This window comes from Caretta caretta, chromosome 2 (assembly GCF_965140235.1).
Source record: "Caretta caretta isolate rCarCar2 chromosome 2, rCarCar1.hap1, whole genome shotgun sequence".
Taxonomy (NCBI): domain Eukaryota; kingdom Metazoa; phylum Chordata; order Testudines; family Cheloniidae; genus Caretta; species Caretta caretta.
Window position 1 is genome coordinate 90179919 of NC_134207.1, and position 72089 is coordinate 90252007.

Here is a 72089-nt window from a genome sequence, read left to right on the forward strand (position 1 = left end):
TAATAAAAATAGAAGTAAATAGAAATAAAGAAATCCCCCCTGTAAAATCAGGATGGTAGATATCTTACAGGGTAATTAGATTCAAAAACATAGAGAACCCCTCTAGGTAAAACCTTAAGTTACAAAAAAGATACACAGACAGAAATAGTTATTCTATTCAGCACAATTCTTTTCTCAGCCATTTAAAGAAATCATAATCTAACACGTACCTAGCTAGATTACTTACTAAAAGTTCTAAGACTCCATTCCTGGTCTATCCCCGGCAGAGACCATAGACATTTGGGTAATGAATTGAGACCACCATCTACTCTCAAGAAGGACACCAAATAGCCATTAGATTATAACATTCATCACTGAATATTATTATTATAGATTTTATTATAATTGCTCATTCTTAAGGTTGCCTAATGCATCCCATTGTAAGCCCTGTTTTCAGTTGCCTTATACCTTTGCCGAACATTAACCATTCAGGTTTAAAGTTTCATGAGCAACTTTAATTCTGTCATTTCTTACTTTTGATTGCTTGACTTTGCAATCTTGACTTTTTTCATGCCCCGTTTTGGATGTAATGTAACACTTACATTGCAGTAGTACCTAAACACTTCAGCTAAGTTAGGCTTTTTGTACCAAGTGCTGCACAAACATATAATAAATGACAGTGCCTCTCCGAAAGAGCCCACAATCTAAGAGACAAGATGTGAGAGGTGACGGAATCAAACAAGCAGAATGGGCTGGGCAAAGGAGGGCAATAATTACACATAATAGGATGTGCACAATTCTTTACTGGTCACTAATAGTGATCACAGCCCTCCACATGCTTAGCCCTAATCAGGGTGTAGTCTACTGTATACATAGGGCTATTCATTTTCAGTTGCATTTTATGTAATTTTTCAGGGGAACGTATCAGTGTTTATTACAACAACAAGAAAACCAGGGAAAATTCAGTGCAAAAAATTATTAACGATTTTTCTGGGTAAATTTTGGGGTTTATTTTGGTGGACAGAAAGACGGGGGGAAAAGTATTCAACAGATTAATGCTTTGAATTCCGTTCATCAATGTAGTTTGCTACAGAACTAAAACAGAATTCAAAACACAATGCCACCTCTGAGTTTAAGAAAACAATATATCTCTAATCTCCGAATAAAACTTTTCATTTGAATAAACAGTTTACTGATGTAGACTTAGAACTATTAGCCTGTAACCATTTACATTTAATAATTGGGCCACACCATTTTCAGTGCATACACTCAACTTCAGCCTTTTCTCCTGTTTTTGTTTCTTAAAACTTTTGAATACTTCCTTGTGTTCTGAAACGTATTCTGATTCAGGTTTTCATTTTCTTCCCATTTTAGTGTGTCAAATCTTTAAACCATTATCTGCTCACAGTTTGAAATGTGTACATGGTGGGCATGAGATTCATCAGTATGTTCAGATACGTACACACTTCAGAGCTTGTGTGCGTGCCTGTTGTTTTATCGGTGCATCTTCTAGACCAATACATAGCCTTATTTCAACAGGCAGCTTTGCATATATACGCAGATTAATGTATTATCGGAATACATATATCTCATGCAATGTATTGTATTTTCCTAATAAAACAAGTTATTTTTTATATATTTGAATGATACAAAAGAAGGGTAAAAAAATGAATAATGCTTTTTGTAAAACCCAGGACATTTTTGGTAAAAATCGGTTTAAACTGAAAACGAAGGGGCTTATGTGCATGTTAGGGAAGAAATGAGTTTTGAGCAGGGTCTTGAAGGAGGATGAGGTGACAGCTTTATGGATTTTGTGCGGAAGCTCTTCCCAGTCATAAGGGGCAGCATGGGAAAAAGCCTGAAAGTCATTGCAGGCAACTGAGGTCGGCATAATTGGTGGAGTAAAGGCAGGAATTGACTTTACAATAAGATATTAGGTCAGATAAGGCAGGGTGGGGCTATTCAGCAGAGGTCTTACTTTCAAAGTCAGGACAAGAAATCTGTGTTTGATGCAATGGGAAGAAGGGGAACCAATGAGGCATAACCTAGAGGCGAAAGGCTCAGTAGTCCATTCCCAATCCCCCAAACTATCCAGAGTCAGTACACAACTAGCTCTAGGTTATGATACAAGGCATAAAATTGAGACCAGCAAGAAACTATCAGGCTAGTTAATGACACATGCTGGTATTTATGGTCCACATTTCTATTTCAGTTGCACTAGTGTAAATCAAGAGTAACTCCATTATCTTCAATGGATTGATGCTGATTTAGGAGCTTGACCCTGCGCTATTAAAATAAATGAGTTTTTCCATTGACTTGAATGGGAGCAACATCAAGTCCTAACTGAGATCAGAATCTGGACCTGCTTCGTATTAAGAAAAATTACTGAGGTCACTTAGAGTATCTATGAAAATTAAAACAAGTTTTTACATGATTTGGAAAGGCGACATTTAGAATTACAAACTTCCGACCACTTGCCTGAGGAAATTTACTTTTGTGATCATATTCTAAAAAAAGAGAATTTTGATTTTGTTTTGTTTTTGAGGAGAATGCTTGAGGGATGATTTTTTTCCCCGGGCTTGCTTGCTTCAGAACAGTGTCATCCATTTTGAGTATTACTCATTACTCGCTCATTTTGAGTATTACTTTCCAATGGGGATGCTCATGGAGCATGGCTCTACTCCCCAGTCAGATTGTTAGCCCTCTACAGTTACTTGTGCCACGCCAACAGCACAAAGCAGCCCCAATGCCATGGACTATTCCTCCTGTCTATAGGAATCCAGATTTTCCTTGATACATTGTATTGGGCTCTACACCACTCCCCATCATAGGCTCCTGAGTCAGGTCCGTGGCCAAAGTATCCCTGATCCCTTCTGCCCTTTTAGGATTTTTGGCAGCTGTCTGCTCTAGTTTATGCTGGGGACTGGACTAACGTTGGGCCACCCCTAAGGCTGGGAAGATACAAAGGAGGCTTAAAGCAATCTTTGCTGCTGCCATTTCCACTTCTGAGCTGTGCTGGATACAGGCCAGGATAGGGGCCAGCCTCAGTAAGGATAGCAAAATCCAGTGCAACGCAAATGAAGCTGAAACTATAACTGTGTGGGGGGGAATGCTAACATAGTACCAAATAGCTGGATAAGCCTATTACAGGGATTTGTTGATTTATACGGTACCTTTTACAAGCAACAACATGCTGTACAGAATAACACGCTACGGACATGTAGGGATCAATTTTTACCCTTGATTGTAATTCTTGAACATGCCATTCCCTATAACTTTTCTCCTTTAGAGCCACTATGGAATAGTGGAGCATGAGCCAACCCAGCTTTGTTTCATATATTCCTTATCGACGTGTCATTAGTGTTAATGATGTCAGTACAGCTCTGGGAAGAAAATGATCTCTTTACGCCTCCGTGGTTGTCTAGAATACAGCAACTACCAGGATCAGTCCACCTAGTCTCCTGTCTTGCCTCTAGCAATGGCCTATAACCGGTGGTCCAGAAGAATGGGAAACTCACCCCAACACATCTTCCCAATTTATGTGGTACTATGGTGGAGGCGAGGAAGTCTTCCTAATCTCCAGTGATGATCAGTTTATAAACTGCAGCAGCATCCAAGCAAAAGTATTGCTCTGCAGCTATTGTGTGAGGTTTTAAAAAATGTCTTTGTGCCACAGTGGGAAATTTGGATATATCCAGGAACCAGATTATAGCCACCCTGAAGAAGGTCAGCTTTGGAGCATAAACAACTTGGCAATGTGCCTTTAAACTAAACTAAACAAACAAACCAACCACAGGGCTTGAATGGTATTTTCACCATTGCACTTGAACCCTGAAACTGTGTAAAGAATTCATGTCTGGGTTTATAAATGAAAGGATCAGCCTTTGAAGCTGTTCTTCAGCGGTAAAATCTTCCAGGTTGTGTTACCGTTTGTAGGAACAAATGGACAACACTGACTGATTTGCCTATTGCAACATTACAGCCTATCTAGAGTTCAGCAGAAAAGCATGAGCAGGATGAAGGGGGAGGGCAGAAGAAAGGACAGGAAAGAGGGGAGAAATACTTAAGGGGTCGTTACGCCTAAAAAGGTAATACAAAGGACGTGCCCTCATATGTGTAGATCTGAATGACTACATCCCTTAATGGAAGACATAAAACAAAAGATTTTTGTTAACTGCTAAATAAGAAACAAATGTGCCATTTTAACCTTTTTTTTTTTTTTTTTTGCCATCTGGTATCAGATATAACGTGCCACTCTTTCTCCCTCCCGCATATAATGAACTGTATCTAGCTTTTTACTTTTACAAACTTGTATTAGTGCCAGAAGGAAATCAAATGCCAAGAGGCCTATTTTAATTGAAGATATACAACCCTTTTATGTTCAGTTTTCACGTAAGTTACACAGGAAAGATTGCAGCTCTCACTTCTTTTGGTAATTTTACATTGAACTGGAATTTATCAACACAAACTGTTTGGAGTGAAACAGGGGATGCTTGTCCATTACTATGTCAGGATGGTGGCGATACTGGGGAATAGTACAGCCCACAAAAAGGGAGAATGTGTTAAGGTGACAGTAAGACAACCATTAAACAAACACTTGCTCACAAACAAAGAAAACCATGTGATCTTTTCACGAAAGTTCAGTGACAGTCAATTTGCTCAGTCCAAGGTGATGTTTCCCTGGCAAACCACCTTGGCATTGTTACCTGGGAAATCATTTCACACACCCAATATCTTTTTACATCCTTGCTGCAATGTTTCAAGCACAAATGTGCTTTCCTTTCACAGGTGATGGTGCTATATTAGTCCCAATTACAGGAAGAAGACATATGTGGCACTCTGTGCAGACAGTCCCACTCTTCAGTTGTGTTTGAGCCATCCTTCCGACTGATTCCAATATTCCAGGACACGGATAAAGCGCATGGTTTTGTTCCACATTCATGTGAAGGGCTGCACAATCATGACTTTGGACTAAAGAACAATGGATGGTATGTATTTACTCTTTTCATCAGCAGCTTGGAAAAGAGCTGACTAAGGGGGGATATGCTAGAGGTCTATAAAAATCATGACTGGTGTGGAGAAAGTAAATAAGGAAGTGTTATTTACTCCCTCTCATAACCCAAGAACTCAGGCTCACCAAAGAAATTAATAGGCAGCAGGTTTAAAACAAACAAAAGGAAGTATTTTTTCATACAACGATTTTTTCAGTCAACCTGTGGAACTCCTTGACAGAGGATGTTGTGAAGGCCAAGACTATAACAGGGTTCAAAAAAGAACTAGATTAGTTCATGGAGGATAGGTCCATCAGTGGCTATTAGCCAGGATGGGCAGGGATGGTGTCCCTAGCCTCTGCTTGCTAGAAGCTGGAAATAGGCGACAGGGGGTGGATCGCTTGGTGATTACCTGTTCTTTTCATTCCCTCTGGTTCACCTGGCATTGGCCACTGTCAGAAGGCAGGACACTGGCTAGATGGACCTTGGGTCTGACCCAGGATAGCCAGTCTTATGTTGTTATGTAATTCCTTCTGTGGATGAAAGCTGAGTTTCATCTTCTTTCCATGTGAGGACTTGGGGGTCACATTCTGTTCAGTGTTCATATCTGTGTAACTGAGAGCAAGAATCTGGCTTCTGGAGAGGACCCATTCCCCAAATGTAAGTGCAGTGACTCCAGCAGCAGAGGGCAACAGAGTAGCTTCACCATGGGCAACACGAAGAGCAGGCACAAACTGTTTTGAAGCAATACTCTTGCATAACACACTAGCCAAACTCTATTTAGCTAACACAAATGGATGGAAGCTATTTATAAGTTGGAAAATACAGAACACGGTGTCCTTTAAATATGAGAGCTTTCCCTTATATTTGTTGTTAATTATAATACATTTTAATCTACAGACACCGTGGCCAAAAACAAATGATAGAAAACATTCAAAAAATTCCAAGAGAGAGCAAATAAAAACAGCAACACCCTGCCCCCCACAAACAACAAAACGAGGGTCTCATTCTTGGTATAAAGGAGCCTGACAATACAAATAAATGTAATTTATACCTCCTTTAAGGCCCCTTTACACTGGCAGAGTAGTGTAAAAGGGGCTTTGGTGTAAATGAGAATCAGGCCCAAAGTCTCCAGCCTTTCCCAGAAGGGTAATGAGGTTATACTGTATTCTGGCATAGATGAAGGAAAACATGGTGTTTCCTTTACACCAGGGCTTGAATGTTGTGTATCATGTATACATCCAGAGGCAAACCCCATCTAGACTCTGACGTGTTCCTCAGTGTATTTGTTGAAAACGCATACCTTGAGGACACAACGCCTGTCTGGCCCCAGCAAGGATTCATATCAAGTTGAAGATGCACTCTTCAGAAGGGGTGGGAGGGACTGGTGGATGAGACTCCACGTATGCTATTTTATTTTTTGTTAAAGTCAACGCTTTGCGGATGAAATACAATTTTTTGGCCAAGGTAAATCAAGGTTGGAACTCATAGAGGTCAACAAAATGTAGGTAGCTCCTGGAGAATCTTATTGACTTACAGCTTTAGCATCTGTCGTGTACAACAGCGATGCACAGGATTAACCACCAGCCAATCCTGAGACTATTTTGTTGGGTCACTGCTATGCTCCCTGTCACAATAATGCTTGTTATGTTGCACAGACTATGTATTACCATCTCCCATGAAAAAAAATCAGTCCAACAGATATTTATATAGGACATTGTAATTATTGTGCAGAATTAATGAGTTTTGTCCTCTCCTTTTGACTTGAAGAACACAAAATCCCACTAAAAGGAAACAGATGGAGTTGTTTTAAGCATTTCCAAAGGAAACTGCAGTAAAGTATAAAACATCACTATATAAAAGCCTTATGTGTCATGGAGATGTTCTGATATTGTTTTCATTTGCCAGCTGTGTATAAAGTGGGGGCTTATGCCTGTGGCCAATAGGTCTTCCCACATCAGAGCTCTAACAACAACAAAGCTAGGGAAATATTAGGAAAATGCTAACTTTACCTCCAAATGCACTTGATTTTCCTAAACAAGGAACATGCATTAGGAACCAGTCCAAAGGAGAACAGTCAAGATTTATGATGCTGTGTTGAAAAAGACAATAATAGGAAGAAAAAAACATTTTTAAAGTGACTCAATCTGCAGTCAGCCTGGCCAAAGAGCAAGACATCAGCATCTTACTGCTGCTGGTCAGCCTCTTCAGCCAGGCTTTGCTAACCTCTCCTGTCCCCAGGGAAAATACAAACCAGTTTCAGCTGGGCAAAAGAGATGCTGCATAATCTAGTGGAGTCTTCATGGGACTGGAATTCAAGTAATCTGAGTTCTCTTCCTAGTTCTACCATTGGCTTGGGGTAAATTACCCCAATTTGTGTTGAAGCAGAACCTAAAGGCCACAGCCCCATTGTGTTAAGCACTGTACAGATAACCAAAAGACAGTCCCTGCCCCAGGAAGCTTAAATTATTCAACCGCTGTACTTCAGTTTCCCCATCTGTAAAATGGGGGGAGTTATACTTAACCAAAAGGTTTCTTCAGCTCTAGTTAGGGCTTTGGATTTATGGTTTATCTGAAAACTGATATCCCCCTTGCAGCACACGGCACCAATACTGCCCTGAGGGTACATCTACACAGGGATGAAAGAGCCGTGGCACAGCCATGGCTGGCCCAGGTCAGCTGACTGGGGCTCGTGGGGTTCACTGTGTGGGGCTAAAAATTTGCTAGGTAGCTGTTTGGTCTGAGGCTGGAGCCTGAGCTCTGGGACCCTCCACCCTCGCAGGGTGCCAGCATTTGGGCTCCAGCCCAAGCCCAAATGTCTGCACAACAGTTTTTCAGCCCAAGAGCCCAAGCCCAACAAGCCCGAATCAGCTGACCCTGGCCAGCTGCAGGTTTTTTATCCCTGTGTAGACAAACCCGGAGGGAACAATGATTCCCAGGGAAGAGTGCCCATCTATTAAATCATTAAACACCTTCCTTGTTTTTTCTTGCACGGTCCCCTATCCAAGTAGTGACCTGGGCCAACCTAACCTTTCTGGAGAGATCAGATGAGAGCACAGACGAAGGTAATTGACTGCAAGCAGTTAACAGTCACATAAAATAACTGGTGAAGGCTCAAGGTTCTTAAAAAATGTCTTTGAACCACACAGTTGCATCATGCAATGAAACTTTTGAGTTACTAACTTTTTATTAAAGAAATACAGAACTTTTGACAGTGCAAGCTATTTTCTTACTTAAGTATGAGAAGACAGGGTGACATAAATATACAAGATAAGGGGATACAGCGTAGTTGATGAAGTAAACGCTATTTTTATTATAAATGTTATGGCTGCAAGTGTCTAAGGGGAAGTCAATGGGAATCATCTCTCATGGGCCCCTGTGAAAAAACTCTGTTACATCAATGATTTATTTTGTAACAGTTCATGCCACTTAGCCCATTTCTCCTCAGTCAGTTGTTAATCACATACAGGCAGTAATTCCATTCATACCATTTCTCTTCATTCTTTCACTCTGGTCACTTGATGCAAGAGATATTTGAAGGCAACCCTACTACTATGGTGTTAGAAAAATGTCCTGATTTTCTGAAATTAAACAATGCCACTTTTTAAAATGATTATCTGGGGAAGGAATGTCTGGAAAGAAACTTCTAGTGACCCAACAAAGAAAATATCCCAGAACAATGACCCTTTCAAAGGACAGACAGGTTCATTAAATACATATCCTGTTCATCAAAATCCACCTGCAGTGTTAATAAAATACAGGAGGCCTGTTAAAACTTACCCATTAAGGATGAGCTCTGCAAAGGGGGCTTTTGTTTAATACAATGTTGTTTTGCCTTTAACAGGTTTAGACACGTGTGTGTGTGCTCCCGGGAGGAGAGAAGGGAGGGAGGTGGACAGAAAGGGAAAACACTCATTGTCTTTTTGTTTTCTTGAACTATTTTGTACAAGACCAATGTACATCAAAGGAGATCGGCCACTGTGGTATAGAAGACATTGATATTTCCCCTCAGATCTTTGAGAGCAAGAGGTGTGAAATGAGAAAGCGGGTTGGCAGTGGGAGACTGCCAAGTTCCTCTCCCTTCAATGGATATCAGCTCCGAGAGTGACAGGAGCAAAACTAACTCGGATTATCCTCTGTCCTTAAGGTAAATATGTCAATGGTGATGACATTTGTTATTTACAGTAAGGAACATTTAATCAGCCCTGTGATAAAATAACTCCTGAACAAACATGCTATAATGTGGCACTAATGAAAAAAAAAGGATATGTTCACAGTGCAGTATTTTCTGTGTTTCATTAAAAGGCAGGTTCTTGTTGGACTTCTCAGTCCAAACTCCCATTACTGTATGTTGGTGTTACCCTACGCAACATTTGCTCTTGTGTAGCATTACTAGGGATTATATCCTTTGTAAGCGTCTCAGGCCCCAGAGGGTAACATGATCAATCATACACACTTTACAGAGGTCAATACAGTAACCATGCATCCGATGAAGTGAGCTGTAGCTCACGAAATCTTATGCTCAGATAAATTTGTTAGTCTCTAAGGTGCCACAAGTACTCCTTTTCTTTTTGCAGATACAGACTAACACGGCTGCTACTCTGAAACCTGTGTAGGAATGTATTTCCTCAGTCATTTCACAGATTCTGACATCATTTTTATGGCTCTATCACTTATAATACCATCAAGGATAGAACTCAAATTAACCTGATATTTTACATAGATGTTATTCTTTTCATCAGCACCCTTAGTATTGTACTTAGATATTCGGGGCCAAATTCTTGGACCCATTTCAGTATGCTTTGTGCTGTGTTAATAGCAAGAAGTAGGCAGAAAGTTGCCTTAAAGGGACAGCAGAAGATTCCCTTGACACCCGTTCCCTACCTCTATATAAGGTGTATGTCAGGGCAGAAAGTGATCCCTTGCCAGTGCCGCAGTACCTGTGGGGCTCTTGTAGCCAGCCTAAGGGCTGTTTCCCCCCCGAGCTCGCCCAGGATCAGAGGAGCAGAAAGGCTACTGTTGTCCTTTGTTGTTCTAAGTGTAAGTGTCCTCAGTTTCTAATACAATACTAAAGTTTTAATTTGGTAGCACGTTACGCCTCTTTTCCCTTTGCATATAGTGCTTGTGACAGATTGCCGATTTAAGGGATGATGGCTTGTCGCTATGACACTAGATTGAGTTTCAGGAAATTTGGATTCAATTCCCAAGTTTGCCATGGGAATCTCTCTATTCCCCACCAGTAAAGTTTGGATAATAATACTTCCCTATCTAGCAGGAGTATTTTGAGGACAAATTAATTAATGACTGTGAGGATCTTAGACACCACAGTGATAAAGTCACATTAATTCATAGACAGATAAAACTCTAGAGACTGGAGAGAGCAGGTACAAGACAAGCAACACACACTTCTTCCATCCCATCCCACTCATTAACACAGACCAGAAGACACCATTGCCAGAGACAAGAGGATAGCTCCTCTCCATGCCCATTCATTCCTTGGCCTCTGTACTGTGACTGTCAACAATCGTGCCAGTTGTGGACATGATCATTTTTGGGATGGGAAAACTTGTGCAATGTGAACAGTACTGAAGCCACCAGGACAAGCCACTGAATAGCTATCAGGTGGCAATGGTTTTTGGTCATCATCAGCCTGAGCTGGATTCACTGGGAGATTAAAAGACTCTTGTCATAGAGTAGCATGGGATTAAATCCTTGGCTCAGTCTTGCTGATCTGAGATAAGATACTGAGTGGATTCTATGATGAATAAAAGAGAGACTCTTTCCCAACAACCAAACAACCAAATCTTGCATTACATATGTGAATATATATGTGTATAGGCACATAAGGATTCTCTTAAATGTGGATGGACTTGAGTAGGCATGAAAGTACTGTAGAACTGCATAGCCCAACCAGGGTTGTGTATTGACACTAGCATCTTGGACGGCTACGTCCTCAGGGTGGCTAGCCCCTCCTGCTGCTTGTGCCACAATGGCTGCACTCTATTTTTAGCATGTTAGCTCAATCAGAGCTAGCATGGGTATGTCTCTTCGAGCTAGAATTTACACATTCCAGCTTTACTGCAGACATACCTTAAAAGAGGGACAGACTTTGTGACAAGCAACTAGGGCCCAATTCTGTCACCTCTTTTCACAATGATTACTTTACAAACAGTTCAACGGAAATCAGAGAAAACGTTCACAGAGGCACTACTCAGTATGAGTAAGCATGGCAGAACCTGGTTCTTAATTGAGTTTTTTATTAGCTTAATGACCCTTCAAGATTTACCTTTTCTGCACTGGTCAATTTAATTGACTTCTCCTTAACACTTTATTAAGGAGTCGGAGATGAAATAAAGGCTGGATTCATTTCCTTGCACTCAACTCAAAGTCATTATTTATAGCAATCAATTTTGTCCTTGTCCTTCTAGACACATGTTTCTGGTCAGGGAAGCACATATATAGTACACTGTCATGCTTTGATATTATCTCTTTTTTGCATTACACTTACCAGGTGGGCATGCTTTTCATTTTGTGTCATTAAAGCTTTTAATGGCCACAGGGCAATTTTTCTTTTCCTGCAGCTTTCCATGGCATTTTTTGTAAGACTTTAAGATTCTATTAGTGTCATTCTGTGAAAAATGTTCTACATGTTCCATTTTATTATGCATTAGTCTATCAAATTTAGAATGGTAAGCCCTTTGTCTGCTGGTAGACTAGAACTGGTCAAGGCCAAAAGAGCAGAACTCAGTGTGGCTCAGAAGAGGTGGAGACTTCTTGTGCTCCCCTCCCTACTCAGAATATGTGACTAGAGCAGGAAGAGAGCCCTATGTCCATCCATACCTGGTGGTTGAGGAAGAGGACAGAGGTAGATGCTAAAGGTGGGGACAAATCTGACTGGGAGTTAAGGGCCCATTGAAATTGGAGTTAGGCGATGACACACCTTGAAGGATCTGGACCTAGGAGTCTAATGCTGATGTGAAGGAAGTGAAAGTAGTTGTGTGGGAACTGAAGATGGGATAGGGGATTGGACATTTGAGTAGGGAAATTGGGGGATTGTAAGGCTGGCTGGGGAGAGCAGGGTTTGTTACTGATGCTGCTAAAGGAGCTGCAATCTGCAGCTGACTGGATGGTTTGCAGCTGGTGAGGTAGAAGAGAGGTTGAGCAGGAAGGGCTGTGTATGAAGAGTGGCATCGGAAAGGTAATGGGAGGTGCGAAACCTGGGAAGCTGAGACTGTCGAAAGTGCCTGAAAGTAAAGAAGGTTGGTCAGCTGACAAGTTATTTACTCCAAGGAGGAACAAAAGTCAGTTACTCTGGCCAACATCTGCAGCAGCAACACAGCATCCTCCTCTCCAGAAGCCCATAGTGTCCATCATGCCCCCTTCACCCTAGACCAGGGGTTCTCAAACTGGGGGTCGGGGTCCCTCAGGGGTCGTGAGGTTATTACGTGGGGGGTCGCGAGTTGTCAGCCTTCACCCCAAACCCCGCTTTGCCTCCAGCATTTATAATGGTGTTAAATATATACAGTGTTTTTAATTTATAAAGGGGCGGGGGGGGGGTGTCGAACTTAGAGGCATGCCATGTGAAAGGGTCACCAGTACAAAAGTTTGAGAACCACTGCCCTAGACCCACCCGCTTTCCTCTTTACACCCCACAAGGCAGAAGATGAGCGAAGTAGCCTTCCCTTTGTTCCTCAGTAGGAACAGCATGCTACCCAGAAGGGGGATATGCACACCATTGCTTGGAGACGTCCCACACAACAGAGCGTGCCAGAAGTATCGCCATTGCTGTGTAAAATGTCAGCGATCTGCAAATTCCCAGCAGAGGGCCAGTGAGCATAACAGAGATGAGTTATGTGATAATATGGCGGCCTTTTTATTCAAAATATCGATTAATAATAGATTAGCAACCTGATTAGTGAAATCACTTAGACCAAGACAACTGTGTTTGGATAAGCAGGAGTTAATAGACAGATATTCAGCGGAATGGGAAGACACAAGGAGCATTCCAAAGAAAAAGAGACTGAGATAGATGAGGAGTTGGGTAATCAGGATTCCACTGTACTAATATTTACATAGCACATGTCAACCAAATCATTCTAGGTGCTTTACAAATACAGGTTAAGTGATTTTAAACATCTGAGATTAAAGATTACCATGGGATTTCCCTGCATCTAGGATCAGGTTTGTTTTCCTTGGAGGGAAGCTAAGCCCTTTTCAAGAGAATTTTTATTTTATTATCCTTTGTTTTAAAATAAAAATCGTATTGTACAAAAATGTGGTAAAAACCTAGGGCCAAATATCACATTCATTTACACCTTGCACAACTATATTGACTTCCATAGGTTTGCACAGTGTGGAAGCCAGTATAGAACTTTCCCATTATATATACAACATATAGGGCCAAATTCTGGCATACTTTGCATGCTCCAGAAAACCAATGCACACAGATCTGTGCTGTTGCAACAGTGCATGACAGAAGTGCCCCAAATTGCCCAGTTCTGGCTTTGCTGAAAACCTCTTGGGAGCCAGCTGTGATTGGGCATCTCCAAAATGCCAAAGGGTATGGTTTGTATATTATGGTTTGTATGTTATGCCTAAGTGCATGTGCGGGTGCATATGTAGGAAGCCTAACCAAGTCACAACTCCTGCATGAAGCCTCCATGCAATTCAATGCTATTCAGAGAGTTTGAAATTCAACCCTGTGCAGAAGGCCAGCACAAGCCTTATATATCACTTAAATCCACTTAAGCCCTCGAGGGTTTAAATGGGACTTAAGTGGTGCATAGGCCTTGAAGGCTTACATGGGATTTAAGTGGCCCACAGGCCATATCTTGGCATAAGGGTCAATTTCACATTCAGAGAACAGACTGTGTACAGGACTTTTTTTTCAAACTGTTCACAGCTAGATAAAATACAGTTGAATATGAAGGAGCTGATTTTGCAGCTTGTAAACATGCTAGGGAAGGATGATGCCTGTTTACAGTGCTGAACAAGAATATGGCTCATAGAACAGCATCTAATACATACTATGCTAATACAACGTTAAACTACTAGATACTATAGCAGTGCCCCTCAGTAGCTAAGGGCGTATCATCTTTCACACATAACCAATTCTGAAGGCTTCCTAGTCGGATTCAAAAAATCTCTAGCCTGAATTTAGCAAACAAGGATTCAAACTAAAAGGGAATTTTTTGTAATTTAAGAAAATATGGTTGAGATTGTACTTTGAAGGGGCACTTTTTTTTTAAAAAAGGTCTATTTTCTAACAGAGCTCCCTTTAAATTGTTTGTTTGCTGGTGCTGTTTTTTTTCTTAATCCCTTTAAAATGCAGTGAGGGCCGGTTGAAGTTTATAGGAATTTTTTTAGGAAATGAGAAACTAACTAATTGACTATACAGGGAAACAGTTGATTGTTTTGCAGCTTGATTGTGCTGTCAGTTGCATAAAGCAAACAAACTGGAAAAACTGAGAAATAATTGTTTTGCTAACTTCTTTCAGTTCTGCATTACAAGGGACCGTCGGTGACTACAGTAGGTGCAAAATTTTCAGACAGAAATTTGATTTCCAAGTTGGCCGTGTGGATGTGTGCATTGCTCCAAATGAGAGCTCTCAGTCATTGTGCAGGAGGCATCTGGAACTGTCCGAGCATGGGGAAGAAACTGTGCAATGCCATATGTAACCATATATTCTGTCCTCCTCCTCTAGGATACTCTTTCTACCACAGGATTCTGCCCAAGGCCATCACTCTACTACCTTCTGCTCAAGAATGTTACTTCCATCTGGAGCTACTCATGCTGCTTGACCTGATTTCCCATTTCTATCATTGCTCAGCCCGCAACATTCATCCCAACAAACAGTTACTCAATCTATCTGCCTCAAACTCCATCTCCACCTGTTCATCTATCTAAGCAAAACTCAGTACTGATAAGGGATTTTAGATCCAAGATGTTCTGTTTCAAACACATATCTACTACAGCCACCAGCTCCTTAAGCCACACTAATTTCCCACCTCTGTTATGTCACAGCGACCGTACTTCCCTTAATCTTTCCCCTTTGCAGGTGCACAGCAAGTATTAAATAGTAAAATGGCAGAAAGCAACCCTCCCCATGCCATTTTCAGTTCGAGCATAGTTTGTCTCTTTTTGATGTGCTGAGGCTGACATGCTGTAGGGAAAAAAATGCCAAGTTCTTTGTGGTTCCTCAGAATGGAATCTGTGATTGTACATGGCTGGTTTATGTACATCCTACATTGGCAACATGGATTTATTTAGCAAATCCACAGGAATACATAGACTTATTTTCTTTTTATATTTCGGGGACACTCATCTGAATAAAATACTGGGGTCCTAGGGAGTGTCCCTTGGAGCTGTGTGTGCAACACCCAATGTGGGCAGTGTCAATTACACATAAACATCGGGGGGCAAAATCTGGTCTCAAGTCAACATTTTCCCCAGTATTGACATGAATTTAGAGCTCCCACTAACGGTCAGAGATAATCTTGAACCAACACCCTGTATCCAAAGACTTTTGAAATTTTGGCAAGTTTGCATCCAAATCCGGATCAGAACTTTCCAGTTCATGCCCTATCTCTGTAATCAGTTGAACCAAAAGCCCACATCCACACAGCATTAAACCTGGCAGAAATTCTGATCTTAGCTCAGATTCAAAGTCTGGGGCTTGAGCCCATCTCTACCGATGACTGCAGCCCTGCCATTCTCTGCCTTTGTGTGTGCAGCTGGAATTTTTTCAACAACACCAAGTACTATAAATAAAAGATAACCCACTTGCCAAGCACAGCATGTAAAAAGCATAACAAATTAATCTTTTCTTGCTTTTTACCTTGCAGCATTGACCTGAATGAAAATGTTAGCTCTTCCTTCAGTAAGAGAAGTTGTTCAAGCAGAAAAAAAGAAAAGAGCTAAGATCATTAATTATCATTAATAATTTCTACCCAGCTGATTTTTTCAAAAGGAAATAATAGTCTGTGAAATAATAATCTGCACAAACAATAATAAACTGCAGTCCAGAAATTCCCTCGTTATAAGATTTGCCTCCCAAGGGGCCTGTAAATGAATATATTACTTGCTATTTAAAGGTAGCTTTATACTTCTTGACAAAAGAATACCCCTGAAGAAAACAATTTATAGTGAAATCCGTCTGATACCACCAGCATAATACATAATACATAATACTACCAGCCTGCTAGAGGTGGTCTTAAATTTAAGGCCAAACAAAATTATACTAGAACCTTGGTGATGCTTAACAGATGGAGTTGCCTATTGGAGATGGTCAAGGGCAGGTTTTAGTTTGGTTTTAATGTTTGTATTGTATTGGGCTAATTTTCTTTTCCAATATACGTTCAAGAACCTGTATATAATTATTCATGCTAAAAATAACTCTTTGCCTCTGATTGCAGTTTTGTTTTTGAACATTATACCTTCATTACATGGAAGCACCCAGCTGTTTCCAAGTCAGTGGGTTTTAGAGACAGTTGCAAAAAGATTGTCTTCCTTATTCACCTTGTCTCTCTCTTCTGCATGAAGACACTGTTCCTTTCTTGTGGCTGAAAATGTAGGACGAGATCTCCACTCGGCAGAAAGTCATGAGAGGGTGGACAGCTATGGAAGACTTCCCAGATCTGCTGCACCTGGAAAATAAAGCACAGATGCATACGCTAAATCTCAAGAAGACTTGTAAAATTCTACTCCCCCGGTTAGGTTACTTCTTTGATGGGTGAGTAAAAGATGGTTTATTTTTCATTATCATCATTATGGTAAAGGTTGAGCAAGTAAATGTGTTGCCTGGGCTGGAACATTTTTATGGCAATTACTATTTATTATGTATAGGGCAGTAGTTTCCAAAGGCGTCAATCAGGATCAGGCCCTATTTTACCTGGAACTATACAAAAATAAGGGAAGGCATGGTCCCCTGGTCTGCAAAGTTTACAGTTTGAGATTGCAAGGCTGGGCTAATGCACATCCATTAAACCCTACTTGTGCCTGAAAAGGTACAAACCAAACCATTTTGAAATAGCCCCTTCCCCTGGGTTCCTCCCTACTCTTCATGTTTCCATAAAAGTAAAACAGGGGAAAATTTGGAAGCAGAGAAGGAGAGAGCATAAGCCAGCTGCCCTAATTGTGGTAGCTAAAATCTGGGGGAAACTATTTAATAAAGGAGGGCTGAATCAAATATGAATGGTAAAAACAGGAACTTTACATTTTTGGGGGCATTTTTGACCGGCGTGATTGAGCCAGCTCTTGCATGTTTTTTTCCAAAGCTTCTAACTTCTAACCCTGACATTTTTAAAACACAAAACAATAATAGCCAGAGCCGTGATTTGGTATGGAAAGTTTAATAGCAAACAGGCAGCTAAGAAGATCTCTCGACTCTCAGTTGCAGTACAATTTAATTTAGGCTTATGTAACACTAACAGAGCATAATGATTTTGTTTGGTACTACCCTATATTCTTCCAAATATACGTTCAAATTGAGCCCTCTTGTGTTTGCTAGAGTTCATTACAACACCTTTAATGAAATTAGAAAGCCATTTTATTGACCCATAATGTAGAGTCATAGATTTTTAAGTCCAGAAGTGACCATTATGATCATCTACTCTGATCTCCTCTTCTTATGTAACACAGATCATAGATTTTCATCCAGTAATTTCTACATCAAGCTCATAACTTCTGACTGAGTTTAGCATATCTTTCAGAAAGGTATCCAGTCTTGATCTAAATACTCAAGTGATGGAGAATCCACTATAACTAAGGCTAAGATTTAGTCTTGGGTATTTTCAGTGAAGGTCGTGGGCAATAAACAAAGATTCACAGCCCATGACCTGTCCATGACTTTTACTTTAAATACCCCTGACTAAATGTTAGCTGCTTCTGGGGCCCAGGAGTGCCACTGCTCTGAGGGGTCCTGGGGACCAACAGCTTTCCCCTAGTCTGGAGGCAGGGGCTGACTGCCCCTGGCTGCCCACTGCTGTGAGGCCCCTGGGGACTGCTGCTCTGGGGCAGCCCCCAGGACTGGTGCTGTTCCGGCGGCCCGTGGAGCGAGCCGCACTGGCATCTGCAGCTGTGGAAGTCACGGAGGTCCTGGGAAGTCATGGAATCCATGACTTTCGTGATCTCTATGACAGACTCGCAGCCTTAGCTCTAGGTTAGTTGTCCAAATGGTTAATTACCTTCACTGTAAAAAAATGTGTGACTTTATTTCCAGTCTGAATTTGTGTAGCTTCAACTTCCAGCCACTGGTAAGAACCATTATGCCTTTGTCTGCTAAATTAAAGGAGCCTCTAGTATCAGAAATCTTCTCCCTGTGAAACTACTTACTCTGCGGGCTTATCAGGCACAAAGGTGCTCTAGGGCAATTATGATGTGTGCCCTATGTGCTTTCTACACTGACATTTCCATGCAATATATTTTCTTTCCTACAACCCTAAGATGGGAATTCCAAAAGTGCCGGCGTAGGAACACAAGTTCCACTGAATGCCAGTTGTGCTTCTAAATCATGTAGGTGTTTTTGAAAATCATATCCATAATGTACAGCATAATGATTTACTAAGTCATATGACTAACATGTAAGGAAATGTTTTCATTATTAGGGGGGGATTTCAACCACACAAGTCCTCACTGACTTTGTTGGGAACTATGTGGCTAATCACGGCATGCTGCTTTGACAATATGGGGGTTTTGTGACAATTCAGATATGGCATTGCCCAGACACCATGACAATCGGAGTGGCATAAGAAGATACGTAAATCAGTACTGGAATGGTTATCCAGCATCAGTGGCTAGTAACTCTGAGGATATGATGCACTGGGAACATTAACCACTAGAACACACTGATGTCACTCAGAAATCCAGGTCTCATAACATCTTCACTAACCCAAGTAATCATGTAATATAACCACAAATAAATTGTAGTGTGGAAATAAACACAATACTTGTAGTTGGAACACACAGTAAGCCTGCCTGCTTTCATGCAAAATGTACATGGCTACTTCGTATCACACGCCATAGAGCCTAAACACGAAGCCATGCACTAAAGATCTTAATGGGACATCCTAAACACGAAGAGATACAATACAGAAGAGTTTGCTGCTAAAGGTTGGGCCCACTGGGGAGGTGCCATGCTAATCCTGGGGCGCATGGAGCACAGGAGAGGACTAGTGGAAGTAACTGGTGTGAACACAAATTTGCCACACCACTCAGCCCCCAGTGTCAGCCTGCTCCTGCAGTTGCAGGTAAGCAGAGGGCATCTCCTGAAAAAAACCCATCTTTGCTCCCAGCTCCTGCTGTAGCTCCTAGTCCAACCAGCATGGGAGAAGTCCATATGTTCAGCTCTCCAGCCCATGCTTCTTCTTCTATTCCCCGTGGCTCTCGGCTCATCTGTACGAACATGTACAGATCAGCCCACTGGAGGCACCAGGCGAACCCCACCTCTTTATTCCAAGCAGGATATAGGAGAGTGAGAGAATGTGGGGAAGCAGACACAAACCAAGAAAAATACCAGTACAAATAGAAAGGGGGGTGAGGGAGGAAGCCAGGAGCAGAAAAAAACAATATGAAAAGGACTGAAGAGAGAGAGAGAAATGCACAGACAAAAGGAATGATGGCAGTCCCTGTGCTTAGCCATGCTGTGAGGGGGAATGGTGTGGAGGGCATTCACCGATCCATCACAAGACTCCACCCCAAAATATGCTCTATGTTGCCTTTCCTCCTCCCTATGCACATCTGTAACTCCTGTTAACTTTAATGGGAAGGATGCCCATGTATTTAGGAGAATTAGACCTGGAAGTGTAGTGATTTTCATTGTTGTTATTTTGGGGTGGGGAGAGGGTTGTAAATGCTTTGAACGTTAAAAGAAATAATCTAGGGGAATCAAGAGGCCATTTATTCCTGTAATATACAACATTTTAAGTTGGTGAAACTAGTGGTCTAATCACAAATCAAGAATATCCTTTTTGATGTCTCCAGGAAAGAAAGAGAATATAATTTTGGAGAAGCAACTTCAGTCCATCCAGTTTGATATTTTGCTATCAGGGCTTTCAGATCAGAGCATGAAATTAAGTGGGATGACAATGTATTTAACACAGTGCCTGTTCTTCTGATCACTGTGATCAGTTGTGACGTGCTTAAATTCAGTGCCATAGTGCAGAGATTACCAAGTTTAACTACTTATCTGAGGTATGGATGTCCCAAAAACAGATGAGTTGATCTGCCAGATTATTCTCACACACTATTTAACATTTTCCGTTACCGAGACACCCCACCCTCTCCTTTCCATGCAGACTTGTCATCAGTCATGTGTCCCATATATTAAACTGTACAATAGTAAAGCCAAGCAACTTATTTAATCAAAATAAGACAAACAGAAAGGAAAGGAGGATTATTTGAATATCTGTCACTGTTAATATTAGTTTTATGAGGCTCATGTAAAATATAAAACTTCCACTAAACCAAAAGAAAAAAATTGGTTAAATAGATACTAAAGGAAATGTAGCATGTTTGCTAAAGCTTTATCTGTAGTTCAAAAGGTATTCACAGAGATGACACTACTTATTATTCTGAAGGATTCAAGCAGGTTATTCTATTTTAACTGCTGGTAATCAGTCTAATGAGCTGCTTATGATATACTGGTAGTTTATCACTATCGTGTCAGAAAGTCTAAATTCCTGACAACCCAGCCTTCAAATTCTTGAATGTTAATAAATTCCAGCAACTTGGTAGACAAAAATGTCCTCTGTGATCAAGAATACGCTCATAAGACACAAAAGAGCCCAAGCTGTAAGTACTTGGTATCCACACACTTTAAATGTTCATATTGGCAGCTAGTGCAAACTCAATAAATTTCCTGGACCATCCGGGCACTCCTAAGCTAGGTCACTTAATCTTCCATTTAAAATAGTCCCCCAGTACGAAAGCCAGCAAAAGACCATGGAAATTAGCTCTGCGCCTGTTGATTCAGTAAGAAATTGGCTTGCCAATTGAAATCTTCTATTTCTTTTTCTCCTTGTTTGATCTGTTCCAAACATCTGTTCCATCTTTTGGTCACAAACCTTTTGTAACAGCAACACTATTCTGTGCCACACTCGGTAATAGGGCAGAAGCTAGGTCTTAGATGACCCAAAGAGGGTATCCCCTATTCAGTTGTCCTCAGCACTGTCAACGGAGAGTGGCAAACTACCTCATTTGAGCAACTATTATTATTATTATTATTATTTATTATTTTATGTTTGTATTGTGGTAATGCCTAGAGGCCTCAGCTGAGATTGTGCTCCATTGTGCTGAGCACTGTAGAAACACAATATAAAAGACAATCCCAGCCCTGAAGAGTTTACAATCTAAATAGGCAAGACAGACAAAGGAAGTTGTATTATCCCAAATGTACAGATAGGGAACTAAGGCACAAAGCAATTCACTAATTTGACTCACATGGAAAGTCTGTGGCAAGACTTGGAATTAAACCCAGAGCTCCTGAGTCCCAGTTAGTGCTTTAATTACAAAACCACCCCCTGGGGATTCTTTTCGGAGAGGTAAGAAGATATGCGTTGGTAGGAAAGTGGCACAGAAAACCTAAGGTATCTTATCTGCCTGGATTTTTTAAAATTTTCCTCCAGATAAAGATTATTAATAAAGATCTTTTAATCTAATAGTATATTAAGCTAGAGATGGGCCTAACTCAAGTGTAGTTAAAATATGAATGTCTTTATAGCAGCGATTCTTTCATATGAAGGAACCACTGTTTTCTGAGTTTTAAGAAAACATTAAACATTATAAGAAAACATTAAAAGAATAAGAAAACATTATAAGAAAACATTAAAATCATTTCAGTGGATTATGGAGGAGTGTCCTGCTCACAGGTGACTGGAAAAAATGTATTTTGTACGAGTCCTGAAACACCTTCATTGCTTTCAGTTAGATGCTTATATTTGATATGCAGACATGTACTATGGTAGAGGACAAAAGCTTAATTAATTGTGGAACCATGTTATCAAATCCTTTCCCATACTTCACTATCTTACAGTACATATGAGAGTATGGGTCAACAAGCTATAATGCTGATGAAATCTGCAAGATCTATTTCCTTTGTCTCTGATGTTGGGACTTAGAGCAATGCAGCCCAGCCTTGAGTCAACCTTGCTGTCCACTACATTGATACTGATTTTAGTCCAAGAATTGCAGTCTTGCCTTGCAAAGCCTACAAAAGCATACCCACGGGGACGACCATTTCAAAATAAATGTGTTTTTTTTCCCCTGAAAGTTGTAGAAATACAGTAGATTCCAAAGACAGCTGCCACATTGTTTGTGACCATTGTAATGTGCATAATTTGAGCTGTTGTGCACACGTCCTGCAACTATGCAGTAATGATGTTTTATGTATGCAACAGTTTAGGGAATGACTGCATTAAGTCACTGGAATTTTAAGCATTTTAAATCCATTGCAGTTTCTGAAGTGCCCAGTGTGCAGAGAGAAATAGGCCTGTTTGTCACTCACCTAATACAAGAAGTCACAAAGTGGAACTCACGCTGTTATGTTAAGATGCCTGACTAAAAATAAATGAGTTTTGAATTTGCATTATGCTCAGGAGTTAAATGTTCCATCTCAGTGGATTGCAGTGGAGACTGTAAATGGTACACTTGAGCAATTTGAACAGTTAACAAGTGAAATAAGCACAATGAAGTTGTTGATAAAGGCACAGATACTATAAAGCAGAAATAGTAAACACTTTCTTCATCATCCAAAAGCATGGAGTCAGAAGAGGGTTTGCAGCCAGGACCTTCTTGGCTCAGAAGCAAACAGCTAAGATGAGAAAACAACTACACAGCGCCTTGTTGAACAAATTATGCTGAAGAACACTGGTGGAACCAGTGCTTACAAATTTAAAGCTAAAAACAGAATCTGTGATCATTCCTCTGACAATCTGCATATAAAGACTCTGATTGATTTTGGTGGAGTTTATATAGGCCGTTGGAGAGGAAACTTAGACTTGTTTCCTCATGGCTAAGGAGCAGTCATTGGCATCTGGAAGAGCCATCATTGCCCAGTTTGCCAACCTGTGGGAACAGATAGTCCGGATTCCTAATTTGGCAAAAACTTTCTTTTTCCTGTGTCTGTTCCAGGATCCACTTCAAGCACTATTCAGTTTGAGGACCCTGTGACATATTGAGGATTATGTCTGTGTCAACGTATGAATTCTATTTTGGTTTTGTGAATGCCATGTTATATTTAAACTCAATTTTCAATGTAACTTTTAGTGTGGCTTGAAGCATTGTTGTAGCAGGAACTTGACACCTAATGGAGAAACTATGTCTGGGAAGCTGTGACAGAGCCATCAAGAGCAAATGGTTCTACCTCAATGGAGAATGGGTTTGATATCAGCAGTGCCATTGACTTTGAATAATTCTCTGCTCAGAACTCCAGGGAGCAGGGGGTGATGGTACCTAGAAACTCCACAGTGGAAGCACATGGGCAGAAAAGGCAATAGAGGCAGGGGAGGCAGAAGCTTCCTAAAAGCGGGGGGAGGGGGGCCCACAGCGCCCGAGTTGTGGCTCTGCTCCTTTCCCCCAAGGCCCCACTCTTGCACTGCACCTTCCCCTGAAGCCCGATTCCCACGCTGCCTCTTCCCCTCAAGACCCCACCCCCTGATGTCTCCTCTTCCCCCTCCCCCATCGCTTGTCCTTACTGCCAGTAAAAAGTTGGGGGACTATGGGCCCTCTGGTCCCTCCGTTCTGCCGCCCCGGTCAGAGGCCATTTAAAAAGAGGTACACTGACATGGGCCAGCCACAGGTGTTTTATTGAAGTGTAGACATATGCTGAGAGACCCAGAGGTAGGAACAATGATTGGTCACTACCCAGACCTAATGGAGCTAAGGAGTACATGGTGGGATTCAGTGGTTAGATCCAATTATGATAGACTGGTTTCCAGTCAGAGAGTGGGACTGGATCAGTTTGTGACACGCATATCCATGGGGAAAGAGAGTTAGGCAGGGAACAAGTTTTACTGGTGTACTAGCAATAACGTTCTACAACTAACAAGATCTAACAGAAGGTCTAATTGTATCTACATTAACTTAAATGGAATGTGTCAGACTACAGTTTGTTATTCCCTATACTATTACAGTACATGTACATTTTTTCAGAGAACCTGGCCATTTTTAAGCAAGTTAATAATATACAGCTCACCATCAGAGGTTGTGATATGAGCATTCCCAGATGTAAAATCCATTGAAGAGCAACAGCTCCATCTCATAGCTTCTGGGTCTACACAATAAAAGTTACCCAGGAATACCCCGTTTCATTAACTACTATCCTTGGAAATCTTTAGCCTGGTCATTCCAGTAATGCATCACCACACAGTGCATATAAGTAATTTCATTTGGAATTGATCAGCTTTTTATAACCAGAGAACAGAACAGTGTTGGAAAACTAAAAAAAAAAAAAAAAAAGTGGGGTTGGGTGCTTCACAAACACAAATATTTCAGGTTATTTTCTGCCTACAAAACAGCAGTTCTGTGATTTCTCATTTCCATTAATTCACTTCCTTACAAACACAAACATTTTTTGAAATGCACAGTAACTAGGATAGGTCATACTGTAAGGACCAAATTCTGTCCTGACTGCCACAGACAGGGAAAGGAGACATTTCTTGGGTCATTCTCTGCTACAGGAATCTTGCCATCCAAAACCCACTATACACCTAGATGCTACCAGCTTATGCTTGTAAGAAACTCCTAACCTTTGAGGATGTTGTGTGCAGGATGACCCACTAGCTTACAACCCTTAATATAACAACCATCACTACTGTCAGTGGATTCTGACTCTTATAATACTTCTGGGTATTAATTGACCCTTATCATGTGATGGGATATTTTGAATCCTGACCTACTCTTTGTTTTGTTTCTATATAGTTTTTCTCTCCTGTTTTCCTCTAGGCTCCAGAGACAGCAATGATCCAGCTGCAGGTCTGGAGAGTGCCATCTCTCTGGGCCTTTAATCATGGCTCCATCCATTTTATTTACTCTGGCATGTGTCTGACTTAGGGGAAAGAGTTGGGGTAGGGGAAGGGTGGAGAAGAATAAAGGGGGATGAATATCTGTGGAGCACTGTCAAGAAGTAAATACTTTATTGGGGCCTAGATGGACAGCAGGTAGCCTTGCTATACATCTGCTAACTTATTTTAGATTTTCAGAGCTGAGGAGGACATGGTCAGGCAACACCTGGCTTGCTAAGGTCACCCCAGTGCAGCAAGGACACTGTGGAGCAGTGTGCGTGAGAAAGAGACATGACCACTGACTCCCAACTACATTGTTTTGGGGTTTGATTGGGTTTTTTTGGTCTTGTTTTCCAGGCAAAAGCCCTGTGAAAATTAAACACACAATAAGGAGGGGGGAAAAGCTATGTTTTATAAATGACAACAAGACAGGTTTTGACGTTAGTTTTGTGTCCTTCTCTGCTACGCAAGGCTTCTGGGGAAGGGGTAGGTACCACCCTGGCAGCTGAACTCCTCTGCCTGCCCTGAAAGGGAAGATGAGGGACCAAGCAGAGCCAGCACAAACCGAGACTCCTCTTGGATTCCCTGTAGTTGGCTTTTCCAGCATCAGCTGTTCCTTAGACTGGTCAGAGGTTATCCTGGAGCCCTGCCTGGGCGACAACAGCTGTGGAAGAGGCACCAAGGGGGGGATGAGGCCAGCCAGGGTGGAGGCCATAAGAGACAAGGGGGTATGGGGAGAGCTGTGAAGCCTCAGGTGAGTTGGGCAGACCAGAGAGCCACAGCACTAGCACTGCCCCTGAAGCCCCTGCCGCAGGCCCAGCTAGCAGCGACCAGGCAAAGGGCCCCCTGACTCTGCCCGCGGGGCGACGAGGAGGTCTCGACACAGCCCCGCAGGGCCCTTGCGGCAGCACGTGGCCCGCGCGCCCTCACGCCGGTGTGCCGGGACTGCGCACGCGCTTAATCTCCCGTTCCGATCCGGCGCGGCCGCCGGGCGTCCGCCCCAAACCAGTAGCCCCTCCCCCTAATGGTAGACTCCGTCTACTCCCCGCGCAGGCGCGTGGCATCAGGCCCCGCCCCCTGTGTCTGCTAATGAGCCCTCCGGCTTTCCGTAGCCCGTCTCTCTTTCCCTGACGCAGGTGGAGGTTTCTGTCGGGTGCAGACGGGCCCGGCCCGGCGAGATGGCGGCGCAGAAGATCAACGAGGCGCTGGAGCACATCGCCAAGGCAGAGAAATAGTGAGCGCGGCGCGGGAGGCCGGGCTGTCCCTGCCCGGGGTCCCGAGCAGGCCGCGGGCCGGGCTGGAGAGTGGCTGCGCCGCTCGCTACTGGGAGAGGGGTCGTGGGGGGCCGCGTCTCGGGCGTTCGAGGTTCCCCGGGTTCCCCGTGGCTCCGGCCTGTCATCGGCCCCAGCCTTCCCGCTCCCCCGCGGCCGCGCGCCTTGGGAGCTCAGCCCCGCGCACCTTCGCGGAGAGAACTACAGCTCCCAGAGTGCCGTGCGCGGGTCGGGAGCTGCGGGGCGGCGGTTAGAGGGACTGGGGGGCTCCAACGCGAGGAAGGCTGGAGGCCACGTCTCCCCCCCCGTCCCCCCCCGCTTCCCGGGCCTGCCCTCGGGAGCCTGGCGGCGCGCGGGGTGGCCCGCAGGGAAGGTGCGGCGCGGGCACTCGCCTGGGGCCTGCTCCTCCACCACTAACTCCCCGTGCGACCTTGCTCAAGTCGCTTGGCTTCTCTGTGCCGTAGCTCCCCGCCCGTAACACGGGGTGCTGTGAGAACAACCCCATTAACAGTGGCGCGTGTGGTCACAGAAATACCCTGCGTGGATAGCGGGGCCCTGAGCTCTCAGAGCCCCCCTAATCCTATATGGGGGCAGTGACAGGCTCCTCCGCTAGAATGACTGGGGGTAGGTCCTTCCCCACTCTGAACTCTAGGGCACAGATGTGGGGACCCGCATGAAAGACCCCCTAAGCTTATTTCTACCAGCGTAGATTAAAAACTCCCTAGGCACACATTCTCCCTTGTTCCTTGTGTTAAAGTAACGCTGCCACCACCAAGTGATTGAACAAAGAACCAGGGAAAAGGACCACTTGGAGTTCCTCTTCCCCCAGCAATTCCCCCCCCCCCCCCCAGCCCTTACACCCACTTTCCTGTGGAGGCTTGAGAATAATATCCTAACCAGTTGGTTACAAAGTAATCAAAGACCCAAACCCCTGGGTCTTTGAACAATGGAAAAAATCAGTCAGGTTCTTAAAAGAAGGATTTTATTTAAAGGAAAGGTAAAAGAATCACCTCTGTAAAATCAGGATGGAAAATACTTTATAGGGTATTCAGATTCAAAACACAGAGGATTCCCCTCTGGGCAAAACCTTAAAGTTACAGAAAACGGGAATAAACCTCCCTCTTAGCACAGGGAAAATTCACAAGCAAAACAAAAGATAAACTAATCCGCCTTGCCTGGCTTACCTATACTGGTTGCAATATTGGAGACTTGGATTAGGATGGGTTGGAGAAGATGGATTTCCGTCTGGTCCCTCTCAGTCCCAAGAGAGAACACCCACACAAAGAACACAAAAAAAACCTTTCCCCCGACCAGATTTGAAAGTATCTTCTTTCCCCATTGGTCCTGTTGATCAGGTACTAACCTGGTTATCTGAGCTTCTTAACCCCTTACAGGTAAGGAGGAATTCTAGGCTACCCTTCGCTGTATGTTTGACAGGGGCAGTGACAGGCCCCTCAGCTAGAATGATTGGGAGTAGGGGAAGCCTCTTCCACTCCCCTAGAGTCTGAGACAGATACTAGGAGGCTAGTGGAGAGAAAAGGGAAGCGGAGTGATGCTTCGGAGGCAGGTGAATGGGAGAACTAAGATGAAGAAGAAATGCAACAGAAATAAAAACTGAAAAGAGATGAGGTGGGAAACTCGTGACTGGCTTTTGTTCAAGCAACTTCAGTGAAGCTGTGCTCACACCAAACTTATTTTGAAAGCAAAGCATTTACATATAGCTACTTTTGTTCTTTGTTGAAAGAGGATGATGGCACCAGAAGGCTACCACCCAAGATTGGTACTGTTGTGTTGAGGACAGTATAAATGCATTAGATGTAATCATTGCTCCAAAGAGGTTATGATTCAAGTAGCCAAGAGAGACAAACACTGCAGACCCATAGTTTTCAACTTGTGGTCTCTGGACCTCTGGGGGGGCGGGGGTGTCTGCAGACTGTGTCTGAGATTTCCAAAGGGCTCCGAACCTCCATTTGAAACTTCTTAGGGGTCTGCAAACGAAAAAGGGTTGAAAATCACTGCTATAGACAGACAATATAAACTGCCAGAAGTACAACACATGATAGTTAACTTTTAATTCCAAAACCTCCATCCTGAAACAAGTTGTTCCACTATTGCTTAAAAAAAAAAGTACTTTCCTTCCAAACCCCCCTCTCAGCAGAAATAATTTGAGGCTTATCCTGAAAAGAGAGGGAGAAATTACAGAACATCCAAAGGGGCCAAACATCTGTTCCTGGTCTGATCCGGATGGAGCAGTGAGGCCCAAATTGTTGGTCCTTACTTACCATAGTTTCTGGCAGTTCTTTGCCATTTCTCTGTATCTCACATGGATGGGTGAGGCTGATTTCTAGTGAAGTCTCGAAGGGGGTAGGAGGCAGTGGCCCCTTGCTAGCCTGCCCCCTCTTCCTTCCGCATTGCCGCCACTTGAAACAAAACCATATATGTTGACAGCGGGAAGAAGAGTTTCTCGTTTCAACCATTTATTCATTATTGATGGGCTTTTGATTTTTGCATTTCAGCCTGAAAACTGGATTCTTAAAGTGGAAACCAGACTATGATAGTGCAGCTACTGAATATGGAAAGGCAGGTATGTATGACTGTATGTGGGAATGCATTTTATAGGTTTAAATAATCCAGTAATTTAATCTTAGATAATATTTTGGATGTCATCATTTTAAGATGTTGTCTGTAAATCTGTAGATGGTTGTGAGGGCAGGGAGTAAAATAAAGAACCAAATCTTTCTAATTTTACTATGAAATACATTGCGCTTATGTGTTTCGAATATTTATTTGAAATGATTAGAACTAATAACATGTAAACTGAATCTCAGTGCAAATCACAATTTTAAATATCTTGCTTGCAAAATATGTTTGAACACAGAGTTAAGTCGACTTGGATAAAATAGTTAGGCATAGTTAGATTCCTTTCTTTTCTTTTCTTCTTTTTTTTTCCTGTTTGTAAATAGGGGCTTGACGTGTGTGTGTGTGCGTGCACGTGCGAGCATGTCCACTCTGCATGGGAATCCCTGTTGTCTTCAGTGGGAGCTCCATGCAAGGAGTGGTAAAAGAATTGGACTTGAGTGAGGAAGGGAAACTCCTAATGCTGTATAGAGGCAAATAGTGGAAACCTCTGCAGAAGTGACCTTGACTTTATTCATTCTTTCTCTGCTTTATAGTTTGTTCAACACTAATTTATTTGACAGACTTGACAGAGAGAATGTGTGTATGCAAAGTTTGTCTGTTGGATACTTTGAAGGTGCATGCTATTTAAAGGGCAAATATTTCTCTCTCTCTTCCTGCTTAGTTGAGGTTGATGAGGATGAGGGGAAAAATCTATCAGATTCCTCAAGGTTAATGCTTTGCTGTTGGCTCTCTGATGTACCCTGCTCCATTTCTTAAAAATCTTTTGGAGCCCTGGGACACAGATGGTGCTCTTAGGATCCAGTTGTGTTTATATGGTGTAACTTTCCATTGGTATGCATGCAGGTGATACTCAAATCTGTCTTGGCCTTCCTATTGCAGTGCCATCCTGGGTTTGCCTGATTGCTGTCTTGGATACCACTGAACTTTGTCAAATTAAATCTCTTTTTGCACTATTCCTCCTTCTCCCCTGTCCCTCCTGCCTTCTCTCTCTCTCTGACTTTCCCCCCACTTCTCTTCCCTTGAGCTCTTTGGGGACTCTTGTCAGTGGTCTTATAACACCATCTTCAAATAACATTTTGGTGCTCGCTCATGCTTCAGATTTATTTTTGACAGCTATCTCATAGAATCATAGAATATCAGGGTTGGAAGGGACCTCAGGAGGTCATCTAGTCCAACCCCCTGCTCAAAGCAGGGCCAATCCCCAATTTTTGCCCCAGATCCCTAAATGGCCCCCTCAAGGATTGAACTCACAACCCTGGGTTTAGCAGGCCAGTGCTCAAACCATTGAGCTATCCTCCCCTCCCTCAGTGTTCTGTCTTGAGTTTTGTTTTGTTGAATTTAAATCTCTCAATATTGACTCTTTTTCAGTAAGATACTGAGCAGAAATTCTACTGAATGCTTTTGACATCTTAGTCTTGAGGATTTCTGCTCTTTATTTGCAAGTATCCCAGAAAATGTCTCACTAATATAAAATGTAGCAGCCCAATTCTGTTTGATTCATTTTTGTCTAATCACGTTATCCGCCTTCCAAAATCTGTTTCTTCCACGAATAGCATCTGCAGCATATCTTTCTAGCCTATTACACTTTATATTCCCAGTCGCTCACCACATATTAAATTCTTGGTTTTGTTTTGGTAAGTAATCAATAGCAACTGCGGGGGGGAAAAAGATGTGTGTGCGTGCGCTCTCCAGTAGTGGAGTTGAGCTGAGTCTGCGTTGATTTTTTTTAAAATCCTGATTAAATAAGTCTACGCTTGCTGGTTAGTTAAGTTTCTTTATATTGTAATGTGCCCAGAACTAAATATGAAGGCTGGTATTTATTGCAGGTACACTTTGTTGTTGACAGGGATCTTGATTTAGAAGGAAAACTGCAATTAGGCATCACTTCTAATGTGTTAGAACCTTAAAATAAACTTATTTGGCATCATTTCTAGTTAGTGAATGGAAAGGATACTGAAGTACAGGTATTCAGCTGAGAAGAGAGGCTGACTATAGTGAAAATCCAATTAGCTTACATTATATAGAGGAAGAAAGTACTAATAATTTAAGAATGATTCTTATGAGCCTTGATATAAAGTATAATAATAAATTGAGGAAGAATGTAAATACTTTCATTATGGGGCATATTTTTAAAGATATGGGGCATAAAGGTGCAGATAGGCGCGTAGTTGGATTTTTCAGAAGTATCTAGGCAGCTGACTCCAGTTTGAAAATCCCGCTACATGCCCATCTGTATTTTTAGGTGTCTAAATATCTTTTAAAAATCTGGCTTTGTGTGTCTTGAACAATAGATGAAAGAAGGAAAATGGCAAAACATAAACACTTTTTTTTCTTTAATTCTTCTTTGTAGGTGTTGCTTTTAAGAATGCCAAACAGTTTGAGCAGGCAAAGGACGCCTATTTGAGGGAAGCTGAAGCACATGCAAATAATAGAGCGTATCTTTTCACTGATGGTTAGTTCGGTATTCAAGGAATCAAATACCTGTTTAGCAATCAGAACTGGACTGAGGGGAGGGGGTGGTGTGGAAAGATGTAAGAGACAAACACAGACTAAATATTAAAAGATTTCTTAGCTAACTTCCAAAATTCATTTTAAAGAATGTTTCCTTGAGGGCTTGAATTCTATCTGGTGAATGAAAAATAAGAAGCCCTACGGAGCAGGAATGGTCGTCTTATTTTGTTTGGCCAGTCCCTAGCACAGTGGGACCCTGGTCTATGATTGAGGTGCCCAGGTACCACTCAGCACATATTATTAACAGATTCTAGCGTTTGCTTTCTGTTCCTGGATTTAGCGTTTGCTTTCTGTTCCTTAGATTTCCTTGAGATTTTTACTTTTTGAGGGGTTTTTTTGTTTGATGGTGGGTTTTTTAAAAAATTATTTATTTATTTTGCTGCAAGTAGGTGACTTAAATGGGATCTCCTTGTTTGTAACATGGCTTTTAAATTGAAGACATTTCCCTTAGGGAATGTGTGCTAGTTTTTTTTTAGTTAATTGTTTGCATGGTTTTTGCCATGTGGTGCCTAGAAATGGATGCTACGCATTAAACATACTGCTAAAAGATTAGCTAACATTACGCTATCTAACACAATGTAGTAACCAAAGCTCTTTTTAAATAAATGTATGTAATCTAGTTTCGTCAGCTCTTTCATAGTTGGATATGTTGAATTTTATTTTGCCCTAATGTTTATTTAAAACAAAAACAAAAAAACTAGCATGCACACGTATCAGATTAGTTTTGCCTCCGTATGAATGTTATCTTTGGTACTAGTATTTAGATAAAAGTTCAGTTTGCTTAATCCTTCAGTAAATTATTTTTGATATATAATTACCTGTCAGGTTTTATGGCTTGTATCCTTAACTTTGGCTCTGTTACATCCAGTCTCTTCCATGCTGCCAAGTAAGTTTAAATTCCTCAGTTAATTTGATGCATTTCCCAGTATGCTATGTGTATCTAAATATGGGACTATTTAAAAAATGCATACACTGGGGCTAAGTCTGCTTTCATTAAATGGCAAAGTTTCCATTATTCTCACTGGTTCATGATCAGACTTCTTAGTGGCTTCATCCTGGAAAGCTTTTGAGACTCTGCAAATCCCATTGAAGTAAATGGAAATTAAGACTTTTTAGCACCTATCAGGATTAGTTCCAGTATCTCTTGGATTGTTCATCAATAGGATATTGCTCAGGATCTGCTTATTTCATTTGAGTTTTTGTTACTGCATGTATGATTAAGATAATAAATAATTTTTCTCTTCACATACTTGAAATTTCTTCAATGTCTCTAATCACCAGAATGGTGCTCTATAATATTAGCTGTTCTTAATTCTATTAGTAGATTTTTTTTTTTTTTTTTTTAGTTTTTCATGCCACTGTGGTCTAGTCTGTGTAGTGGAAACACAATCAGACCTTTCCTACCCTCCCATTCCTTCAGCTCGTGGCAAATAGTGAAAAGATTGTCTGATTAGTTTGATGCACTGGTGCAAAATTTGCCACACACAGTACATGCTATAGAAGCAGGAAGGTATCTTTGGTCTGGGCTGGGAAACATATAGTCAAAAGCACTTGATCCATAGAAGACAACACTGTCACAGTCTCGGGGATACTGTTTATCCCCTCTTTGTGGTTCGCTCCAGACTCTGGTAGGCCATCATTCTTCCAACCCTTCAGCAGGATTGGAGCCCCATTGGATAAAAGCGTGTCTATTTGCTAGATCAAAAGAAGGTCCTGATATAAACACAGCTATTTATTTGTTTCTCAGTGTCTGGAAAACCCAGTTTCAATCAGTATATGCAAACTAGCACTGAGGGTGGTATGTCTTTAGAGTTACTTACAGTATTAGCAACTGGCCTTAATCATTGTCCACTGTTTTTAGTTCGTGAAGTGTTACGACAGCTGCTCCTCCATGGAGTTGAATACAATCATACGTACTTTATTCATGAACGTAATAAAGTGGTCCCCAAAGATGCAGCAGGAGGTTGCAATATCTGTCACTAGCGCACAAGTTAGAAACTGTCGTTGTAAATAAAAGCCACGTACGGTGTTTGAAATGTATGTGTCGTTATGATTCACCATTAGCTGATGTATAGTAGCTCTTGCTACACAGCAAGACATGTCACTTCATCTCACTGAAATAACACTGAGTAAACCTAACTTTTTTCTTTGTAGAGCTTATGAACAAGCTGGCATGATGTTAAAGGTATTTACTGGTCACTTTATTTATGTGTTTGTTTCAAAACAATAAGAAGTCTCCCATGGACAGTTGTATTTTAAAATATATGCAGTTTTCAACTTGCAGCATTAGCATTAAAGTGGTGCTAGACTTCCAGTGTTGACCTTTTATTGTTTCCCTCCAATAATTTTCAATGATGCAACATTCTTTCCTGGTTGAAACTTGATAAATCAAAATCGGGAGATGGGAGGTTGAGTTTAGTATGTATGTAATTACATTTCTCTCTTCTTAATAATGTACTTCATAGTCGCAGCTTATTTTTTTGGGTTCAGGTAAATAATAGTGTGTCCTGTTGTCACTTACTGGAGATACATCCTGAAAGGGACAGGAAATTAGATTTGAACTTGAGATTTCTTCCTTCTGCTCTTATGAGAGGGGAAGGGGAGTTCACCTGTGTTGTAGAATAATCAAGGGACACTACTGTCTCCTTCCAATGCTCCACAGAATCAGAGGGCTATTCATGTGTAGATCCTGTACTTCTGTATTGGCTCTGCGTGCCTCTAGAGTTGTTCTTCTATGAAATTTTCCCAATAGAAAAATGGCTAATGATGACAAGGTCTTTGTTCACTTCTGAATTCCTGGGAGTTGGCAGGTTGATGGTGTTGCAAAGAGCAACCAGTCACATGTTCTCTCGTTGTGGCATCTGACTTCTGCAGAGATAGTTCTGCTAAGTTGAGGGGGAGGGAGGAGTTGTTACCTATTTTATAGTTCTGCTCCAGCTCCACAGACTTTCTACGCTGTATACAACAGGCCAAAAATATAAGAAATCAAAGAGTTCTTGTAAATGTTTGAGAGTTTTTCCTGTAGGAGGCATAGGCATGTGTTTGGATTAATATATTATTTCCGTAAGAAGCAGCAAAATAACATTTCAGCCCCAGACCCAGAAGTGCGTGGAAGCTATGGTGTAACAAGACAACTTCACGCTCCATCTATCAAATGCTCATTTCAAGGCAGATGCAATAAAGAACATACATCAATAAAAATCTCTTTACGTAGGCCAAACTCATTAGCTTTTGCTAGCTTTGGTATGGGACAGCCTATATGGTACATAATATTTTACTTCATGCCATTTGGGAATTGCCATAAGGTAGAATTACTTTGTTGTAAACACACTAAGGCGGCATTAACTTCTTTGGCTATCCCTCGATGCGAGGATATCTGCCAAGGGGGTTCATTGTGTCGCCATGTGTTCTGTTCCGTGCCAAATCCTCCCAGTTTGCCTCCCTTTTTAAGGTGTACTTTCAGGATGTCTTTGAAGCGCTTTCGCTGTCCTCCGCGAGCCCTTCTTCCCTGCCTTAACTGAGAGAAGAGTACAGTACTTGCTTCAGGAGGCAAGAGTCAGGCATACTTATACAGTGGCCAGCCCAGCAGATTTGGTGTTTTATGACCTGCCCTTCTATACTGCTCATGTTGGCTGCAGAGAGAACGCTGATGTTAGTGCGTCCATTTTCCCAGCTGATCCTGAGAATCCTCCTGAGGCAGTGCTGCTGGAACCACTCCAGCCACTTGAGATGTTGTCTATAGGTTACCCAGGTCTCACACCCATAGAGAAGGGTGAGGATGAAAACTGCCTTGTAAACCAAGATCTTGGTGCCTGTTTGCGGATCTCTATAATTGAAGACTCATTTGAGTAGTCTTCCAAAGGATGTGCTGGCACAGCGGATCCTGTATTCAGTTTCTGTGTCAATGCTGGTTGTTCGGGAGAGGTGGCTGCCAAGGTATGGAAAATGGTCCACATTTTCTAGGGGTTCTCCACTGATGATTTGTGGAGTACAAAGAGTAATTTGTGCAGGTAAGGGCTGGTAAAGTACCTTGGTTTTCCCAATCTTGAGAGAAAGAGAGACCGACCTAGGCTGTGATAGGCATCTGCAAAAAGATTTAGGGTACTTTGCAGGTCGGCCTGTGTGTGCAAGAAAGACACAGTCATCTGCATAGTGAAGGTCAGTGATGCCAATTCTCAATCTTGGACGTCTCCAAACAAAATCTAAGATCATGAGGAGTTAACCATCCATATGATACTCAATCCCGATTCGATCAGGAAGGCGGTCACAGATGAGAATCAGGATCACGGCAAGGTAAATGGTTAAGTGTGTTTGGAGCAGTGACACAGCCCTGCTTGACACCAGTGCGAATGCTGAATGGCTCAGTCTCTGAGCCGTTGCACAGAATGGTGGCAGTCATTCCATCGTGATGATGGAAATGAATTTCTGTGGACAGCCAAACCTACACAGCACCTTCCATAGGGCATCACGATTGATAGAGTCAGAGGCCTTGGTTAGATCGATGAATGCCATGAACAGTTCCTGGTGGTGTTCTCTTTACTTTTCCTGAATATGTCATGCCACGAAGATCATGTCAGTTGTGCCTCTGGATGGCCTGAAGCCACACTGTGATTTGGGAAGGAGTTCCTTGGCAAGGGAGCAAAGGTGTTTTAATAGCATCAGGGCAAGGATCTTCCCTGCGATGGAGAGGAGGGCAATACCTCTGTAGTTGTTCTGCAAAGATTTATCCCCTTTCTTGAATATTGTAACAATGTTGGCATTCTTCAAGTCCGGTGGAATTTCTTCGGAGGTCCAGATTTTGTTGAGGAGTTGGCAAAGTTTGTGCTGGAGCATTGTTCCACCAGTTTTAAAAGCCTCCGTTGGGATGCCATCTGGGCCTGTTGCCTTGTGATCTTTTTGGCTGGGTGATGGCACGCTGGACTTCCTCAGAAGTCGGGGGATCAGCAAGGTGTGCCATTGCTGAGCGTTGTGGAATAGACTTGATGGTGTCTTCAGAGACTCTGGATTCGTGGTTTAGTAGGCTATTCAAGTGCTCCTTCCAGCATTGTTTAATGGCTGCATTGGCTCCACCCTCAAGGACAATCTTGGAACATAAGGGGGTTGGACCTTTGGAGCTTGACCCATATGTAGCTTTTGTTGCTTGAAAGAAGCTTCTTGTGTCATCTTGACCTATGAAACCCTGGATCTCAGAGGCCTTCTCTTGCCACCACTTATTTTTGATGTCACACAGTCTCCTTTGGACTTCGGCCTTGAGCAGGTGATAAGCCTCATGTTTTCGTTGGTTAGAAGAATCATTTTGCCAGTGACAGAACGTAGTTCTTTTCTGGTGAATTAATGCTAGGATTTCCTTGTTGTTTTTCATCAAACCAGTCTTGGTGCTGATGAGTGGGATATCCTATAGTTTCATCACATGCACTGTGATTGTATGATTTTAACATACAAAGACATTGTTAACAGACCACCATTATATAACTCGTGATCCTTCAGTAAGCTGACGTATTATAGTTCTTGGTGACAACTCCCATACCTTAGCCCTTCTGTTTTAGCTCAACATAAATCTTGTAGTCAACAGAAATTAGTTTTCTAATCACATTTGCCACAATCCTGTTAGTGATTTTGCATGCAATAATGACTTGATAGCTTTGCAGTTTATTGAATGGGTTTAACCAACAGTTGAAAACATCATTTAGGGGATAGAAAATCAATGTATAGTAAAATAAGCTAATTAACCACCATAAGCCAGTTTTTAGGGAACTCAAAGCGAACTTGTAATCCAGATGTTGATCAGTTAAACAGACTTTCAGAGAATCATTATTTCAGGGTTCAAATCAAGTACTACAAAAAGTCTGTATATATGTCCACTTCCGATGATGTGCCCTCCAAACAAATTGTAAAGTTTGGCTACCAGGGAACTGATTTATTTATTCCAAAATTGAAACGTGACAAAGGGAAACAAGACTGGCTGCTTTGGTTTTGTAGCTCCACTGCGTGAGTGCTCATTCAGTGTATTCCATCATGTGGCTAATGCAAAGAACAAAATCAGCCAACTTTTCTGATTTATCATAAGCAGGTGGAGGGAAAAGTAGGATGAGATGCTTGTTTGCACTGTGTATGTTGTAGTTTACATTGTGGGGAGCTGAACTCTACAAATGTAATTCTATGCAATACAGAATACTTCCATTTGGTCTGTTGTATATTAGCATAGTTCCTGACACTGTTGTTCTCCCAACTTTTTCTTACAGGAGATGCAAAAACTTCCTGAAGCAGTTCAGCTGATTGAGAAGGCCAGTACGATGTACCTGGAGAATGGAACACCTGACACAGCAGCTATTGCACTGGAACGGGCTGGAAAGTAAGCCTGCAGTATTGGTAGCTAGGACAAATCCCAAAACATTGGTGCTGCCTTTTTATAGACTGTTGTGTGAATCCTGTACTAGGAGAAAGCTTTACTATCTGAGCTGAATAATAATAATTCTGGCTTGTATTTATTTCAGGCTAATAGAAAGTATGAACCCAGAAAAGGCTGTACAACTCTATCAGCAGACAGCATCAGTGTTCGAAGTAAGTACTACCATTTTAATTTGAACAACAAAGGAAATAAAGGCTGGTAAGGAAATAAAGATTGAGTACAAGGAAGACGTGTTCAAGGTCAGTCAGCCTAAAATAGCTCTGCACACAGATAGCTGTAATGTGAGGTTTAGTTTTGAGCTCTGTCTTGTTCTTTATCACAGCAGTGAGTGAATAATGTTGCACAGGAAGTCACTCAGCTCCTAGTGGGATATTTAATGTAAAGGTGCAGAGTCCAGCATTGCTCCTTTCCTACCAATACTCCATCCCCCACTGTATACGATCTGAATTTAATCTCCTATACAGCTTCCTCCCACTTCTTGGGCAGTCCAGCGGGAGGGAGCTCTGCAGCAGTTCTGTGACATTGGAAAGATGTTACACAGCAGAATGCTGATTAAAAGTAGTAAGGCCATGGGAGAACCCCACACTGACCTGAGCTCAAACCTTATGTTTGTGTTTCATTTACAAAAAGGAGAGAAGTTGCATAGAATTAAAGCCACAAATGTGTAAAACGTTTTGTTTTTGTTCTGCACCTTTAGAATGAAGAACGTTTACGGCAGGCTGTAGAATTGCTAGGGAAGGCCTCAAGACTTTTAGTCAGAGGACGCAGGTATAACTTTTTATGTTTTCCTCTAAATATAATTGAAATCTTTACTGCTGAGTTTCACGGAATCTACATATTGCCTCTTCAAAAGTCACTATCTGGAAACAGAATATTATGTTGGTGCCTGTCAGACTAAGATCCAGTTTAAGTTTCTGCTGGCTATACCTGAGTGCTGAAAAACTCATCTGTTTTTTTCTTGTTTTGTTTTTTGGCGCTATAAAATGTTTAGTATTTCTCTAATAATTCAGTGAAGACAAATTACGAATGATTGAGAACCTGGTGTGGCTCATCTCTAAAGTTCTTCATCAGTGTGAATTATTCCCCACAACACTGGGTAGTAAGCACTTTAGATTTCTCCATGTGTTAATTGTGTAGAATATTAAGTAGGGGAATTAAGTGACTTACCCAACCAAAGCAACCCATATGCGGGTATCTGATTCTGAATCAAGGGTGAAGCATTTGACTTTGAATCCTCAGGTTGACCTGTTTTTCTAATTCTATTGGTTAGTAGTACCAAATTGTACCATGATTTAGCATAAACATACATAACTACAACCAATAGCTCACTATAAGTCTGTCTTTGAGTCTGTGTTCCTAATTAAATTTTGTCAAGCCTTGAGTGTGTGCTGTAATTGTGAGCAACAATGATAATATAAAAGGAAAACCCTTATATTACATGGGTGGAAGGACTGTCAGCTGAGATGTGTACCTTAATGTTTTTGAGACTAGCTTGATTGTCATACTGATTTATAGAGGCCACATTGTGTCTGATGTCACTTGGGGTTTGGAACATCAAGTAACTTGCATATCATTAAACAGAAAATCAGTTTGTTGTGTTTTCATCATCAGTCACAATAGCAGACTTAAACATAATTTGTGTGAGCAGATCAGGGAGGTCCTACTGTACTTCTGTGGATGTCATTGATGATTCTGCTTCAGAAGAGTAGTAGTCTAAAATATCCATATTCTTTGAATGACTATTTTGTGAGTTTCAGTGAAAGAAACTCTTTGGTAGGGAAATGGAATTATGATTGCCAAGAATTGTGAGATATATTGAATCAGTTAGCTGCCATGTGAAGTCCTTAGTAGTTATAGTAACTAGAAACTTTCATCCAAAATAGCTTGATTAATTCGAGTATGAAGTTGGTGATTTATAGCTGACAAACGTAATCTGAACCTCTATTAGAGAGGCTAATGAAATTTTAAATCCTGTGCTTCTTGATTACATGCCTTTTCCAAAACCAAGCAATTCTTTTATGCTTAAAAATGTAAAATAGTAGACCATGAAGGTGGAGTTCCTAAGTTCTCTTAAATGGCATGGTTTTTACATCCATGTTACAAAACACTAGCAAGTACTCTGATAAATTTTAAATGTATGCAAAACTTTAAAAATGCCTCTCCAGAGTACTAGGCAGGGTTATTGTCCTTTTTTGCAACCTGAAATCAACTTCTCTTTTTGGTCTGAAAAGACCCACTTTTGTATTTTATTAAAGACATTTGTGTTCACATTGCAAGTATATTTATTTCTCAGGCATAAAAAGGATGCAAAACTTCGACAGTCGTGCTAAAGTTTGAGTTTCACTCATTTTGTATGTAGATTATGATGAGCGTGTATGTATGTGTGGTTTAAAATCTGTATGCAGGGGAGAGTCTTTTTAAAAAAAAAAAAAAAATCAGTGCCAAACCTTCTCACATAAATTGATGTTTCAGTAGCTGACATTTGTCCCTTCCAGTGCCAAACCAGTGCTCCAGCTTGATGCTGATACTGTGCTGCTAAAGGTGTCACCTTTTGGATGAGATGTATCATGAAGGTCCTGACCATGTTTGTCCTCCTTAAATATCCAGTGTGAACTCTTGGGTCATTAGCTTTGATGTACTTCCTACCTAAATTGACTCTGCAGTTTCAGTTGGATACAGTGTTTACTTCCTGTACAAACGCTATAGTGTTGTGACTTGTAAAATAGTTGCTGTATTTCAACACTATGTGTATGTACGACTGCTTGGTTGGAAATATTAGCTCTCTGTGGACTTCCACTGCCTGAAATGATCCTTGCTCAACATAACTGATCACCAAGATATTTGCAAGTAAATATTCCATTTCCTTTCTGTTTTGCATTATTTGGATTTACACCTGTAGGGTGCTGAACATCCTAGTGGGATCCAGCAAGAATTTAAACACCAGTTTAGACCAGAGCTCAGCTCTGTACAGGAATGAGCCCTGTCTGCGTCTCTTATGCAGTTTTGGGTACTCACAATTCATCACCATGAGTGTTTTTATTTAAAAAAGTAATGTGCACTGGATTGTGACTTCCTTCCGTGAGTTGGGTTGACTTCAAAGATTACAGCTTTTGTTTTCACATAGGTCTGGGACCTGGCAATGACAGGGACAGAAATGCTAGAAAAGTATAGGACGTACATGTGTTGGTGCTCTGATTAGCATAAAATTAAACTTTACTGGCATGTGGCATGGATTGCTTTCAAACTGAAGCACTGATTTCTGGATTTCACTCTAGTATTTTTGTCTGGTAACTCAAAAATAACAAGATTTCTGAAAGATGTGGTTTTTTTTAACCTTTGCAATGTTACACTGATTCCATCAAGATTGAAGACCAAATGAAAACTTTAAGACTCGATAGTTTAGATTACTTTGATTCTTAATGCCAGTGGATTTAAACAAAAACAGTGTCTTGGGTTTTTTTGGTTCAGTCTGGAGGAATAAAAATTGATTAGACACAAATATGAACTCTTAATAGGCTTCATGTGGACTACTGAAATGTCTTTACAGCTCCTGTGCCGCCTTTACCACCTACAAACATTAAAATATGCACATCATAAGGCTCTAATCACTGGTTTCTTTACACTGGTTTCTCACACTTCCTTCTATGTTTGTTCTTGTTTCTAGATTAGATGAGGCTGCGTTGTCTATTCAGAAGGAAAAAAGTATTTATAAAGAAGTTGAAAATTATCCAACATGTTATAAGGTAAAAGACCTGAGTGAATGTTTCTTTTCTGTTTATAAAATAGAAATGCGCAAAGGGAAATTGATAGGCCTTTGTCTGCAGCACCTCTAACTGAATGGCACTGTATGTCTTGCAGTCCAGGATAAACTTCTTATTGGATGAGCACCTCCTGGATGGCTAGCCCCTCCTTTCACCCACCTCCTTAACTGTCTTGTATCAGCATAATAGTCTTGAAAATGCTGCAAATAGTTGTTGCGGATCATCAGAATGGCTTTTATAGCTTTCTGATCTTCTTGAAAATGCTAAAAGATAAAATATCTTTGTAGGTGAACCTGCAAATACAGTTAAATTAAATAATTCTTTGGGCTATGTGGAATGGGAGATATGTTAATTTATTTTCTAAATGTGTGCTGATGGCGGGAAGTGGGGCTAGATATTTTGAATGCAATAACTTTTTGGACAAATAAGCATATCTAGTCAGAAAATCCTAACATAAGCAAAAAATTGGTTTGTGGTTTCAAAATTCTTGTTAGAATAATTTTGTCTTTCAGTTCTAAATTTGTAAACCTAGGTTCAGATAATCTAAGGTTACAACAGAATTGGTCCACTTTGATCTCTTCCTCTACACTACTTTTAAAAAAGATGGGACAGATCCATAGCTGGTATAGATCAGTATTTTCAGAGCCCATCACTTTTTTCATTTGTGAATGTGGAGCAGGGAACGGTGTAGAGCAATTGTGCCATTGGTTGTAGTGTTCTTTTTACACCTATCCTGAGCAAGCAACAGGACTTTTGGTATTGAATTCATAATAGAAGTTAAATATCTTATATTTGGTTACTAAAGAGTGATCAGTCATTTCATTTATTTTAGAAAACTATTGCTCAAGTCTTAGTTCATCTTCATAGACATGACTATGTTGCTGCAGAAAGATGTGTCAGGGAAAGTTACAGGTAAGGCATATATTTGCCCCATTGTTTTCAAACTTAAAATTTGGTTATGTTGAAGATTGATATGAATTCATCTTTATTAAAGAGCCATGTGGCAAGTCTGTATTTCCACAGGTTTGAATCCTGTACTCTGTTGGTTTGGTTTATGGTACAACAGTGTCTTTTGGAAGACTACCATTTGAAAAACATTTGTTTTCAAATGGTCAGTTGTAGTTATTAATATACTATTAGTTTAATAGCAAGACATACATACCTTAAAATAAACAATGAAAATATTTATATTGATTTTATTTTTTGCTTAAAAATTAAACAGCTAGAAAAATTTTGTTCAGTTCACTACTCTCCACTTTTCTGTTCCTTCTTCCCAGATTATCTGTTTGCTTAGCTTTAATAAAAGCTGAATAAACAATACAGGGTTGTTGCTCTTGGCGTTCTTTCACTAAAAAATATTTAATTGTTTTAAGTGCTGCCTCATTTTAGTATCTGTCTCTTTCATACACTGAACGGAGATGGATTAGCTCTTGTAACTATGTTCAGTACTGATAAGGGACTTTTTGATTGTTGCCAATTGAATTTACTGCTTTTATTTTGTGTTATCATTTTCTTGCCACTTTGTAGCTTAAGACCAGATATCGTACATTTTTTTTTTTAAATTCTAAAGATAATTGAAAATGGATCATTTTTAACCTAAGACTTTACCTTGCCTAGTCTCAAACACTTATGATTCCATACACGCACTGTAAAAGGAAAATATTATGACTAGTTAACAGAAACTCATGAGATTTAAGGCACTTCTATCATCTGGGACCATGCAGACAACTAGTCCCAAGCAGAGAACTAAACATTTTTAAAAAAATTGATGATCTGTTTATAATTTGCATGGTTAGATGATCATATAGTAAAAAATACATTTTCACGCCATTAGGCATTTTTGTTCAGCCTGGGTTTTGAGATTTATTTAAGCAATACCATAAACTTTTATAAACACAAGCCTTACAGCTGCCTGTCCCTCTACTCTTACTCAGTAACATGTAAACATAGACAAATTGTTGCGTGCTATGAGTGGACAAGTTTAAATGTTTTGAATGAACTTTTTGTTTCCTTTAGTATACCGGGATTCAATGGAAGCGAAGACTGTGCAGCACTAGAACAGCTTCTAGAAGGCTATGACAACCAGGACCAGGATCAAGTTTCTAATGTCTGTAACTCACCACTCTTCAAGTACATGGACAATGATGTAAGTTAGCATTTCATGTGGATTTTCATAAACCTTTTACCTGGTAAGAAAGAGAGAACTGTTTTGGAGTTATTGTATGTTTTGTCCTGGATTTGCTCTCCCCACCCTCCAGCTTCTCATATTTTCCACTTTACTGCTCACCACTTGTAAATTTTCACATTCCTCTGATCTTCCCTCTTATCTGGAAGGGTCAGAAGAATGAGCAACTTATGGCATTCGTAAGTCTGTCTGAAAAATTGGCTGGAATATTGTTGAATAGCATCTGAGTTCAGTTCCCTTCTGTCCCCAACATGTGCTGAAAACTCTGCAGTCAATGCTTCAGCTCAGAAATACAGTACTGTTTGTACAAGTCCATTTAGCTAGAAATCCATGCTAAGCACCTTCAGCTTTTATTGATATCAAGAGGAGTTGCAAGCACTGCTCAGTTCTCAAGAGTAGTCCTGTAATTTTACAGTGAGTTACCATGGCCATTTGCTATTTTAAAGAAAGATGTCTTTTTTCCTTTCAAGAAAATACTTGCTATTTTTAAAAAAAAAACCACCTTCATATTTGGAAATTGTAGAAAGACAGGCAGTAATAGAAACTTCTGATCATCCTAGTGTAGGTTTTCTAACTATTTATTTTTTCACCTAATATAACTTTAAAATCTGAAAAGATGATGCCATCTTGATTGAAAAAGCTTCTGTAAAAGACCACTTATGTGGTGGTGGTTAGATAAAATATGCAGTGCTGCACATTTAAAAAACTGCATTGATGAGACTTGCTTATCTTAAACTTCTAGTCAATTGTACTGTGCAACATGGCAATGATTATTCTATAAAGGAGCAGAATCACTTTAACAGAGAGAATAGTGCATGCATTAGGTCTCTCTTTTTTTATGCTATTGGAACAGAATGTTACAAAATAATGGATTGTTGCCATTTTGAGTGCAGTCAATAGACTGAGGCAAATCCTGCTCACCTTACTTAGGCATGTAGTCCCATTTACTTCATTGTGATTCTTTCTAGAGAAAGGCAAGTAGGATTTGGCCCTATGACAATGTTGACACTAAACCTGTCATAATGTTGTTGTTTGTTGTTGTCAGTATGCCAAGCTAGCTCTTAGTTTGGCGGTCCCAGGAGGAGGAACTAAGAAGAAATCACCAGTTACTACACTGGACAAAGCAGGAGGACCGGCCGCAGTTGGCTCCCATGCTGAGGAGGAAGATGATGAATATTCTGGTGGACTATGCTAGTTGTAAACATGTTTAATGTTAAATATCAGAAATATTGCTGTTTGTGGATGTTGAGCATATCCAAAGGTACCAGAATTACCAGCGCTTCATTGCACTCATGATATCGGAATGCTAATATTGACTTGACAGCTTTTGGGTACTATTACAAAAAAGCATGATAACCCACCACTTGTTGAAGCATTTCTGGACTCCATTCCGTACATGATAAGAACTTCCTGAGTCACTGCCTTCCTCTGACTGAAATATCTGAATAATATTGTCTTCTCTAAAGCACATAGGTTAAAAGAAACTAAATCAGATTGGGGAGAAGTATTGAAACAACTAGAGTTTCAAATCATTGGATTCTAGAATATTTTGACTGGCTCTTCTGGTTCTCTATAACATGTTTGTAATTTCTTTTCACTTTGGCAGTTTTAAAGGTTATTCATCGTGGTGTAGTTTTTTGCACATTGAGTATCTGAATAAAGAAGACTAACTCCAGATATTTATACAAGTTTAAGCTGTGGGGTGTGGACCTTTCCATTTATTCTGAAAACATTTTTACCCTGTAGAGGGATTTGTTTTAAATGCCTTATTTTTATAAGCATTATCCAGGAGTGTAAAAGGGTGTGGAAAATAACTAGGACAACTGATATGAAGCCATCTTGCAAGTTTCTTCAGATACCTATGGGAAAATAATGGGGCTCTCTTTCACCTAAAGAAACAATATTCTCAAGAGATCTTTGGTGATACATTTGCATGCAGATTGAGATGCTGTTTGTAATGTACATATTGCAAAGGAGAAAGGAGCCAACAATAATCAATTGAAAAGACTGCAGATAGATGTATTGTTTGCCGAATATAAAGCCCTTGCAGAAAAAGAAATCAGCAAAAATCTAAGTGAAATGTAACATTGTGGAAATAGCTCAGAACACAGTTCTTCAAAAATTTGAGTTAATTTAAATTTGGAATCAGCAATACTCTTCTACAATTATTTAAAGCATAATGTAGCCAGTAAGTGGTCTGTTTAGCATTTTCTAGCTTTGGCCCAAAGTTCCCATTAATAACCCATCAAAGTTATTTGAAAAACTTAAGTGTAAATCATCACAAAAATCTAGTGCATATTCTTCAGGATCAAACTAAATTTGACTACTCCAGTTTGACTATTCCATGCCTAATAGGTGACCATAGACTTCAATTCTGCAGAAATTTCTACGGAAGAACCCATGAAGGACTACTATAGGATGAAGTCATTCAGAATCTGACGGGGGGGAGGCGGGGGATTCATGATGCACCATGACTCCTAAATTGCAGTGAGCATTAGACCAGAAAAAGGTATAAATGCTAATACTGTGGCTTCTACCTTGTTAAGGCATCAAATTATTTCAGAAATTTTGAGAATTCTTGAAACAATTCTGTTAAATGTACAAGTGTGAAAAAGCTCTTTTGAGTCGATATCTGATTTAGGAATGTTGTGAAAGAATGTGCAAACTTTGAATATGTACCACATTGGTCAGGCAAGGCTAGTGTGACATACACTGTTGATAGAAGCTCCCATTGTTGAGTCTTTTATTCTATGTTATGCTAGGATAGATGTTTTAAAAACTGGTTCTATGTGCCCAAATTGTGTTGTAATGGACTGAAGCTTGGATCTGAAATGCGAAGTTGTTTGAAAATACCCTTTTAGTGCTGAGCTTTCCTCGTGTGTGTGTGGTTTTCTTTTTGTTTTGTTTTTTGTTTTTTAAATTGTCACATTATACTAGCGTCATGGATATTGGAAGTTTGCTTGCACACCTTGACTTCTATAAAATTTGGCAAGTGTGAGTGTCTTGCTTTTCTGTCAAGACTGGTGAGAGGGCTTTGAAGATCTGTGACTTGTCCTTTGAATGGTACTAACAAATATAACTCTTGGAATAGTTTACTCTAATGAACTCAATAACTTCTGACTCCTTGACTGCTCATGGACATACATTATGCTCTAGAAGAGGGGCTCTTGTAGGATATGATTGATGTTCCCAGTACTTTTGTGTGAGGACAACTTTAGTGACTACACTGGGAATTTAAGACTACCTGTTACACACAACCTGGGATATCTGAGGAAAGGGAGTGTGACATGCATAAGTGAAGAAAATTAGTGTACTTGTATATGTTAGTAAGACAAAAAGTAGTGCAGTTTTTGTTTAAACTACCCCAGTAATAAAACACTAATGTGTTGTGTAAGATAAGGCTACAAGTCTATGCATTCACTTCTGAAACAAAGCACTTTTGTAGCATCTGTTTTTTGTTGTCCAAAACGATTTTAGACACTAACCACTGATTTTTTCAAAGTATTATGGTGAGGTTTTAGCTTGACAATTCCTTCCATGTTGATAGAGGTTTCCCAACTAAAATTCATGTACTGATTAAGGAAAGTTAAGGGCAAAAATTCGTTGTACTATGCTAGCAAAGCTCATTAAAATGAAAGGGACTTGTATGTATCAAAGAGAATAAAAATTTAATATTTGATTGCAATGTTGCTTTCAAGACTGAAATATGAAAAGATGGCTATGGTTGAAAACTAGATAGGGGGGAATAGATTATATAAAATAGACTATATTAGGTAAAAGTGTAATAGGAATGTTACTGCCTTTAGTAAATGTGTAATTGTAAACAGATGTGTCTATATTACATATTTAATGTTTGTTTCTACTTTCCAAAACAATTGGTACTTTTTTTGTAACTTATCACTTAAATAATAAGTTAAAGTGAAAATATACTGTTTTGCAGTAAGAGAAATTATTTCCAAAAATGATGCCAACTATTTAAAAACAAAAAAGTTTGTATGAAGATGCTGAAATATTATCCATTGTATGTGAAGTCAGATGATATATAAATTACCTTTTAATATGACTGAATTTGTATGACCAGATACAGTGTAAAGTGTTCATACAATGTGAAACTGTGCTTTATCCATACCTTTTCCAAACCTGTGAGGTGTATTAGAGTATGAAGCGTATTTGTAACAGCTCTGCAGATGCTGCCTCTTTCGGAAGAGGTTCTATGTTTCACCAATATAAAAATAAAACTGGAAATTACAGACTTATGCTAGCTTTTCCTCTGGTGGTGATCAGCTGGACTTCCAGTTTCAGCATGAATTCCTTTGTTGGATAATCGCAAGAATCCATTTCTTCTAAATAGTACACAATTGCGGCAAGTGTCATAATGCTGCATGAAAGATGGTAGAAGAACTAGAGCACATTAAATACTGTACATAAATCATTTAGAATATATGAATCCACAAGTAGAGTTTACAAATTAGTATTCTGTTGACTTCATTTGCCAGATCTGTATTGGACATCGATAGTTCTGTCATCCTACAAAATTACATTTCATTTGTGTTCTAAAAATGTGAAGAGGATTTTTTTTTATAGTTTGTTTTTAAAATAATGCTCTTGGAAAAAATACACTGTTTTAGCCTAGGGGAAGAATCGATTTTTAAAAGGTATTTTGTACTGTATTAGTAAAAACCAAATCCAGTTATTCTTCACATGATTGAGTGTGGCTAACTTTTTTAGATGCCTCTGGCTAATGCTTTCTTTGCTATTCCTTTACATCAGGAGAAAAATTACATATTTGCTTTTACCTTTCAGATACAACTCTGCGTTAGATAATTAAGATGAGTTTCATTTTAATTCCTGCCTCTCTGCCTGCTCTCCCTTCTGGTGGCTGTCCTTCCTATCTTGCTTTCCTTTCTCAAGAGCCCCTCAGTGCTGTGTTTTTAGTCCCCTTCTACCTCTACATTTTATCCTTGTGTGATTCCATCTGCTCCCATGAATTTAAGCTATCCTTTCCACACTGACTCATAGATTCCAAAGCCAGAAGAGACCATTGTGATATATAGGTTGAAGTAGAGAAGTGTATCTCCATCTCTCACTGTCTCAATCTAGATGGCTCACTGTCATAGAAGTTGTGGAGGCCTCTGCTCAGAAAACCAACTTTTGATGCTGGCAGTCTTAATTATAGATCTGTTTTTTAGCCTCCTGCTTTTATTTATTTTTGAAAGATTATTGAAAAGGTAGTGGCTTGGCAACTCTTGCCATTTTTGAAGTCTTCAGGCATCCTTAATCCTGGTCACTCCGGTTATAGGCATAGCTATGGGGTAAAAACTGCACTGGTATAATTGCTCTCATCCTGGCAATGGACAGACTCTTCTGAATGAAATTCTGGCCCCCTTGAAGACATGGAATTTTGCTCTTGACTTCAGTGGGGCAAGGAATTCACCCTTAGTTCTTTCAGATCTGTCAGCAGCCTTTGATACCACTGCATGAGGCTCTGACCCACCTGCACATCCTAGCAAGGGTGGATAGCAGTAAACTGTCTATGAAGCCATGTAGGGCAATTGTGAGTAATTGCTTCTCTGTCTGAAGAGTTTTCTTGGCGCAGGGTACCGCAGGGTCTGTCTTGGTGTTTTTTGTTGTATATACAATGATCACAAGGCTAATGGTTCTGGGAGTGTTCATGAGGAAGCATGGGCTCTGATGTAGTCTCTGCTGCTGATAACCTATTCAACTATGGTAATGTTGTTGGCAAACTTTCATCTGCGAGAGATGGTGGGAATTGCAGCCTATGATGTAGACGGTTTGCAATGTCTCATGTGACTGAATAGGCCAATCTGAGATTTGCATGATCTTTGCCAGTTATTGCAAATTTATGTATCTTGGTTGGGAGCTGCTTGCTTCCTTTTCTTTTCAAGCTGTAGGAGTCCACTCCTGTCATGGACTTTGATCCCTGATGGAGACAATGGCACCACTTGTTACGATCACTTGCCAAGATTTCCCATTAGTCAGGATCAATTCCAAATTCCTTCATATCTCGCTTGTGTGTTTTTATAGTGAAGCTTGGGACGTCCTGATGTTCTTGTTCCCTCTGATAGCTCCCCGGTTAACATGTCCTTGGGTATGCATCTGTCTTCCAACCCACTCAGATGGCCCAGCCAGCGCAGTCGTCTTTGCTTGAGCAGGGTTGTCACGCTTGGTAAATTTTCCCTTTGAAGAACCTCTGCGTTGGTGATGTCATCTTGCCATTTGGTGTTTGAGTATGCAGCATAAACAACATAGGTGGAAAATGTTCAGCTTTTTCTCATGATGAGCATAAGTTGTCCATGTTTCCCCACCATACATGAGAATTCTGAGGACGCAAGCTTGGTACACTAGCATTTTGGTCTTGATGGTAAGCTTTGAGTTGTTTCATGCTCTTTTAGTTAGTCTGCTAAAGGTGGTGGCAACCTCTCCATTGTGAACATTTAGCTCTTCATCCAGTGAGAGGTTGGCAGTCACTGTAGAACCTAAATAGCTGAACTTTTGGACTACTAGCTGGTTTGCTTTTGAGGTAATTGAAGGATCTTGTGGAACCCCCTGTCCTAATACAGCCGTTTTTTTCTTGATGCTGATGGTGAGAGCAAATGCCTGACAGGTACTTGAAAGGCGGTCCATGAGTTTTTGTAATAGGTCTTCATTGTGGGCTATGAGGGCAGCATCATCAGGGAATAGAAGTTCCCTGATTAGCACCTTTTTGACTTTTGGTCTTTCACTTAAGTCGGGACAGATTGAAGAGTTTTCACATCTGATTTTGTGTGGAGATACACTCCATCTCTCATGTCCTTAATCGCACAGTCTAAGAGTATGAGAAGAAGATTCCAGAGAGTGTAGGGCCAAGAACACATCCTTGCGTCACTCCACTTTTCATCTCAAAGCTGTCTGAAGTGGACCTGTCAACCTGGGCAGTTGCTCTCATGTTGTTGTGGAATTAACATATAAGACTTAACAGGTTTGGTGGACATGCTATCTTTTCTAGTATTGCAAATAGACCTGCTCTGCTGACTGTGTCGAATGCTTTGGTTAGGTCCACAAAGGTGATGTAGAATGGTCAGTATTGCTTTCTGCATTTTTCTTGGAGTGGACACAGAGGAAAATATGTCTATAGTTGATCTTCTAGCCCTGAATCCACACTGTGATTCAGGGTAGACATGATTCGCCAGCTGTTGTAGGCACACTAAGATGACTTTTGCGAAAGTTTTTCCTGCTACGCTTAGTAGCGAGATACCCTTGTGTTGTTGCAGTCGCCTTTTCGCCTTTATTTTTATACAAAGTGATGTTTGCATCATGCATCTCTTGTGGTACCTCCCCCTGGTTTCCAGCATTTAAGTAGCCGCTGAGGAAGATATGGTAACAGGCTGTCTTTCTCGCATTTGAGGATTTCCACTGGGATGCCGTCTTTTCCAGGAGCCTTGCCATTTGTTAGCAAATCAATGGCCTTGCGTAGCTCTTCTACAGTGGGTCCACATCTAGCTCTGGCGTGACCTGTAGAGTTGGTATTTGGTCCAGTGATTCGTTGGTGGTGGTTCTTTCCTGTGCATATAGCTCTGAATAGTGTTCAACCCAACAAGACAACTGCCTGCTTTTATCTGTAATGATTTCATCGCTGTGTGATTTTGAGAGGGGTAACTTTGTTGACAGTGGGACCTAGAGCTTTCGTCAGGCTGTCATAAGTGACTGAGGTTTCCTGTGTCTGAAGCTCTCTCTATCTCTTCACAGAGCTTGATCCAGTAATGATTTGCACAGTGTGTGCTTGCTCGCTGTATCTTGGGGTTTTTTTGCATGCCGAGTCTCACTTTGGTGCTCTCTGTTGGCTTCTTGTGTTCCAGATAGGCTGTGTTCTTAATGTTGATGAGAAGTAATCGTTCCACTTTGTTTTCTTCAAACCAGTTCTCTGCTGCTGATAACCTGCTCAACTGTGGTAATGAGGACTGTGTAAGTATCTAGATAGAGGTATAGCTCACCTGGCTGGAGCAGTGGAAAGAATAAGCTAGTGTCTAGACAAACTTGTGTTGCAAGGGCTAGTTGGATGTGCCTTAGTCCCAGTGGGACTGAGAACGTTGGTGTCTTGGGAGGACGAACCTGAACAGTTGAAGATGTCCACTATTGTAACACAGGTATGCGCTCCTATCTGCTTTGGAGGTTTGAAGGATGTGTCCATGGTTAAGAAGGAACTGAGGGCAATTGTGTGGGAGGCTCTGGTACTCATGCACACACTCCTCTATAGGCGAATTGCTTTGAAATAGTTTCTTGTTGCTATGTGTGGCACAGGTGCACTGTTTTAGTGTGGATCTGTGGAGGCAACATATTCTACGAATAAAACTTACTTTGGTAGGTAACCATTTCTAATTTAGTCAGCCTAACTCCTTTAAATCCCTGAATATGTATTTGTCCTTCTGTAAATATCTGACAAAGCGGAACAGGCTAATTTTTTTAAGATAAAAATCTAACAGTAATACTTAGTAATCTTAAGAATTACAAGTAAGCACTACAAGTAAGAATATTCAAAGCGGTATGCAGAAAAGTGTCTTGGTCTCATTCCAAAGTGGCTTACTAATGTAAGGTCGGAGTCTCAAATCTAGAGGTGAGCTTAAAGAGCCGTATGTGCTGCATTGATTGGAACAAATGGGCATTCGGGTTGAATTTCTTTTTTCTTAGTGTCAGAATTATTTTGCAGCTTTTTCTATGAACAAGGGACTCGCTAAGCATTCTGACTTCAGTGTGAATGGGAGTGGACACTGCTATTTAGGTTCCTTCTTATTTGTATTTTTTATTTAGTAAATCAGCACTCACTGGACCCTATTAAAACATTCAGCAGTGATTTATTCACTCAGCAGCTAGTTATCCCTATAAACTTTACACGCACAAGTCAGATATGAGTTTCACCTTTTTAGAAGATTCTGCATTTGGCTCTTAACTTTTTTTTTTTCCTGCTAGCAAATGGTGCTGATTTTCATCCTCCTGAAATGCATACAATTCCTGTTTTACTTTAATTTTCCAGTAAAAAGATAATATATTAATCATGTGTCAGTTGGTTTTGTTTCTAACTTTAATTATATTGCATAATTTCCTAACTAACTATATGGATTCTATCGTGGCTGATTAAGAATGAGCTAAAACAAATAAAAATACATGGCAAATTTTAACTAGTCAGCTACAAAAACCTTTCCTGAACAGTGTTCTTGACTACAGAAGCAAAGGTGCCCTTAAAAGTCTTCAAGGGTACTTTGAATTCAGTATCATGAGGGTAAGCAACCATGGTGGGGGTTAATGATGGCACTATACTGTACTATTGTGTCTGGGAAAGACATGAGTCAGTCTGTACATTTGTGGATTTTTCCATTTGTTCACAAATAGTTGAAATTGGGTAGGTGGATATAGACAAATCAGGTAGCAATGTGTTTGTTTCTCTTCTCCCCTGCCCAACTAATGCAGACTTAATTACTTAATGACCAAGAGGTATCCCTAGCTCTAATAATATAAGTTGGCAATAAATTATTTAAATTAAAATCGTATTTGCATTGTCAGTTCAGTGACTGTTTTTCAGCAAAATATGAATGAATACTCCATATACACTGACACTTTTGCATGGCTATGTGCAAAATCCATACTTCGCAGTGTTCTTTGTGTATAAAAACCATTTCTCTGTTGGAATATGCTGTTTATTGCTTAAGGTCAAATTCACTTAATTGGATGTTGCCTTGTGTTGTTACAACTATGATGACTTTATACCAGAGGTTGACGGGTATAAAGCCACTGTCACAACAGCTACTCTGAGACCTCTATAGTCAGGGTCTGTCTGGGTTGAACATTTGCAGTTTCCACAAATACTACTTGTCTTCTGTCAAATTAACTCCTTGTGATAAAAGGATGGCAACTGCACCCAGCTGCCCTGTTAATTACTCAGTGTGAAGCACTGGTACCTTCCCTACATGACTACTGAAGAGGAGGGTATGTTTCTACCAGAACTGTAACACTGCCATGAGAATTTATGGGGGAATTTTCTTCCTGATCCCTCTTTCATATGGAATGCGAACAAAGGTCTTTTCATAGCACAGTTCACATCTTAAAAGCCTGTAAGGTGCATAATGTAACTGCTAGAAAACTTACAGAAAACTCAACTTTGTGATGGTTTAAAAAACTAACCTTTGCTGGCACAGAAAGGATTGAAGAACTCTGATGCTGAACAGTCTATGTAGCACAGTGTTAATCATCCCTCTAGTGCTGTGAATGAGCACTAGAACAGAGTAAAAGCAAAGCTTTTTCAAAAATATTAGAGGTTTAAACTGTAATAACGACTTCTTTTGGTGTCCTGGGGTCAGGTCGTGAGCAAGGATATTAGAAAAGTGCAGAAAAAAAGGTAAAAAATGTTAGCAGTTGTCCAGAAGAACTTGACTTTGAGGCCAGAAGGGATAAATTATGACTATCTAGTTGGGCCTCCTAAATAATGGAGTCCACAGAATGTCCCCCAGTAATTCCTGCAGGAGAGGGAATTCTTATTCCTAGCTACATAGATGAGAACTATTTAAACTAGAAAATGTGAGGCATAATTTTCAGAAAGACCATGACTTGCTTTACATGTAAAGAAGCTGGATCTAATAGCCACGCCAATCTACTTTATGCCTGGCCTGAATTTCAGTTTGTTTTAAAAAAATAAAACAAAACAAAGACTGCAGGTGGGTAGGGGAATTATAGACTTACATCTATAGCAAATTGGGATAGTAAAACTACAGCTAAGATTTTGGTTTGAAGATTAGAAGCTGTTTTTCACCTTCTGTTTATACACCTGAACCAGATGGGCTTTCTTCAAAGATCACATAATCTGCATTAGTTTGTAGGCACATGGGGGTTCAGGGATCTGTTGGCTATTACTTCTTTTCTGGACCCTAAATAAATTGGCATTGACTTCTTAGATTAGATTGGTCCTGGCTTCTTAAATTGCTTAGTTCAGATGCAAAAGCCTCTCATAACTAATGAATTTATTTCCTCATTTTGAGTTAGGTTGAGGGTAGACCTCGGTTTTCTTGATTATTTGATGTCTCTTCTGAAATCCTGACCAATGCTATCTCAGAACATTCTTATGTCTGGATTAAGAAGAAGTCAATAAGAATACAAGGCCATATTTTATGTCAATGACCCTTTTTAATATTAAAGCATGCAATCCTGTGGTGGCAGTATGTAATCTATTACTTATCCTCTTGTCAGGTTATAAAATTAACTATAATAAATTAGAAACAGGAGTAACTTGGAGCCTATTTTAGTTTATTTCAAGTGATTGCCAAAAAAAAGTGACGCTCTACTTTTCCTCTGGGGTAAGATTAATATAAACATAAACATACTCCATGTGAATTTTGTATATTCCTAGTTTCCTATGTTATAGCAATCCGACCCCTTTAAACATAATTTTTTTAAAAAATAGAAATTTGGTTTTACATACTGTGCCAAAATATTAGCTAACCTGTATGTCTAGTGACAAATGCGTTTCTAATTTTGTGCATATTAAAGTGTACTATAATTCATTCTCCCACCGCTATCAGGACATCACGAATGAGTTCCCAATGTGGATTCATCTCAAGGAGGAGTTTCCCTTCTTCTCTTCTGTAGTCTAAAAATCTACCTGTTACAGATTTTCAAAAGCTGCTTTAGATTTCTTGCTATCTGTGTTACCAGGATGATGTGGCTGAATCCATCAGCTTGGTTTAAATTCCAACCCCCACTTCAGAGATGTAGTGTTACTTGTGCACTCCTGATCTGAGGGATAGCCCAATACTGTAATAAGACTGGATAAACCAGAGTTTTCGCGCTGTCTCTCAGCTATTACATGATTGTTTAGAACTGATTAATGTGTTTGACTGAGGAAAAAATAACATGTATAGCAATTATTGCAAAGGAAGCATCTTCTGGAACCTTGTTTTGTCCCCAGTGCTTTGGTTGCCTTGAATTGCAATATCTTCCGTTTAGCTGAAGCATATGCTGTCCTACAGAAGACAAGCAGCTGTGTGTTTTGGGAGGCTAAACCTTCTCCACCTCCTCTCCCCTCTTTTTATCACTTATCTCTTGTCTATGATGTCGTCTACTGCTCTGCCTTGGTATCAGCTAATGCATTTGGTTGGTTGTTCGGGTACCCTCTGACTAGTGAGCCTGAATGTCAACAATCTAAGGGTGAACTGACCCATTAACATCCTTGTGGTTATTAATCCCATGATTGCTCACTCAGGGATGTAAAGGAGCACACCCCTGAGCACCACCGTAAGCTTCAGTCCTGTGAAGTGCCAGTGTAGACCGTGCACCAACGCTTTAACGTGGCTGTGTAGTCATGACAGAGCTGTTTAAAAAAAACAAAACAAACCCACCCCTCATGAGGGGACTGCGGCTGCCAGCGCTGGGGCACCGTCTATACTGGCATGTTACGGCGCTGAAACTTGCAGTGCTAAAGGGGGGGGGGGAGGTGTTTTTTCACACCCCTGAGCATGAAAGTTGCAGCACTGTAATGTGCCAGCGTAGACAAGCTCTTAGTGTCTAGCAACGTTATGAATTTATCCTTTTTTTCTCTCCTATGACTACAAGGGTGTTAATGGGCCACTTCACCTTGAATATGTCCCTTGGAATATGTACTAACTACTTCTATGCTAAACTAGCTGTTCAATCTTGTATTTAGCTGTGACACTGAGTGCCTTTCCCAGATCTGAGGAAGAGCTCTGTGTGGCTCGAAAGCCATCACTTACTGTATGTGAATTTAGTGAGTATTTTTAAATTGTTTTGCTTGTACTTCGTTTTTTGTCTTGTTTTAATTATACGTGTCACGCTAGTCAAGCCTAAGCATTGTAGTTTGCACGGAAGCACTACTATTTTATGACCACTAGGTGGTGGTGCGGAGTTTGGAATCGGTGTCAACTTTATATAGTGAAGTGTGTAAGTGTTGAAAAAAGAAAAGGAGTACTTGTGGCACCTTAGAGACTAACCAATTTATTTGTCTCTAAGGTGCCACAAGTACTCCTTTTCTTTTTGCGAATACAGACTAACACGGCCGTTCCTCTGATAAGTGTTGAAAGAGACCCTTGCTTTCCAGCTGAGCTATAGCTCACGTTTTAATGTCCTATGGTGGAGTATTAATTTGTCAAAAAAGATATGCAGGGGGGACCTGATGTGGACATTTCACGAATCAAGTGCTGCATCCCTGGACAGATCAATAGTTCTCTACATTTTGTTGTTCTGTGGATGGTGTAGTCAGAGAGAGATTCCCCTGTGCGTCTTGTCCTCTGCACTGCGTCCCCGCTTCCTATCTTCAAGCGGTTTTATATGTTATATCAATTTGATTACTACGCAACTGAATCAAGATATCTCATTGTTAACTGTACAATAGTCACTGTGGCTGGATCTTAATGTTACTACAGATATTCCCATTGAGCCTTAGGGATTCTCTACCATTATGACTTGAATTTTATAGTTTAAAAATACCTAATTTTGTATGTTTATGTATGAGACTCAATGCAGATAAAGGGCCAGATCCTTAGTCACAGTTGTGCTGTGCTTTGGCAGAGGCCCCAGGAGTGGAGGGAGGAGATAGTGGCTGCAAGCTATCTTTTCTTCTTGCCGAATCCTGAACTTGGCTATTGGCTGAAACGGCCCCTCGTGCAATTTAGAATGTCCAAAGGGCTACTTTAAATTACAGTATCTAAAACATTTCTCTAGTGATCACTCTGCCCACTGGTGACTTCCAGAGTTCACTGCACTCCAGCTATGCCCTAACATGACCCCTATGCCTAAGCAGGTACTATGAGGTTGGCTACTCCAGCTTTACGCCATTGGTGATTCTTCCCCTACTGGCAGGGGAGTCCCAGACTGATTGCTTAGGGTAGTTCTCCATTTCCACTACATCACTGGAGCAATAGCAAGCAGGAGATGAGGTTTGTAGGCAAGGGGGAGTTGTCTGCTAATCTTCCTATTTAAACTATTATCATGAATATGATCACAAGAGAAAAGACTCAGCCTATGACATCTTTCTGGGACAATGATGAGAAGAATCTACACTCTGATCTCTCCTCTTCCAGCCCAGGAAGGCTATACTAGTGGTGGGAAACTGAGGTAGCTGCCATGTCTACACAACAGAGAGAGGTATGTTGCTATTATATGCATGTTACATGCACACAGCTCCACAAACAAGAAATTGCAGGCTGTGGCATCTCAAGAATTGTCACTCTTCTGTCGCCAACACACTACAATTCAGGAATTAAAGATGAAAACCCTACAGCAGGATTCAGGGATATTTTTGTGTGCAACTGACCACTTTCTAACCAGGGATTTCTTTGCTGCATTTCTCAACAACTGTCCCAGAGTAATTTTGTTAGTAATAGTCTAGCAAAGAACTCATAAAGTGTAAAGGTGGACAGTGCTCCATATGTCCTGTACATGCCACGTGTCTTATTTTACTGACAAAAACTGTCCAGTATTTCTCTGGCACCAGTCTTCTGACAGGAAATGAGTTTCCAAGTTGAACAGCTAGAAAGAATGAATTATGGTTCTCTCATGCTACACCGGAGCCCAGAGCACACATTTTGGCATGTAAGGATAGAGTGGTTAGCCTGTGTGGACTTTTGAAGGTGCATTCTTAAGGCAGATGTGCAGCAATAGTAAGGCAGCGCAACATATTTTAAGGCCTTGATAATGGAGATACTTGGTATCTAATACCTCAGCGCATAGAGTGTGGTACTCTGCTTATACTCTGGTAATCTTAGTATTTCTCTGTCCGGACTGGTCTTAAATTTATAATTCTCTTTCTAGGTAAGGTCCAAAGAACTTCATTGAGGGTAATCGCCAATCTGTAGCTGTAGTGGGCAGAATCGGATTCAAAGCTGATTGGATGGCTGATGCGGGGCTAGTCCCCATCTTGTAAAGACCTACTCAGTTTTGTCCCACCTCCAATAGCTACTGGCAGGTCAGTGGAACCCAGGACCTACTGCAAGAGAGAGAAGGAAAGAAAAAGCTTGAAGAATCAGTTTGTTTTTTGCCTGGAGTTGCCACAACATCCGCTTCCCAACCCAACTGCTAGGAGAATGGCAGAGAAGGACACAAAGAAGAGGAGTCCAAGGCTGTGCTGCACCTGCTCTGTATCCCCTATCAAAGGGTGCAAAAGGAAAGGTTTGTGCCTTGTGCACTCCAGCTTCCTTTCAGCCTCAGGGACTGGAAAGGATTCACTTTGCTCCCCCTACCTTCCCCAGGAGTTCCCCACAGATGGAGCAAGGAGCAGCAGCTCAGACCATTTCGGGTATGCACCCCTGAACCTCAGGTCGTCTCATCCAACCCCCCTGTTCTCATTGGGCAGTTTGGTCTCAAGCGCCTAGACCCAGGAGAAGTTGGGAACTGTGCAGGGAGGGGAGAAGAAGAGAATCTCCCCCTAAGGAAAAAAATTTCCTCTAGGGCTAGGGATCTCCTGAGTTTGGTGCGAAAAGCACTTTCTCCTCAGAGGCTGACATCTTGTGAGGCACAGGCAGCAATGATCATGTCCTCTTACACTGAGGGAGGCCACTTGTCCAGTATTAAACTGTGTGGTCCTCTTTTTGAAAGGTTGGTCCCCAGTACTGGTACTCAACCGGATGTGGTTTTGTCCAGTATCAGACGTGAAATGCCCCTCTGCCCCTTCTCTCTCTTAAAAATGGTGCCCTCCACGTGGTGTGACCTCATACTCATTGCATATATGAGGTCATGTGGGAGGGGCAGAGTAGCATGCTCTTATGGGGGGGGATGCCACCTTTTTTGCATGATGTCACACACACCGTCACGTCGGCGAAGGTGGGCCAACATCACTCCTGGAAGCATAAGCGCCGACTCCATGGGTGCTCCGGGGCTGGAGCACCCATGGGGGGAAAAAAAAGTAGTGGCCCTGAGCATCAGCTCCTCCCTCTCCCCCCAGCACCGCCAGCAGCCCCACCAATCCGTTCCTCCCCCTCCCACCCGCCATGAGCAACAGTTCAGCAGTGTGCAGGAAGCACTGGGGGGGAAGGGAGCAGCATGAGGGTGGGGCACGCTCCAGGGAGGGGGCAGAATGGGTTGGGAAGAGGTGGGGTGGGGCCTGTGGTGGAGCAGGAGCGAAGCACCCCCCAGGAACCGAGGAAGCTGGCGCCTAAGCCAGTACTGGAATGTCAGGTATTTTGGGAACCTGTGGTTGACCGCCTTACTTACAGCCCTTCTATCCACTCTCAAAAGGGCAAGGTTAAAAAATGTCAGTTAGCAGAAGTTCACAGAATTCCTCATCTGATTCTGGTTCCCAGTTCTACCCACCCACCCCATTAGCTGCAACAGGGCTATAGTCCTGTAACTCAGTAACAGTCTATAGACCTCCTGCTCAGAGCAATGAGAGAACCAACCAAACAACCTTTCAGGATTCTATGCCTTACTGAGCTATTATTTGCTGGGGGTGGGATGGGAGTTCTGCAGCAAGATTACTGAAAACCCCTTCTGCTCCTAGGTTACTGGCTGCAGCGGCTTCCAGTGTAACATGTCTGGGCAGGCTTCTCTGGCAGAACATCTCACAGAAAATCAGAGGAATAGAAAAGTTGACAGAAAATGACTCACAAATGTCTGGGCTAACTCAGACCACACTTACGCTGTGGTCAGCCATGCCACCACTGCCAGGTTAACAGAACACAGCTTGTGCTGCGGGTTGGCCAGTACTGAGAGAACACACTGAGGAGCTGTGGACCTCGCCCTGAGAAAGAATGGCAGAATTTGTGGCTGTTTACCTGAAAAAGTCACTCTTTCGAAGGGCTAGGTAAAATATCTGGCCCTCTCTGACAATCCATTAAGGGAGATGTGTTTAACTCATGGTTAAAGTGATCTGCAGTAGTTAAAATTTCTTGTTGTTTGTTGCCGAGGTGTTTTTGTTTTTGTTTGCAAGGTGCTGATGCAAGGCGAGTTTTTTGTTTCACAGTCCAGATTCCAGAGGGGGTAGGAGCTAGATGTAGAAGCACCTCAAAACTAAGTGTGTGGGAGGGTCTCCCTCATCAGCCATTCAATCAGCTTTGACCTATTCTTTTGAAGAAGAGAAACATTTTCACAAGTAATTACATAAAAAGCAGAGCAGGAGAATTTATCATGGGCCATTCAGTAGTCATACATTTTTTTTGTAAGAGAGACTTAACCTTCAGGTCTAAGTTGGACAGAAAAATTAGAGGGGCTGTGATGCTGTATGATTGAAATGTGAACAGGTATAACGTTGTTGCTACCACTGTAACACAACTGCAACAAATCTTACACAAAGTTTGTCATGTAAAGTATTTAATGGAAAAGTTACAATCTATCAAATATGATTATCCTGTTTATATGCATATATCATTTTTATATCTAAAGTTATTAATATTGACTATGTAGCAGTATTTCAAATGTGTCTGTTCCTGGGGTAACAACAAATAACATCTACATTGAAGCCAGACAGCTTTGTGTTGATGGCCCATCAGAGGCAATTAACTCTCATAATGGGCCACAGAAGAAACTCATTCCACCCCATGGCTCTTCATGCAGATGCCTTCACCTCCAAGTAGCCAATGGCTTGCCCCTGTGAGCCAGCAAGCCCTGTAAGGGCAAGTGATCCTGGACTCCATCTTGTGCCTGTACTTTTCCACAAGCTGTGCTGTGGGCTTTGTTTGGGACAGTAAAATTCCATCCATATGGCAGAGGGTATAAAAGACTCTGGAAACATCTCCACTTTATTTCTTTGGACTGGATTTCTAACCAGGAAGCACTAAATAAGGACTGATGACCCCCAAGCTATTTGGGTAATTTCCAGAGAGACTTTTGCAAACTAGCAGTTTTATTCTTTTGCTGCTTCAAACCTGATATAAGAACTTTTTCAGTCGCTTGTAAGTATATGATTTCCTTAACCATTTCAAATTTTTTTCTTGTAAACAAATAGCATGATTATTGGGTAAGATCTGAGTTATATATTGACCTGGCTATAAAGCTTATCTCTTGGGATCAAAAGAACTCTTTGATTAAATTGGTTTTCAATAACCACTCTTCATAAAGCTTAGAGTCTGGGTGGTGAAATAAGTGCTGGAATACCAAAGGAGACTGCATTTTTGACTTCTTGTCTCACCTCACTGGTTAACAAGCTTATTTTTATTACTGGTTTGGTATATCTTCTGATGACTAACCACCAGTTTGGGGTGAGTGTGCCCCATTTCTCAGCAGTTTGTCCTGAATCTGGTATTCTCAGCTGTGACCGCCTATCAGTTTGGGGGCATTATAATAATTTGCTTAATATGCTACACTTTGTCGTCTCACAATGAATGGACTATCAGACTTGCTCAAGTGTGTGTGATTATGCTGCAGCTTATTGAGGATGTGTTGCAACTGGGTTATTGTTGAATACTGTAGAAACCCACAACACAATGTTAATGCTCCATAGTTAAATCAGTAAATGCAGAAGTTAGGTTTTGTATTCTAATCTCTTACTATTATGACTTATGATAGTCTGCATTATCATGCCGTTAGATAACCCTGGATATATAAAATTATACTGTATTACTAGCCTATTTCCCCTTGTTTTTTCCTACCCCCTCCCCGCTCAGACATTCTGGTTAAACTTGGATTTATGCTGGAAATGGCCCACCTTGATTATCATAGACATTGTAAGGAGAGTGGTCAGTTTGGATGAGCTATTAGCAGCAGGAGAGTGAGTTTGTGTGTGTGTGTTGGGGGTGGGGTGGGGTGAGAAGACCTGGATTTGTGCTGGAAATGACCCACCTTGATTACCGTGCACATTGTGGGGAGAGTGGTGGCTTTGGATGGGCTGTTACCAGCAGGAGAGTGAGTTTGTGTGTGTGTGTTTTTGGAAAGGTGGGGGGGGGGGGTGAGAGAACCTGGATTTGTGCTGGAAATGGCCCACCTTCATTTTAATACACATTGTAAGGAGAGTGATCACTTTAGATAAGCTATTACCAGCAGGAGAGTGGGGTGGGAGGAGGTATTGTTTCATGGTCTCTGTGTATATAATGTCTTCTGCAGTTTCCACAGTATGCATCCGATGAAGTGAGCTGTAGCTCACGAAAGCTCATGCTCAAATAAATTGGTTAGTCTCTAAGGTGCCACAAGTACTCCTTTTCTTTTTGCGAATACAGACTAACACGGCTGTTACTCTGAAACCTTCAGAAGCAGTGTGAGCACTTAATTCAAGATTGTGTTGAAATGTATATGTAGCAGAGACACAGTTAAGGTTGTCCTTTCTATCTTTAACTTTCAAGTTTCCTGACTTTTGAGTCCTTAACTGTATAACCTTAACATGGGAAGGGTGTGGGAGGAAAAATAGCCTACCTGCCATTCTTTTCTTTAGGATTTTTTGGGAGGGAGGGGATAATTTAGAATTTCTTGAACTAAGTGATTGATAAAGATTTGAGTTGATTATGTGAATGCACTGACAGTTTGTGTTCAGTTGCAGAATCTGGTAGTGCTGCTCTAATAAAATGGCTGCCAGTATTCCCATGATGAATTCAATTTTTCAGGATCTTTCAGGACCATTTGAATATAATATGCAGATTGTCAAGAAGCTTTTTGTTTTTTCTGAACAATTTGATTTTTTGAAAAGAAAATATCACAAACCGCTTCTTGTAATATTTTTCAGTGGAACTGTGGATGCTTAACAGGGGCAGAATTTCGCCTTTTCTTATTAGGTGTAACATGCAGAGTCCACAAAATCCCATTGATTGCAGCAGGATCTTGTATAGCAAGGCTTCCATTTTGAATAGTTCTACTGACAATTGTATGCAGCTGAATAGCTTGTCAAAATTGTCTTGTATGGTTGTAACTGAGAGTACTGGCCCCTTTAAGAGCAAATGCTGCTTGCCTGCCCATTACTGGGGCTCACCCCTCTATGACCTGGCAAATAGGAGCATATGATGAAGACAGCCATATATCTGGAGTGGCAGGACCATACAAAGAACAGATTGTGGCTGGGAGAGCCCAGAGCAGTTGTGGGGGTCTCATTAAAGAGAACTGGGCAAACAGGTGGGGCTGTGGGAAAGGCTTGTTAATGAAGAGGCAAGAACTTGTGCTGGGGAGGGGTTAATTAGGGGACAGAAGAGGCTGGGTCGAAACAGTAGTGGTGTGGAATGAGGCAGAGTTGGCACCTGTGTGTTTTGTTTACAGAATTCAGCCTTGGGATTGCAGTGAGGGAATCCTTCCTTTCTCCTTCTGCATTAACAGAGGAGGGGACTGTTTATCCTTGAGAGAGGGTACTGGGACTATTGTGCTGTGTATCCTTTGGACTAGTTTTGTTTGCCCTGAAAGGGGAGGGCTTTATAGTTTGGCTGAAGGGGGAACTGATCTATACCACAAAAGAAATTGAAGCATGGATGCAATTTGATAGAGGAAAGGTAAGAGATCTGAAATGGGGCATAGTATTGTTTCAGACAAATCCTATGATGCATTTTAATCTCTGATAACATTAGGTGTTATCCTTGTCAGATGGAAAGCTTCAAGAGTTACTGACACTTGTGGTGACTTGCATGTGAAAGCTATATTTATTGCAAAATATATTACGCAAAACTACATTTTTTTTCACTATGCTTATTCTGTGTTCAGCAGAATCTATTTGTTTTGTCCAATCTAGAATTATCTAAAGTGCGGATATTTTAAAGTTGGACAGCAAGTGAAATTACCCCCAAAAGGCTCTGTTTTGTTCCTGAGCTCTTGTTGTTGGCATGTGTGTTTTGTTTTTAACACTTAACTTTATTCTCTCTCTCGTAGCAATATTTCTTCTTGCTGCAGCAAAAAGGATATTTACTGCTTATAGTGGTTTTGTTTAAGGAATCTGTGGGTTTTTTGTTGTCATTTGTTTTACAGTGGGATCCACTTTTGCATTCTCCCATTAGGGGAAACCAAACCCTAGTTCTATTGGGGGGGGGGGGGAACCTCCCATCTCTTCATGTATTTATTCCTGCTCCTGTATTTTCCACTCTATGCATCTGATGAAGTGGGTTCTAGCCCACAAAAGCTTATGTCCAAATACCTTTGTTAGTCTCTAAGGTGTCACAAGAACTTCTTGTTGCGCCTCTGCATAGGAGCCAGAGCAGGGACCTGCTGCTGCTGCTGCTTCCGGGAGCCACTTGAGGTAAGCACTGCTCGGAGCCTGCACCCCCTAAGCCTCTCCCCCTGCCCCAGCCTGGAGCACCCTCCTACACCCCAAACTCCTCATCCCCAGCCCCACCTGAGAGACCACACCCCCAGCCGGAGCCCCCTCCCGCACCCCAAACTCCTCATTTCTGGCCTCACCCCATATTGTGAGCATTCATAGCCCGCCATATAATTTTTACTCCTTGATGTGGCCCTTGGGCCAAAAAGTTTGCCCACCCCTGATCTAAACTGACCTCCAGTATAACACAGCCCATAGAAATTTCCTGAAATAACTCTTAGAGCTCATCTTTCAGAAAACATCTAATCTTGATTTTAAAATTGTTAATTACAATTTGTCTGTTCTTCCAAAGGTGAAGAATTCCAGCCGCAGTGTTGGTTGTAATTGTGGATGTTTCCATCCCTATTTTTAACTAACTGCATTTCAACTATGGAAACAAGTAGATCCATAACTCAGTCAGAAATTCAACTTCCCCAGCATTCAAGGTAAGAGAGAGATCACTGGATTCCGGCCTGGAGCATGCACATGTCAAGGTAAAACAATCTTAACAAACTGCATTTGCTCAGTTTGACATACTGGGGTACAATTCAGATTAGTGGGGGGCTTTGTCATGCCTGCCCTGCAACCTTGGGTGCTTTACAATGCCTTGTGGCTGTAGCTCCCACCTGTGTCATTCACAGCCTTCCTGCGTGCAAGCCACACCCTGAGTGAGTGTGTGTAACTGGAGCCTGCCATCTACACCCTAGTAAAAGTTCTTACCAGCCTTGGTTATACTGCTGGGTGACCCCAGTACAACCCCAGTTCCAGATCTTCCCCCAGAAATGTATGTCCTGTACTGCCCAGCCCTCTCCTGGACAGTACAACTATATTGAATCCATTATAATGCCAGTTTACCTTCAGTAGTTACCCGGACACTTCAACGTAAACACATTGGTTTAGATAAAACAATAAAACAAGTTTATTAACTACAAAGAGAGATTTTAAGTGAGTATAAGTGATATCCCTGGTGGGTTGTGGGACCAAGGTGGAACACAGACTGATCCACCAGGGCTCCTCACCCTCCACAGGTGGTAAAAAGTCCCGCCACTTCGTGTCAGCGTGCAACACGATGAGGAAATGGAATGTGGGTGAGGAAATGGAATGTGTGGGATACGAGTGCGTATGGCTGTTCCCTAGGTGTGGTTCAAAAACAAACTCACTGCAAGTTGTGCAGCCAGCTTGGATTACAGAGGGGAGGAGGTCCGAGGGGGAGGAAGGCTTTTGCGGGGTAGGGGCCAGATAAGGTCTGGAGAGCCAGGGGTGAGGGATGGGCAGAAAACATCCTCCCACAGGACCTGCTTAAGAGAAACTCCAGAGGAAGGCGGTAAGGCTGCTCTCACCTCCTGGAGTACAAAGAGTGGAGAGTCCCATGTGCTGGCTGAGCACCAGGGGATTCTCCTAGTCTTAGTCCAGGAGGTCTCCAATTCTGGTGGTATCTGCCAGGACCAACCTCTGGCACACCAACGGAGACTCGACCACCTGCACAGATTAAAAAGCAGGTGAGCAGATTATGTGTACTGGCTGGGCCAAGGAACTCAAAGTACTCTCCCTGTATAGCTTAAGAAGTTTAGGGCTCACTCCACTCTCATGGAAATACAGCCACTTCCAGTACAAAGAGCATTGGCGGTTTTAACAGTATCCAGCAACACTACAAAGTAGTTCAGGAAATAATGTGAAAAATATCTATACAACTGACTCTTCAGGGGGGACTTGAGGGAGGAATTTGATACTATTTAGATTAATTGCTAGACTGATCAATCTGTAGTGCTCACTCACAGCTGAGAGAAGCTTGGCTCTGCTCTGATTCCACTCAGCAAGAGATGGATTTCTTTCAGCTGTCTTGTGATGTGCTTGTTAGACCATAGATGTATGGGTCCCTGTGTCGGTGGTAATGGTTTGCAAAGATTGCTTGGTGGGATGGTGGCTTTACAAATTTGGGTAATTCTTTTTGGGGTGTTTAATGTACGATCACTGAGTGCTGCTATAATAGCATTGATCCCATCCAGTATTGTTTTCTGCACGTACGCTGGAAGGGCTATTATGTGCAGTATAGGCAGACAGGAATAAATCCACTAGATGGCAGTATTTCTGGAGTTATATAATGTTTGTAAGTAAAGAAGACAAAGTAAATAGGTTTCAGAGTAGCAGCCGTGTTAGTCTGTATGTGCAAAAAGAAAAGGAGTACTTGTGGCACCTTAGAGACTAACCAATTTATTTGAGCATAAGCTTTCGTGAGCTACAGCTCACTTCATCGGATGCATTCAGTGGAAAATACAGTGAGGAGATTTATATACGCACAGAACATGAAAAAATGGGTGTTACCATACACACTGTAAGGAGAGTGATCACTTAAGATGAGCTATTACCAGCTATTAACAGTGTGTATGATAACACCCATTTTTTCATGTTCTGTGTGTATATAAATCTCCTCACTGTATTTTCCACTGAATGCATCCGATGAAGTGAGCTGTAGCTCACGAAAGCTTATGCTCAAATAAATTGGTTAGTCTCTAAGGTGCCACAAGTCCTCCTTTTCTTTTTGCGAATACAGACTAACACGGCTGCTACTCTGAAACCTACTCTAAAGTGACTTTCATCCAACACAGATAGAATCATAGGATGAAGGGACCTTGAGAGGTCATCTAGTCCAGTCCCCTGCACTCAAGGAAAGACTAAGTATTATTTAGATCAGTGGTTCTCAGTGTGTGGCCCGCATGCAGCCCAATTAACACACAGCTGCAGCCCAGCTGTGCGCTAAAGGCCTCAGGGCCTGCGTGGCTGGGGTCCAGGCTGCCCTGCTTAATTAGACTGGGACTCTGAAGACTCTGGTTCAATTCCTGACTCTATTACAGTCTTTGTAGTATGACTTTGGGCAGGTCACTTAATCTGTGCCTCTCTCTGTGCTCCATCTATACAATGGAGATAATACTTTGCTGCTTCACAGATGTGTTGTCAGGACACATTTATGAATGGTTGACCTGCTTAGATCCTTCGATGGGAGTTATGATCAATCCAACTTGGTTCTTATGTGTTTCAACATCACCAGTTAAGAGCCTGGTGGGTGAGATTCTGTGCAGTGCCTCCAAGAGGTGTAGCACAGAACTCTCAGCCACAAGGGGTGGCAGGGGCCAGGGCTATGGTGGCTTAAAGCCATGTTTGCTTCCTACAAAACCTGGCCTGCTTTTTGGGATGCAGTAGTGGCCAGAATCTCTCTGCTGTACTGCAGCATCATTCCTGAAACATCTCATTCATCCTCAGCTCTACCCTGGCATGCCTCTTACTCCAGGGCTTGAGACAGTGGTCTTCAGATGGTAGCCTTCTAGCTGTCACCTGCAGTACCTGTGTTGTCTTAAATCTCTCTTTTTTAGGGCCCCTGTATGCCACTTTTACCCAGTGTAAAAGGTAGGTTTAAGGATTTCACTCATGTTCCCAAAGAGTGAGCTGAAGTGGAAAGCCTCTTGCCCATGGCTGAGTGCAGCTATGTAGAGCCTCATTCACTAGCATCCCATCTCTGAACTCAGGCTCATGAAAGGCTGTTGAAATCATAGCATGTGCAATGAGATTTTGCTCCATGGGGACTTGATGTTCACGCAGTTACTTTGGCTACAAAGTCCTGTGAAGCTTGAACTCAAACACCAAGCCGCAATCTGTTTGGATTTACATATAACTAATCTAAACCATCTAGACTTCTTGGTTGTTTTTTAAAAGATGTCATGACTTTTGACAGATTCTTGAATGGGGACATTTCAGAAGACAGTGAGTAGGAAATATTTGGAATGACACTTGTGGAACTTGGATGTGGTTCATGTGTCTGGTATGTTTTGTTTATATTAGTGTTTTGACTTCCAGGACCCGCTAGGGGGATGATGGCTGCCTAGCTTTACAAGCTCCCTTCCCTATCTCTTAAATCTACAGTCATCAGCAATTGAATCGCTTTTTTATTTAATCTAATGCTCAGACATTATCCCACAATTCTTTTCTCCTAATTTGATGACATTATGGATGTTCCTTCATCACCAGATTTCCCACAAACTCCTAAGAAAGAGATGCTGTCACACAGCCCTCTGAGAATTTGCCCCTCTGAGACTAGAGTGAAATTATGGCTTAAAAAAAAAAAGTCTGCTCTCTGGAGTTTTATCTTGAGGAAAAATATCTGAAGATCCAACAAATTACTAGCATGCATCAAGCTAATTTGAAAGGCTTGGCATCAAGACTAGAGGAAGCTGAGAATAGAATCTTCTTGCTAGAAGTCACAGTGAACACCTCAGAGTATCGGAGGTGTTCGCTGTCCCTTCCCTGCTCCTTTCAAAGTTAAAAAGGAAGCCAAGATGTTTAGTTTTATGACCGCAGAGGAAGCTGAAAGGTATCTGATCCCACTACATCAAAAGACCCCTGCAGAAGATGCAGATGGGATGCATTAAAACAACTTTACCAGGTCAGGTAATTCAGCTCTCCATTTAGCAACAATGGTCCAGGGCCAACCCACTATTTTGTCTCCTCTCTTCCGCTTGGTTTCCTTTCTTTGAACTTCCCCAACAGAGGGAGCCAGCTGAGGAGCAAAGGGGCGGGGAAGAGGATCTCCTCTTTTATTTGAGGTATGGCCCTCCATCTGGAAGCAGGAAATAGTTATGAGCTCCTGCAGGTGTGTTAGCAGGTTGGAGTGTTGCAAGCAAAGTAGCTGTGCCAATACGGTATCTGCTACCTTACCTCCCCTCCCCATGATTCCAGTGCACAGAAAGCCTCTATCCTACTCCCGTCCCCTCTTTCTCGCCCCCTCCCACCCCCGAATCTTCCTCCTCCCTACTCACCCTTGATGACTTTACTTCATTTCATCCCCACCTAATTTCCTAGAATTTGGGTTAACAGCATTCCTGGAAATAGTCAACTCATTTGCCCTAAATGCACACTTACAAGAGATACCAGATCTAACCTGAAATCTTCATTACATTGTTTAATGATGAATCTGTTCAATTCCTCAACCATAAAGAAATCTGATCTCCTAAAATCCTGTCCAAGAATAAATATTATCGCTGGTTATACTTCACCAAATGACTGAGAATGTTTTACTATGAGACTCGCTTGTTTTTTCAATAATATTAGTTCAGGTTCTCTTTTTTTTTTTTTTTTAGTTTTTATTTTTGTTAAAGGAGTTAAAATAACTGTTGTGTTGGTTTTACATTGCTGATGTTACTATTGGGCAATGGCGTTCACGCTATAATCCAGCATGAGCAAGGCTTCGGGGGGAGGGTAACATTTAGGCATAGCTGTTCTCCAAATAATCCAGTTAGGTTTGAATAAGATTATTTAAACAACTTTCTCCTATATCCACCATATACTTGTTCTTAAGTTTTGACCTCAATTTTCTCTGGCCCCTCCCCTTTTTTTGTGAATGGTGCAGAAACCCTCCATTGATATTGTACTATTTTTTCCTTATAAAGTTAAAGGGAATTCAGTTATAGGCCAAATGGATATTTGGGGTGGGGCGGAGGTGGAGTGGGAGTGAGTGATGAGGCTACCCCCTTGTATATCTCCTGGACTTTGGTTCTATTTCAGTTTGGATAAGAGTTGTGTGCCTTTGAACGGTCATTTTTGATCTCTTGATTTCTTTCCCTGTCTTTCTAGCTGTCTTCTATATTCTATCTATCTTTTCCCCTCACGGTCTGCTTTACCCTTTCACCTTTCCCCTCCCCTTCATGTCCCCCAAGCAGTGAGACGGAACCCAGTAATATCTTTTCAGTGGTCCATCTAGCCCAGCATCCTGTCCTCTGATAGTGGCCAATGCCTGATGCCCCAAAAGGAAAGAACAGAACAGGGAGATCATCATCAGTGATCCATCCTGTGTCATCCAGTCACAGCATCTGGCAGTCAGAGGCTCAACCCCAAAGCAGTGGGTTGCATCCTGACCACCGTGGTTAATTGCCAATGATGAACCTATCCTCCATGAACTTATCTAATTCTTTTTTGAACTTAGTTACAGTTTTGGCCTTCACAACATCCCCTGGCAAGGAGTTCCACAGGTAAAATATACATTCTGTAAAGAAGTATTTCCTTTGTTCGTTTTCTGCTGCCTATTAATTTCATTGGGTAATCCCTGGTTTTTGTGTTTATGTAAAGGGGTAAATAACACTTCCTTATGCTTTCTCTACACAGTTCATCGTTTTATAGACCTCTATCATATCCCTCCTTAGTCATCTCCTTTCCAAGATAAGTCCCAGTCTCTTTAATCTCTTCTATGGAAGCTGTTCCATACTCTTAATCATTTTTGTTGTCCTTTTCTGAACCATTTCCGTTTGTAATATATCCGTTTTGAGATTGGGTGATCAGAACTGCATGCACTACTCAAGGTGTTGGCGTTCCATGGATTTAGAGAGTGGCATTGTAATATTTACTGTCTTATTATCTATCCCTTTCCTAATGGCTCCTAACATAGTTAGCTTTTTTGACTGCTGCTGCAAAATGAGTGGATGTTTTCAGAGAACTATCCACAATGACTCAAAGATCTCTTTCTTGTGTGGTAACAGCTAATTTAGACGCATCAGTTGGTATGTATAGTTGGGATTATGTTTTCCAGTGTGCATTACTTTGCATTTATCAAAATGTGAATTTCATCTGCCATTTTGTTGCCTAGTCACCCAGTTTGATGGGATTCTGTGATGTACCGGGACACAATCCAGACAATTGAGGGGGCTGTCATCCCTGCCCTGCAACCTTGGATGCCTTACAAATGCCTAGCTGAGTGGCTCCTTTTAGGGAAAAAGGGTTTCTCTCCCATCTAGGGTTGGAAGGGTAGCCTTCTCTGGACTTCTGTATTAGCCAAACAAACACAGAGTCGGGACTCTTAGATAAAATGAGGCACTTTAATGCTAGCAAGTATGACAGCTGAAGGGCTCACCAATTCCTACACAGAGGAATATGGCGAAGCCCAGAACAAAGAACAAGGAAGAGCTTTTATAGCTTGGTTCAACATACTTTGTGATATCTCTTCCAGTTCAAACCGGTCAACCCCTGTTGGTCTGAGTCCTGAGGTATGAACATGGAGGCCCATCTGTATAAGGAATTCTTTCCCCAAACGGGGAGTACAGGTTACACACAGTTCAAATTCTTTCTACCCATAAACATAGGACAAGGACAGATAAGCATAGAAAAAAGACAGA

The 72089-nt window shown here is 41.3% G+C and overlaps 1 protein-coding gene and 1 long non-coding RNA gene across 3 annotated transcripts; both read left to right on the forward strand.

Moving 5' to 3' along the window:
• Positions 1 to 26032: 26032 nt before the first annotated feature.
• NAPG (NSF attachment protein gamma) lies at positions 26033 to 48001 on the forward strand. Of its 2 annotated transcripts, none has more exons than XM_048840248.2 (12): positions 26033 to 26202; positions 28756 to 28823; positions 31230 to 31331; positions 32216 to 32276; positions 33545 to 33575; positions 37633 to 37742; positions 37885 to 37951; positions 38497 to 38567; positions 41464 to 41542; positions 42393 to 42472; positions 43577 to 43706; positions 44791 to 48001. In XM_048840248.2, the coding sequence occupies exons 1-12, from the start codon at positions 26147 to 26149 to the stop codon at positions 44938 to 44940; spliced, it is 1005 nt and encodes a 334-aa protein (XP_048696205.1). In that variant the 5' UTR covers positions 26033 to 26146; the 3' UTR covers positions 44941 to 48001. The 2 variants fall into 2 exon arrangements, with proteins under 2 accessions (XP_048696205.1, XP_048696206.1); XM_048840249.2 differs by having other exon boundaries at positions 26035 to 26202; positions 31230 to 31314; positions 32259 to 32276.
• Positions 48002 to 63934: 15933 nt separating this feature from the next.
• LOC142070788 (uncharacterized) lies at positions 63935 to 65377 on the forward strand. Its single transcript, XR_012666722.1, has 3 exons — positions 63935 to 64138; positions 64783 to 64875; positions 65249 to 65377. It is a non-coding gene; the product is annotated as an uncharacterized LOC142070788 (long non-coding RNA).
• The last annotated feature ends 6712 nt before the right edge of the window (positions 65378 to 72089 follow it).

Bases quoted from the DNA above. Each gene is read 5' to 3' on its own strand.
- NAPG (XM_048840248.2), top strand. From the start codon at position 26,147: ATGGCGGCGCAGAAGATCAACGAGGCGCTGGAGCACATCGCCAAGGCA. The intron at 41,543-42,392 runs GTAAAAGACCTG...CATTTATTTTAG, and splicing joins ATTATCCAACATGTTATAAG to AAAACTATTGCTCAAGTCTT. The intron at 43,707-44,790 runs GTAAGTTAGCAT...TGTTGTTGTCAG, and splicing joins TCAAGTACATGGACAATGAT to TATGCCAAGCTAGCTCTTAG.